The following is a 70,872-nucleotide window of genomic DNA, read 5'->3' as shown; positions in this document are numbered from 1 at the left end:
GTAATATATCATAGTCTTAAAGGCAAAATCATCACACATACAAAATTCTTATTCTTTGCTTCTCGCTAACTAAAATATAACAATGATTTACATAAACAAGTACAGATAAAAGACTACGCAAACAAAAAACTATAGGTACACACATGAATAACGAATATGAGCATATATACAAGGACCTTCAAACTAAAAAGAATCTTAGTTCTTCATCATTGATTAATCTACTAGGAAACATGGAAAGATAAGACTCATAATAAACCTGATAACTTGAGCTTGAGCTTTATTAATGAGAGTATCAGCATCAATAAACCCATTCAACACTTTAGATAGCTCCATAAACTTTTTCCAACCCCAATCATGCTCTTTCTTCCAGAATCAATGCAATGTATTTGCAGAATAAACTTATAATGCTTTATAACTGAACTAAATAGAACTAGAAACTCCACTACAACTGCATTCCCAACGTGAAGCCAACAAACCAGAATATTTGGATTTCTTTAGATCTTTATTCACCACTTCAATAGTGAACTGTGCAAAATGACTCCATCTTATTTGAACCCAAGAGAAAAGAAAAAGAGATTAGCTAGAAAGCAAGAAAATAGATTATCAATGACCATTGTAGTCCAATAATTACAATTTACAAGCATATAAGAAAGAAGTTTGTCGTGATTAACCACACAAAGAAACAGAGAGATGGTTGTGGACATCACATCCTTGAGGATAAATTAGAATATACTTGCCACAATAAGAATCTTACATTAGAACAGACAAGGTGCAGCAGTTCAAACACGATGACAATTTACTAACACCTCGCCGATGCCTAACCAAACTAGACCGAGCCTTAAATCCCAATCAAATTGGGGTCGGCTAACACCTCTCCTATGCCTCTCAAGAAAAACACTGTAAATTTTTCCAACCTCTAACTAGAAAGGTTTTTTGCTTTTTTGATAACCAATAAATTTATGGAAAAGGCATCAAGGGGATGCCCGCCATTCACAAAAGAAGGCTAAGGATAAAAAGGCCCACCACATCAATAGCCAAAAAACCAATCAAAGGAAAAAAACCTATGTACTCTATACTCCACTCAAAAAAAAAAAAAAACTAATCATACCAAGGAATAGGTCGAGGATCGAATTGCACACTGTTAACTCCCACCATGCAAACTAAGAAAAAGACTCTTAAGGCCACCCCATCAGAATATCTACTATTCCACTCTCTTTGAATTAGGGGGAATTTAGAGGTCAGCCCCAAAAAGTAGGTTCAGACGTAATTTAGTCTTGACAAAAATATTCCTTCTTTATTTCAGTCCTTTTTCTTGACTTTTCATACATTTTTACTATTTTGCCCATTCTTTTTAACTTTTTGTGTACATGTCCATTTTCAATAAAATTTATATTTTTAAAATCAACTGCTGACCCATATTATTTCGGACAAAAATACCCTTAACTATGTGAACTGGTTATGAGAACTGCCAATTCTCATAGCCAATTAACATAATATTTCGGACAAAAATATCCCCACCAGTTCACATAGCCCGAGTTAACATATTATTTTGGACAAAAATACCCCTGAACTATGGCTATGAGAACTGAGGTTATGAGAGTCATATTTTTAGAATCAATTCCTGAATCATATTATTTCGAACAAAAATACCCTTAGCTATATGAACTGGCTATGTGAACTGAACTATGAGAATTGGCAGTGAACTGCCAATTCTCATAGTTAGTTTTATGAGAACTATTAATTTTCATAATCAGTTTTATGAGAAGTGACTATTCTTATAGAAAACTAGCTTTGTGAACTGGTTATGAGTACTGAACTATGGGAACTGAAAAATACATAGTTCACATAGTTTTACCACACACTAAAACAAATAGTTCTCATAAAAATATATAATTCTCATAGAAAATACACGGTTCTAATAGATGGTTTTCATGGACAATACACAGTTCTCATAAAAAAATATATAGTTTTCATAGATTGTTCTCATGAACAATACACAGTTCTCATAGAAAAATGCATAGTTCCCATAGAAAATACACGGTTCTAATAGACAGTTCTCATGAATAATATACAATTCTCATAAAAAAATACGCAGTTCTCATAGAAAAATGCACAGCTCTCATAGATAGTTCTCATTAACAACACATAATTCTCATAGAAAAATACATAGTTCTCGTAAAAAATACACACACCAATGAAAATTAAACAAAAACAAAAAAAAAAAGCAATCAAAATCAAAATCCATCCATATCACAGCTTATTTTTTTCTCAAGCGCCCAATATTTGATCAAACAAGGGAGATCACACTCTCGCACACGGAATCAATCTCTACACATACAAACAAACAAAAATTTTAAACTGAATGTCGATTTTGAAGAAAGTCCGTGGGCCTCTGTCTCCTCGTGAATTCTATGCAAAATGGAGTATTCTGGGTTTTCTTCATGTACCTTTTACAGCAGATGGAGTTCACCTAATATTCTATGAAATCCCTAAGGGATTTGAACCTGTACGATCACAACATCTGGAGCTATGTGAAAACTTGGATCTCAATGGGAGACAGCTAGATTATAATGGGAGACGACCACAACGAGAGGAAGATCGTGGAGATACGGACGGCAGCAACAACACAACGGCGACGGCGGTAAGAACACGAATTCTAGTCGGAGACGGAGACGGCGACAGCGGCAGTGGTCGGCGCTGATCCATCGGTGGAGGGAGAGAGAGGTGTTTGGTGTGTCGAGATGTCGTGGTAGTAGTTTAGAGAGAGAGAGGGGAGAGGGTGTTCTCAGCTTTTACGTCTGTTCATGGAGTTGATCTTGGTGGGCAAAAAAGTCAATAAGTAACATAACCGAGCCATCCAGCTTTGGAAAAAAAAATCAGGGTTGGGATCAAACCAAACCTAAAAAACAGGGTTGGTCTCTAATTTTTTCTTGAATTAGCCACATCAAGCAAATAGGGACTGATGCAGTAAGATTTAGGGCCGTTTGTGTCTTTTTGCATCCTTAGTGTTGTTAGGGTATTGAGTCTATAAATAGGTGTCTTGTGCCCTCATTTTTTAGTTTTTTTTATGTATTAATAAAAGAATATAGAGAGCGCTTGCTCCTTGTATCCCATTTTGGGATTTATCTCTCGTATGAATCTATCCCTTGATTTGGTTTGCATTATTTGGTATCATAGCTTCTAGGCTCGATCCCACCGTTCATCTCGCTGGATAACCCGCCGGAACCCTAAAACGGAGCCGGAAAATCTCGTCAGAGACACCATTTCACTCCAAATCTCCAGATCTGCTAAACCCAAGCCTTTAAACCTTGATTTCGACACTTAAAACTCACTAATTGATGACTCTGATAAAGAAAAAAAAAGAGAGATTAATTGATGACTTAAAATTATCAGTCAAAATGGATTTTTCACTAAAGATTTTTACCAAACACATGTGATCAGTTACCAGTATCCAACTGGGTCGGTATATTGTAAGATGCACTACGAAAGACCACTTCAAAGTCAAAATGCATGAGAACATGAATGGAAAAAAAAACTTACACAAAATCCCCCCACTGATACTTCAAAGCTCCACTTGTGATTCAACCTTCAAAATCAAAACAAACAAACTGCGAAAATCCACCAACTCATAAAAGGAAAATAAAGCATTAAGAGCGGAACTCAATGAATGACAAATTAGAAACTTAAAAGCATTCTAAGATAGTCACAGAACCCAATGAACAAAAATCACCATAATTTAAAGTTCAAAAGTTGGCTTTGAAGTGGAATAGCATTGATGATAATGACTTCCAAAAGGTGGTAGATATTTGGCAACATGTTACAAACATCGGAAACCAAAAATAGAACCCAGAAAAATGCTAATAGAGCCATCAGAAAAGAAACAAATAAAATGTCATTGACAAAGTGTATGCAAAATTCATAATTGGGAAACTTATGTCCGACCAACCAAGTTGGTAAATTGAGTAATGAAGTCATATGAAATATATCTATTTTTCCTCCCTCCAATCAATTAAAAAACCATTTGAACAAAACCAAATAAGAAGACACAAATTTTGGAGCTGCAAGTGCCAACCATAGCACAACCATCAAAAAAACACAACACCTAACCAAGGATTCTGATGTTTAATCGTACATCATCACAAAAACATGTTCAAAGATTCAAGTGCAATACATTACCGGGGAAAGTTATCAGCACTTAATCACAAAAATATGTTCAAATGGTAAAAATGTCTAGAGTGTTTAAAACCATATTAAGCGGCATTAGTCAACGAAGAAAAAAAATCTAAGAAATGGAGTTCTACCCTTCCACATCAGCAAACATATAGTTTTCAAAAAATTGACTACCCATGGATGCCCTCGCAACCTCCTACCTCTTCATCCATTTTTGGGCATTTAGTTGAACACCTAGTAGTATACTATTTCTAATGGTTTTGCTTGTCTTCTTCCCTAACCATTGGGGTTCTAGGAGTTGAGATTGATGTCTGAAGTATTCAAATCAGATCTTTCTTTATAGCCTCAAGACTACATTGGAAATCATGAAATAACTAAGTTAAATAGAGTATAAAGAACAATTTAGTCCACACTATCTCAATCTCTTAAACATGCATTTTTACAAACATATTGAAGGCATCTTTCCGAAACACACTTGGCTTACCAACTCCAACAGAAACATTGATCTTTTTCTATCAAGGGATACGTACAGGAAGCACCAAATGAAATCATACCACCCAAGGGAACTTTGATGAGGACCCGTAGCCACCAAATCATATAGGAAGAGAAAAAAAATGTTAGAAATTAAACATTAGTTGAGACCAAAGGGAACTTTAGATAAAAAGAACCCCTAAAACAATACCTTTGTGATCTTGAAACACAGGGTTCCTGATAACCTTTGTGGTCATTTGTTGACCTAATACATAGTTCATAAGAAAAAGAAAATTAATCAGTTCTTGTCAAAAGAAAACTTAACCAGTCAAATATTGAAAGACAAAGGAAAAGAGAAGTAGAAAGGAACAAAAATATGTGCAAGTTGCTCTCTGTGCACAAAAAAAAAAAAAACCTTACTAACCATGACAACGGGTACCAGAACGTGACTATGGGAGGAGAGTTGGCATTGCAAGCGATGGTTGATTTGGGTGTTGGATGAGGGAGAAACGATGTTTTTTGTGTGTGTGTGTAAGGGAGAGAGAGAGAGAGAGAGAGCACTCTGTACTTGGTTTTGGAATAGAAAGGTTTGAATTTTGAATTTCTTGACAGCAATGGAGGTTTTGGGTTTGAGTGCTCGATAAAAAAACCCACGCGTCATCTCAATTCTCAACCATTAAAGCATTGGAGTACCTTTCTGAGAGCTAAAACAGACCGTTGGATTTGATGCAATGACTGAAAATAGAGATGACTGGCTTAAGGAGAAAAAGAAACGGGAATGAGGATTGTGTGAACGATCAGATGAGACAAAGGGCATTTCAATGGTTAGGATTTAAGGGAGGCATAGTTTTTCAAAAAAACTTGAGCTTCCTTATTAGAGAGATTTTTATTTCCCTTCACAAATCGAATTCGCAAACAGAGCGGGAAAAAGTTTTAAAAAAATTCAACTTTTTTTCCTAAAGTATATGCAAAGACAATGTGCCAGCATATCCAAGAGTACTTATACCTTAGTGATGAAAAGAGGAACAATCAAAGATAAAGCTCGAAAAATAGGCAAATACCTCCTGCGTTGGATTCTCTAATACTAGGGTGGTATTCTATCGAATTCTTTTATGCTATCACTCCCTCAATTTTCTCGTTCTACTATAGAAATATCAACCTAATGAATTAGCCATTTGTGATCTTTTCAACCAAGAGTGATGACGAAGGAGAAGTCATTAGTGGAAGTATACCTTCTTTGTTTAGTTGAATATTCCATTCATTGATTCCAATTGTTGCCAATGCACAATCAAAAAGAATTGTTGCAAATGTTGTTCTGATCTTCCAATCCTGTCTACGGGAAAAATTGTTAGAGAGGGTGAAGAAATAGAAGAACACTCTTGCTAGAGCAAATATCAGAGCAACATATAGGTTATTATTTTAAAAACTGTACAGATAGCCAATTTACTAAACAACTACTAATACTCAAGTTAAGCTTGAATATCACATTCTTCATCCAAAATCCATGTCTATCGCAAACAGAGCCTAATCGAATTAGATCCAATGAAATTCAACAACAAATTCACAAATCAATCAAAGTGTAAGAGACAGACCAACAACCAAATCTAGAGAAGCATCATCTAATCGACCACTACTAACCAGAGAACAATTCATGTAAGCAAGACACGCCATATTAAATGCACAGAGCAGTTGAATGTGAACAAGTATTTAGTGTTCAAAGTAAGAGAGAAGTACAAGCATATATGAACCAGTAAAAGTAGAAAACAAAATAATCATATATACATGGCGTTCTTCTTGGATTCAAGCTAACTTCCAGCGCACATGGATCAAATCGTTGATCAAAGTCGCATAAACCACAACTGTGTTTGACTCAATTTGAGAATACATAACCAATAAAAAGTTCGTAAAAGTACTATGTATATATATTCTGTCAGACCATAAGTCATCTAATCAGCGACAGAAACCAACCATCAAAACCCTAATTTCATCGACTGAATCGAAATACATAAAACCCTAATTTCACCCCCAAATTTCAATTCAAACAAAGACTCCACCAATCCTATCGATTCCGCAGAAATCTTTCCCAAATTTGAACCAAAAAGTATCTATCCTCTGTAAACAGAGAGAGAGAGAGAGAGAGAGAGAGAGAGAGAAAGAGCGAAGAGCCGAGTGCTCCTGCCCTTTCTTCGATGACATGCTACAATGCTACATTGATCCCACCCATAATTGAAGTTTACTGCTGCAAGGGAGGAGTAATTAGCGCGTGGGTGCAAGATCCTGAAAATTCGTTCCAGATTATCATGGGGTGGAAGGAACCACCGACACAACAGTCAAACTCCCCAAGAACTGTATGTTGCGAACGCCGGGGCCCGGTTACAATGCGGCACAGCAAGCATTGGGACACCCACGATCTTCAAAATTGTAAAGAGAACACTACACATAAAAAATAATGCATAAATCAAATCTAAAAAGTCCTAGAAATCAGATCCACTAACTCAACCAACATAGAGAGAGAGAGATACGGGTTTGTCAACAGGACTTTCTTGGGCTTTCCCCACCGTCGAAATACGAACTCTGTCGTGACAAGAACCCACGAGGCCGCAGTTGTCTGCGCCGCCGTGTATTTGATCGAAGCTCCTTATGGTTCGTTGTAATACCCATCATTCCTATTCCCTTCCTTCTGAATATCCTTCCCCACGGCCTTGTTGCGCCACTCAAGGTTCGGCATTTCGAATTTCATCCTGCAAGTATAAGTCATCTAATCAGTGACGGAAACCAACCATCAAAACCTAATTTCATCAACTGAACAGAAATACATAAAACCCTAATTTCACCCCCAAATTTCAATTCAAAAAAAGACTCCACCAAACCTATCGATCCCGCATAAAACTTTCCCGAATTTGAACATGAACCGAAAACTATCTATCCTCTTTAAATAGAGAGAGAGAGAGAGAGAGAGAAAGGGAGAGAGAAGAGCCGAGCACTGCTGTAAACATTAAAGCATCTCCAACAGCCTCAATCTCATCCTACGCAAATTGCCTACCCAAAACACCAAAATTCTACTTTAACTAATCACAAAATTCATCTCTCTTCCAACAACCTAAGCAAATGCCTATTCAAATCACAAAACCCCTTTTGAAAAAAAAAAAAAACTCTGATGCGGAACCAAGGATATTTCATCATAGCTTCGGATTCTACGACCAGCACAGAACTTACCGAAGATGTCGCAAAAACACAAGTGACGTCAGGTTTTTTTGGGGTTGAAAACAAACTATCCGAAACGGTCTAACAACTTCGTCTGATAAGGTGTGCCCAAATCTCACTTACAAGGCAGCAAAACTAATCAACATCTTTCAAAGAAAGGCTTACTAATAAACCCAAATACGAACCCAGAAATCATCACAAATTATCTTCGTCTAAACCCAGATACGAACCCAGAAATCGGCAAACCCAGATCTAGCACCAAATCGGCAAACCCAGAAACTGGCAAACTCAAATACTTCTCTGTCTCTCTCTCTTAAATAAAACCCAGAAATCACAAAACACTCGGAAATCGGCAAAACTCCAAAATTGAAGGCAAAAATTGAATGCACAAATTGATTTACCTCCGATGCAAGACCTGCTCCGTCGTCCTCAACGTCGTCGCCGTCGTCGACTTCTTCGCCCGTATCTGGATTTACCCTTCAAGAACACACACTACACACACACACACACACACACGCAGAGAGAGGAGGAGGAGGAGGAGGAGGGCTGGCGTGGTACTGTAGCGGAGGGGGAAGTCGCGAGATGGGAGACGAGGCTGTTGGGTGGCCGTTTCTGGGGTTTCGGTCGCCTAAAAGGAGGAACTGGGGAAGAACGCAGATGCTTAAGAGAGAGAGAGAGAGGAGAGCGGAGCGCTCCTGCCCTCTATTCTTCCGATCACAAGATATAATGCAACATTAATCCTGCCCATAATTTAAGTTTAGCTCCTTGACTCTCCGTTGATCCAACGGCTGATATTTAAGAGCCGTTTATTCCATTAAGGGCTAAGATATGGAGTATCTACACAACTGACAACTGCACGGCATAATTCAACTATATCTACACGACTACACCAGTACAAAAAGGGATTTCTTCCTAATTGTTTGCTCTTGGTTTTTTTTGGCATTCTTTCATTTTAGTAATAATTTTGTATTTAGTTTATTGTCAGAATTTTCGGAGTTAATCATTCTTCTGGATGAGAGAATCAAACAAGAATAAAAACATGGATCGAAGTGGAAAAATATATATTGATGACACTAAAAAAGACATTTGTGTTGGTATTTTTTTGTCTTTGGTGAAACCTTTTTTTCTTTATGTCATATATTTTTAATTTTAAATTCCCCTCCTTGAGACGAATGACCAATTATAAAAAGTTTACTGTGAAATCCAATAAAAAAAAACGAAATTAATACCCAAAAAAAAATTTAGTAAGAACTAGACCTTAGTATTAATCCTTATTGGATGATGACATTCAACAAACAGTCATTTTGTTTTCTTCTTCTTTATTTCTTTATCACTAACATTAATTTATTTTCTTCTAAAAATAAATAGATTGAGAGAGTAAAAGAAAAAAAACTCAGACCAAATGTATCAATAGAGAATAGTTTAGTTCTTGATAATAGAATAGAGATTATTTTAGTTCTCCCAAAAGGGAAAAAATACTCAAGTGAGGAACTCTCAGCATCTAACGAAAATGGCAACTTGATGTCAAGAATGCATTTTCTTACAGAGAAATTAATTAGGAGATTTATATGGACCAATCTTCTGGATTTCAATCATCCAAATTATGTTTAAATGTTGAAGAAAGCTCTTTACTAGCTTAAGCAGGCATGCGAGCTTGGTAGGCCAATTAAATATATACCGTTGGAAGCTAGGTTGTGCATATTTTTTTTTTATCAGCATTAGGCTATGTCCTTTCGATAGACTGATTGAATACCTAGAGATCATTTTCATAACTTAGATAAATTAAATTGTTATCAAGGATGATGTTATGGTGTCTCCCCTTTGTTGGTGGACACCGGTAATTTTAGTATAACAAAACCATTTAACATCACTACTTAAACCACGTATAACCAATGTATAAGAGAAAACCTGAGACCACTACAAAAAGGGATTTCTTCCTAATTGTTCACTCTACTATTTTTTTTGGTATTCTTTCATTTTAATAATTTTGTATTTAGTTTTTTGTCATAATTTTTGGAGTTAATCATTCTTCTTGACGAGAGGATCAGACAAGAATAAAAACGTAGACCGGAGTGGAAAAAAAATCATATCAGATGACAATAAAAGACATTTGCGTTGGTAATTTTTTGTCTTTAGTGAAACCTTTTTTTCTTTATGTCATATATTTTTTAGTTTTAAATATGTGTTTTAGAGCATGTATGGTTGCTCTAAAAAGTTTACCCTATAATCAGATCTTCTGAGATTTTCTCTGTTCGAAGATGTTTAGCAGTGTGTGTGTTTCATGGTTTGGTAGTGGCTGTGTGGAGTTTCTGGTTTGGGTGGGGGAGTGTGGGATGCTGAGTGATATTTTTAGTGTGTGTGTTTCGTTGGTTTGGGTGGGAACTGTGTGTGCTTGTTTTGTTAGGGAGTTCATGGTTTGCAAAAAAAAGTGTTTGGATGCTAATCGGGTAGAATCAGAACCAAACAAAAACCGGTCCAGTCTTGCAGTTTGAGTTTGGATCTGAACAAATTCTACACATACATTGATTAGGTTTTGGTTCTCAATTTTCTAGAACCGTTCAGAATGATTCGATTACTGGGTTTCTAGAGAACCGCACCAACCCGGACCGTGTGTACCCCTAAATGTTCAAAGCTACAAATATGATATAGACTATCTCCCGGAGATGCAGAAGATTTTCAGTGATGTAGGGGAGGTTGCTGCTGGTTTAAAATGCTGCATAAGAGTTTTGGAGCCCCTACTGTCTGGATTTTTCTTTGCAGTTTTTTGTGTCTGCTCAGTTCATGATGTCTTCTTCTGATGCTGCTGATGCTTACTGCATCTGATGTGATTTTGCTGCTTCAACTCCTATGGTATGATGGTCTTGGTGGCAATTTATGGTTCTCAGCTCTGACTGGTTTTACTGAATGTCAACGGCATGCTGGTTACATAGAGTGATGGCCTTTTGGTGTTTAAAAAGTTTAGAGTTAGTGTTATTGTATTGTATCTTTGTCTTTGGTATTCTTTGCTGTGACAAATAATTTTCCAAGCCCTTGGTGTCAACATAGTTCGAGATTTTGTTCTTCGGTTGTGATGCTGCTGTGTCCACTTCCTTTTTAACCTTTGTAATCGTTATTCAAAGATTAATAAAAATTCTTTCCTTTTACTCAGCAAAAAATAAACAGGACTCTCTCCCCTTACCATACTTAAGTGTAAACACGAAATCCTCTTCGAAAAACAATCAAATTCCAGCCCAAGAAATCAAAATAAGAAGCCAAATGCTTTTGCCTAGAATGCAATCCGTGTGAACAGACCCCTAAATTGCTCAAAACAAGCTCTGAAAAACACCTGAACCTCCTTTTCCCAAAGCCCTAATCTCTCTCTCTCTCTCTCTCTCTCTCTCTCTCTCTCTCTCTCTCTCTCTCTCTCTCTCTCTCTCTCTCTCTCTCGCAATATGCCGGCAATCAGCTATCAGCCAAAGCTTCCCACTCTCTGCATTTCGCTGTACATCACTACCAATAATCGAATATCCGCAAATTCAATTGACAAGTAGTAGTACAAAACAATGCTCTCAGCAAAAGCTACTTTCACGAGACAAAACCTTACGCTCAGAACTATCCAATGATTATGAATTTTACCGAAGAAACAAGCACATTGTACTTAATTTGTCACCTAATAAACTAAGGAACTTCAAACTAAACTAAACTCGGAACTTTTCTGGAAACCTGATGGCTGATGCTCAAGTCCACCTTTGACAAACATCATAAATTCAACTGAAGAATCTAAGACAGAAGGTCAGGAACACGCACACAACAAGAGTTGCTGCCAATATCCCCTTAATGTTGGCATACTATAGGTAACATTAAGGAAGCATTATGCAGAAAACAAAGGAGGCAACAGGAGTAATAGTACGAGAAAAAATAAGTGAAAGCACATATAGTCAATTGTGTATCCAAACGGATGCTACCACGTGACAAAGAAGTCTTAATCAGCTTGAGAATGTTGTTAGGGAAAAGACTCTCAGTACAAGTGAAGTCGTACGGCTCTGGTGACAAATGAGTGAACACTTCGTAACCATATACAGATCATGAGTAACATCTATGAAAGGTGAAAAAGAATTCAAAGGGGAGGTATCTAGCATAGTTCCCAACCATAAATTCCAAAAAACTGCCCATACTACATATCCAAGGAACCAAATTCTTCGAGAATAAAGTAACTTGACAATTTTCTAGAGGTTCAATATCCGACCAGTGGGCAGAATCCAAATCTTTACATCTGCAGGTAGCCAAACAAAATAAAACTCATCATTTCCTATCCCAAACAAAATCAAAAGAAAGATAGCATTCAAGTGTAATTTTCTTAACTTAACTAAAAATAACTAACTTGAGAACTTACCTCAAGTGAGATTTCAGAACCTGTGAAATGATATTTTCTTTTGGGCTATGATGGAAATTGCTTTTGTGACATAGTTTCACAAAGTTGTTCACACCAAGAGGTTCTCCCCTTCTATTTTGGAATAGATGTGCACCCAAAAAAAAAGTGTTTAACATTACAAAGATCAAATTTTCAAAAAAAAAACAAAAAACAAAAAGAAGCCTGTAAAAAATTCTATGATGCATGGATTTGTTGAAGAAGGCCTTCTGTTGCAGCAGATCCTGGTATGAAGAGAAGCAATGACTCTGATTATGACAAAAATCAGGATTGTCGCCAACCAAGAAATTAACCAGCAAATTAATTAGAGATGCACATTTAAAATCACCTGGATTGTATGGCCTTGAATATATGTATTACCGAGTTACCAACACAAGACCAGTGTAATTCAAGATATCGATAAGTTGAAAGTTGAAACTATGACAAGCTTTGAGTTTTCAAACGTCAGCTTCTAATTATATGAATTCCATAACAATACACAATTATGTTGCTTATACTGCTCAACAACCAAAAAGGAAAGATGAAAACATAAACAAATGGAGACAAGTTAAAGCAATTTGACCTTGAATGTGTTGCTCATTTATAACTTAGAGAGAAAACCAAAACTGCTACTCCACCAGCTATATTCACGAGAACAAGAAGAGAAGAGGAAAAGGTACTAAGGAAATAGGATAAATAATCTTAGAGTCACCTCTATTGATCTGTTCAAACCTTTTTCTGAACTAGTTGAATTGAATGAGAATCTCTAGAAAAAGGTACTAAGCAAATTGGATTTGCAAATATGAAACCAAAGGAAAAGGAAGAATTCATAAACAGTGAACATAGACATGGAATTTGAGAACATCGCACCTTATGCTTTAGTGTGCTTGGAATGTTATGTTCTCGAAGAATAGGAAAATGAAATTACTTCAGCCAAAACATTTTACAAATACGAAACATAGAATCTAATCATTTGTATAATGAAAAGGAAGACTAATTGTGGTCCATCGCATTCTAACGGTGGCTTTACTCATGATCAAGTGAAATAAGGAGTAGCAATCAAATGCAAGTTGCTTATTCTCCTAGCACTTGCTCCAAAGGTCTCTGTCATATCTAGATCTTCTGGCTTAGTCCCACTGGGTAGTTTCCAATTGAAGTGATACAACAATTGAGCTAGAGGAAGTTCGACATTTGCTAGACCAAAAGACATCCCTGGACATATCCTTCTCCCTGCCCCAAATGGAATATATTGGAAATCGTTTCCTATAAAATCAACGGGACTGTTATCGAATCTCTCTGGTGAAAACTTCTCAGCATCATCCCAATACTCAGGATCTCTTCCCATAGCCCAGGCATTCACAATAACTTTTGTTTTAATGGGTATAAGGTATCCATCAATCTCAGCTTGTTCCCTACATACTCTAGGCAATAACAAGGGAGCAGGAGGGTGTAACCTGAGGGTTTCTTTGATTACCAACTTCAAATATATCAACTCCTGAAGGTCAGTTTCGCAGATTCTTTTATTTCCCCTGAGGGCTTGTCTCAGTTCATCTTGTGTCTTTTCCATTACTCTTTGATTCCTCACCATTTCTGACATTGCCCATTCGACTGTACTTGAGGAAGTTTCAGTTCCAGCAGAAAAAATTTCCTGTAAGAATGTTGAAACTTATTTCAGTTTGTGGTGAAAGATGTGTATGGGAAATTAAGTAGAAAGGCTCACCTGAATGATAGCTTTAATATTGTTGTTTGTGATAGGAAATTGAAGCCCACCTCTTTGCTTAAGTCTAAGCAGCACGTCGACAAGATTTTCCTCCCCAACTTCACCATTTCTCTCTTTAGAGCTTCCGAGATTTTCTTCATGCTCGTTGATTATATTTTCGAGCATCTGATCCATCTTGCGATGAAGCCCTACTAATTTCGACCTCATCCCGCTGAGAAATTGAAGTACTTTGAGCGAGGGAAACAAATCGCACACATCAAAACCCCCTGACAGCTCTATCGACTCCTTAATCAAGGGTATAAGTGCATCTTCGTCTTCGTATCTCTTTCCAAATGCTGCTCTAAACGTTATGTCATTTGTCAAAGAAAATATCTTTTTGGTAAGATTGATTGGCAAACCGAAGGATGATTTGATGGACTTGATAAGATGGAAAACCTCATCCTCCCGAATAGAACGGAAGGAGCGGACATTTTTGGCACTCAGGAGTTCCAAGATGCAAATTTTGCGTATTTGTCTCCAGTAATCACCATAGGGACAAAATGCAATGTCTACAAAATTATAGGTCATAATCTTAGCTGCTAGAACTTCATGCCTATTTGCAAAGGCTAGATCATGCGTGTGCATTACCTCTTTGGCCAGTCGTGGCGCTGATATGACAATCGTTGAATTTTCTCCTAGTTGCAGATGCATGAGGGGTCCATATTTCCTTGCCAAATTTCTCAAAGAATGATGCGGTAGTGAGCCAGCTAGGTGATGGATGCTTCCAATGAGAGGTAGCTTCCATGGTCCTGGGGGAAGTTTTGGAGTTGGGTTTTTAGTTTTGGATCTTGTGAGTATCTTAAGCAAATCGAATAGGAAAAACAGGAGGAGGAGGAGGAATAAAGTGGTTATGGAGATGGGAAGCTCCATTTCAGACAAGTGAGAAGAAATTGATAGTTGTTTGGTACTGATCTCTCTTTGGAGGCCAAACTCATAGTAGTTATAAAGTAGGATGTCATACGTTAGTTTCTTGTTATGCAGTAACTAGATGCCTTTTAAACTGCTTCCTAAACAAATAGTAGTATTGCCACATTGGAGAGTTGACTTCATGAATTTAAAAGGAAAAAAGAACGATACATGTATACACATATCATTGGTACTGTTGTAATATTTCTTCCAAACATCACATGAGTCCAACAAATTATAGGGCGTGAATCTCAAGAACCATTCGAATTAGTCACCCTTGTATGTAGTTCATGTACCAAATGGATAGAAGTTAGAACAAACTACAAGGAATCAATCACACGTTCATATGGATACAAGTTAGAAGTTAGAACAAAGTACAATGAATCAATCTCATGTTCATACTTAAAAGTGAGAACGTGGAATTGGTCTGAAAAATTACAATACAACACAACAAAAAGAGGAGCGATTTTGCCACTCCCCTTTTTGTTAATGTCACTCCCATTTGTGTCTATATATAAGATGATTTGTTTTGTGAGAGAAGAGGAGTGACATTAACAAAAAAAGAAGTGACAAAATCAACTCCCAACAAAAATTCTTGCATCTACAAATAGCGAAAAGGAGGTGCTAATGTAGTTAAGACATCTTTGGTATATCCTTTCCTCCAACCAGTCTAGCAGGGTTGCCAACCGCGGTGGCTTCCGGGGGAACGTCCTTCAACACAACCGAACCAGCACCGATTTTAGCTCTGTCACCAATCTTAACGTTTCCCAAAATTTTAGCCCCTGCACCTATCATAACCCCATCACCTATCTTGGGATGCCTATCCCCTTTAGTCTTCCCTGTACCTCCTAACGTCACGCTATGCAAGATCGACACGTTGTTTCCGATCACAGCCGTTTCTCCGATCACAAGTCCGGTGGCGTGATCGAGTAGTATCCCATGTCCGATCTTCGCTCTCGGATGGATATCAACTGCAAAAACCTCTGAAACCCGACTTTGGATTAGATACGCTGCAACGGCCCGATCTTGTGACCATAGTTTATGTGCAACCCTATGAGCTTGGATGGCTAAGAAACCTTTGAAATTCAAGAAGCAATGAACATAACTAATGCAAGCGGGGTCACGTTCTTTCACAGCTTTTAAATCATCTCTTATAGCAGTTTTAATGCCACAATCTCTGTTCATTGCATCGAAGAAAACTTCGTACAGGGCGTCGGTTGACAGGTTTGAATTGCTCAATTTTTCCGCCAAATGATTCGCCAAGGCGCTTTCCAACGAAGTACGTGACAGTATCAAGAAATTGAAGTAATTTGACAGTATAGGCTCTTGTTCTACATCGGAATTGGTCTCCTCTCGTATTGTGAGCCAAATAGGATCATCCTCGTACCCGTCCTGTGGAACGACTTTTGCAGGATCACTGATTTTTGAGGAACAGGGTATCAAGATTTTTGGGATCCTGCATACAGAAGTGTAAAAAAAGTGATTGCTTGCCTTCTGGTTTCTTGAATCATCGATGCAACAAGCCATTGCTGAGAGAGAGAGAGAGAGAGGTTATGGAGACAATTGAAGTGAAGTGTGGTTATATAATTAGGCAGGAGAGGGATGAGCTATGGCCAGAAATTTCGGGGGAAGATAACCTGGAATATTCTTCTTGGAGAAATTGAGAAGCTTTGACAAAGATAAGATAATATATACAAATAAAAATAAATAAAAACCCAACCATTTACTGCAATAATACACCCTCCTGATGATGTGCGTTAAAATTAGTCGAGGTGTGTAGTCGAGGTGTGTCTCGGCTAACACAAAGACTCGATTATCTCAATAAAAAATATGCCGTCTCTGATTAAAATATGACCTGAAGCTGTCTCAAACCACAAACTGCTGATAATGATCAATCTTGTTGGTATTTAAAAATACAGCAAGTGGAAATTCCTAGTGACGTTTGCCATGACAATTTGCTGGGGCAGTTGTTTGCCATGACGATTTGCATTCTGAACTGACGAGCGGCATGACGTAAGGAAATCGAAAAATGAATCTTCTATGGAGATTCTTCCTAGATCCTCTGAAAGAAATTTTGGAATATGGATCTAGATTCTCCGGCGAGGATTTTTTAAAATAATGAATTACAGGCTTACAGTTTACCGAAATTCTTAACTTAAGGTCATAATTCTTTTGTTTTGGTAGTCCTTTTTCTCTTTTTAAATAAATCGAATATGGATTCTTCTGTGTATATGTTTCTCTAAATATAATGAATTACTCTTTTATCCCGATTTGTTTGTCCAATTTAAAGAATTCAACTTAATAAGGATATATAATTATTACAATTTGAAAACTAAATTTTTACAAATGCCTTGAATTTAAATTGTACTTGTCACGACAATTCAAGAAAGAAAAACGGTAGAACAGTACTTTCATAGGTTTTTTTTTTTAGGTCTCTCTAAACTGGACAAATAATTTGGAATAATGAGAAGAAAACAAGGGGACGAACAAAATGGTATAGAGAGAGTACTAACATGTATTTAAATAACACAAGGATTCCAAGTGTAATTTACTAGGAGTAACTAAGAAAAGGGACTAAACAATTATATAGCTTTTGGATTGGAATTTTGGTATAGTCTCATGCATTTTTTTTAACAGCAAAAAACAAAATTTTACTCCCTCCGTCCCATTATGTTTGTCCGGCCCACATAACGAGGACGTAAAATAATACAATTTTTGTAAAAAAAATTCAATTTTTTTCAACAATTCACTAGATATTGATGAGTTCTTTTAATTTATGAAAAAAATTTAAATTTTTTCTTGAAAGAAGTGCAATATTTTTGAGTCCTCGTATTGTGGACCAGACAAATATTTTAGAACGGAGGTAGTATTAATTTTTGAAATTGTTACAAAAACTAAAGGGAACAAAGATTTGATGGCATCATATCCCCAAACAAAGTTAAGAACAACCATGAGCCAATTCGAGATTGGCAAGATGCCAACCAAGGAAACACCCATTAGGACAAGTCCATACACCTAATGGGCCAAGCCCAAAACACCAAATGGGACAAAACCCAAACACGCAGTGGGCCAAGCCCGAAACACCTGAGCGGGCAAAGCCCAAACAGCCCATGGGCCAAGCCCAAAACACCTGAGCGGGCAAAGCCCAAACAACCCATGGGCCAAGCCCAAACCACATAACAAAAGGACAAGGCCCAAATCAAAGTAAACCTAAAAAGAAAAAACCCTAAGGAGCCACCCACCACAGTCCTGTTCCAAACCGCCAGCCACCATCGCCCGTCCTGTAACCTGTTCCAAGGCGCAAGGAAATCGAAATGAATCCTCTACGAAGATTCTCCCCAGATCCTCTGTGAGAATTTTAGAATATGGATCTTTTACTAGATTCTTCCAGTAGCGACGATGCGAGAATTTTATTTTAAAATAATAATTGACTGACTTACAGCTTACCAAAATTCAAAACTTAAGCTCAAAATTGTTTTGGTTGTCCTTTCAAGTAAATCGAATATGGATCCTTATATGTACGTTTCTCTAAAGATAATCAATTACTAACATGTGTTCAAATACCATGAGGATTCCATGTGTAATTTACTATACCAAAGAAAGACTAAATAATTATATAGAACAATCACACGATCACCACACCAAAAATCCCCAGAGGATCTGGATAGAAAATTGGACTTTGACCAAGTGCAAAGGTATTCTTTGCCAACACTCTTCTTTTTAACTTATGTCGACACTCAAAGGAACAACGAGAGAGAGATTGCAACCCCACAATTATATGAAAACAAGATTTCGTGGAACATTTAACAACCAAAAGTACTACGAACACAGACGGAGGAACGCGCAAACCTGGAACCATTCGATGAGTGGATTCTACGTGCATCGAACCATTCGGGAACCATTCGATAGTATTAGAACCATTTCTGAGTAGGTGATATAGCTCCATTTTTTTTAAGAGTTCAACGGTCAAGGATGTCCGAACCAGCTTATAGGTATCTCAACTATTCTCCTCTCCGGTTTGGTCAAAGTTGCCACTTAAGCTAGCCATATATATATCATTTCGTGAAATACAGAATGAATAATTTCTCTCCCAGAGAGAGAGAGAGAGAGAGAGAGAGAGAGATGACAACCTCGTAAAAGGACACTTTGGAGGTTCTCAACTGGCCCGTAGAATTTAAACCAGAATCTGAAATCCAACCGGCCACTATGAGACTAACATATTTGACAAGTGAATCAGTACCTGAGTTTTAGAGATGATGACAGAGACACTTTACCAACTTGTTAGCTAGGTATCAAATATATTTGGGCTGATGGGATCTTGACCCCAATGTTTACCTCTTTGCGGTAAAACAAAATTTCCGCTATAGAACTCAAAAACCCACAACAGGTATCCCTAATATACCCTCAAAAAGCGAAAAAAAATTAAAGAAATCCCTGGACTTTAGTGAACTAGAACATCTTCTGGATATACATATATCATGACCTCTATACTATATACGAGAACCAATGGAAGCTCCTCGAGGATTCTCCAGTAAGCACGCAAAAAGTTTCTCCGCCATGCCAAACTGTTGACTCACACGAGTTAAGGGCCTTAAGGCACCAATCCCATCCCTTCTACTGCTTCGAATTTCTGGTTAGCAGGTCCAAGATCTAAAACTGACTTGGCCTCGTTACCAGCACCATCGCCGGTGTCACCACCTTTTACCACTTTATCTTCACTGCTGATACAAAGTTGCTTCATCAAGTCAACTTCCTCAGTATCATGGGCGGTAGATGGCGCTGAATTAGATAATTCTCCTTTAACGTCTTCAGCCGCTTTATGTTTGGTGGTCAGAATGTCGCAATCCACTGCAGAGGGACCACAATCAGATGCCTCAGCCAGCACTGCGCATTTTGGGAACTTCACGCTGGGGCTAACGGTGGAAGAAAAATAAGACAATATATCAGGCTTTGCTTTTATATCTACCCATCTGTTACCAACCCAATCTCTTGAAGTCCTTATATTTTTTCTTTTGACGGTCAAGAACCGATCGTCACCTAAAATCACCAAAAAAAAAAAATAATAATAAAATAATGAATTCACCATGTCCATGTCATCCTATCAACGTCTGACCAAAAAATGGTTTACTATGTTACATACACACTTTTAAATGTATTGGATACTCTAATGTAGGACGGCTTTAGAACACTTGAGGTATTGCCGCTTATATATGGAAATCATGGTGGTTTTGGGTAGGAAACAAGAACAGAACTTGGAGTATGTAAACAAAGAAGAAGAAAACAAAGAATGATAAAGAGAACAGAAAAAAAAAATTTCCTTCACCCTCGCATGGGTTACGCAATTTCTACAAGGACCACAATCCCAGTCACAATGATCGCAGCCTCATTAGTTGAATTCATTAATCAAATCTATCTGCTTAAAATAAGAGACTACATCCAAATTTATAAGCTATGTAAAAGACTATTCTAATTCCTAGATGTCTAAAACAACCTAATTTGTTTAATGGATCTGATATCAGATGCATACATTGAACCTAGACATTTGAATGAACTTAAATATTCTAAATGTCATCCTATCAACAACATCTGACCAAAAAATGGTTTACTATGTTACATAGACACTTTTGAATGTATTGGACACTCTGATGTAGGAGTGCTTTAGAACACTTGAAGTATCGCTGCCTATAGATAGAATCATGGTGGTTTTGGGGGAAACAAGAATAGAACTTGGATTATCTAAAAAAGAAGAAAACAAAGAATGATAAAGAGATGCTTCACTCTCGCAAGAGTTACACGATTTCTACAAGGACCCAATCCCAGTCACAATGATGGCAGCCTCGTTAGTCAATTCATTAATCAAATCTATTTGCTTAAAATAAAAAGATTCCATCCATATTTTCAAGCCAGGTAAAAGACTATTAATTCCTTGATGTCTAAATCAACCAAAATTTGTTTAATGGGTCTGATAACAGATGCAGACATTGAACCTAGCCATTTGAATGAACTTAAATGGGCTAAATGTATCTGAATCACAATTCACGTAACTAATTATATCCATGGGATGACCCTTGAACAACTGACACTGCCCCTGACTAGAATCTTCACAATTACCAAAATATTCTCATCCACTTCATGTTGATTTCATCCCACTCACACTTAGATAAGGGTTTTGGACCTGAGCCCGACATATTCAGTTGGACATTCCCCAGGAAAATAATACCAAATCGAACATGAACTATGCAGAGAACGCATATCCTACATGAAATGCTCCATGCACCTTGTACACACTATAGACAATGGACATTGCAGAAATATACACACGAGTATATTTTGGCAGGTCCTTGGATGGAAATTAGATGAATTCCAACGGTTAGATATGTACCCGCAGCATACTGAGCCCACATGACAGTTGGTTCACAAAACTCAGACAGTGGATAGCCAATGAACAAGGTTTCCCTAAATCATAGTATTTGACAAAACTTAAGTCTTATGGATAGAGAGAGAGTACTGAATCATAGCATACCAGGGAAATAAACATGGAGGTTATCATCTCCAGGTTTGTCAATTCCAGTTACAACACCTTCCCACCAGCCATCACTCCACCATGCATCAACTGGTGCTCCAACCTCAAACGAACAGTCCGAAAAATCCTCAGAAGGCCATGGCCGGATGATATAACGCCCTGAGCATCTCATGCCAAGTTTATCAGAAGTTGCCATTTTGGAAGCAGGAACCCACTCCTGTGCATCAAAATAAGTTGTTTTTCATATCCAAAGACCATTCCAAAATAGTAAAGAATCTGCAAACATGCGTGTCTAGACGGATAACCGGAAAAAATACATTGTTGTCGTGATTATAACACTTGGCATACCACCAACTATTATCAAACTGAACATTGAGAAAAGAAAAAAGAATGATATATTCATGTTACTGCTGAGGAAGCCGAATTCTACGGACATAACCTGTGAAGCCTATTTTAGGTAGGGGGAAAATGAAAAGAAAAGAAAAAAAAATGATCACGCTGAATGTTCCTTTGGCAACCATATGTGTTTTAATTTCCATTTGTCTGGTCCTATTCCCCACTTAAGCCTATAGTAAGTTTACAATTACAAAGGATCTTCTCAAGCATCTACATACCTCAAGATTGGCAGACTCATCAGCATCCGGCACATCAACATATTGAACTTTCAAACGCTTTTCTGATGCTTGCAAGATCTCACACCTGAACCAGCAGCCTCTGATGCCACTATCTTGACAAAGTAGCTCGATCTTTTCACCCACCTCGAAAGATGAATGACTTGAGCCCTGAGGTCTAACAAACTTAACTTCCCTACTTGATAGCTTGATCCTCAACTTCTTATAGGTTGGTTCACATTTTGTTATCTGGTTCCCGGGGATTGAATTTGCCGGTCCACAACTTTGATTTCTCTTGCCACCTCGTCTTCCATGGTCGTCATGGGTAACATCATAATCTTCTTCCCCGTTTGCTTTAAGGCCCTTGGTTCCATGCTTCAAGACAAGAGGGCGATTTAAAGAAGAGAGGACCCTTTGATTCAAATAACCTCGTAACTTACTTAGGGAGAAGGGCTTGACCTTATTGCTTTTAAATTGCCTAAAGCAAACATGAATTCCTGATCTTTGAGAGTGGGAAAAAGCAGCCAACCATTTCTCATAATGCTTAGGAGTCAAAACTGTCGCACGACCATCAATACACTCTGCACTGATTGCCTGAACATGAGGTGTAATGAAAATTTCTCTTGGGTGTGGCTTCAGCTCAGGTAATACACGTTTAATTTCCCGATTGTGGTGAAACCAACGTACTTTAACCTTCTTCTGGCCTTTTTTGTCTTCATACAAATCTTCCAAGTAACCAATATAGTGACTTTCTTCTTCAGCCCTAACGAATACAAAGGAATGAACCTGACATCAGGAGGAAATGAAGAAAGAAAAAGAGTTAGTGTTGAGTGTTGCTGATAGAGAAACTTTATGCAATGGATTTATGCTTACAGCTAAGGTGAGTTCATTCCTACGAAAAGCTGGATAGTGCCTGAGTTGTTTATTACAAATCCAATAAACACCTGACCATTCGATTTCTGCATCGTGAACTTTCAATCTCCTTGGAACCTGGATTTGAAATGAAAACTCAGTGCTGTCCAATTGGAATCATGAAGCATAACCAGGCGTAATAGTTTGATTGGAAGTGAATACCATATGAATATGAACTGGTAGACACGTATGCAGAGCACTGATACTAGCCGTTGAGTGTTCCCGAGACCCTAGAGCTGGTATTGAGTTGCTTGTCTGTGCATCTGCCACATCACACTTAAGCTTGTTGAGATTCCGAAGCAAGACAAAGGAACAGTTGCACAAAATACAGTACGTATATTTTGTGGACTTATCCATTCTTGAGTATGCACATATAGACCAAATATTTGTCATCAATGCATATCCAAATCCATTTAATGGGAAGTTAAAATAGTCCGGGAATCACTTTTTTAATGGGATAGACAGGGAAGTGCTTTGTGCAATCAATGTTTATAGTGCTGTTGGGTATCGCTAATTGATGATATTGGCAAGATCTTAGAAGATAAGGGGAAAAATACCATACAAAGACTACATTGGTTTCAAATCCTACAGATAAACATAAAGGGGGAGAATAGGGGTTAATTGCAAAGATTAAGCAAACAATAATTATTTCTTTAATTATTTTGATCATGGAAAAACAAAGTACAGATAATACTATCCAAAATTACAGAAGAATAGTGAAATGCAGCAACTACTAAACAAGCACAAGCATGCATGAATAACTAAACAAACAAAACTGAGGAGGTATGGGATTGTAAAAGATAATGCCTGTGAGCAATACACACAAAAATGCCTAATGTGGATTCCCTAAGTATGGCCGTGAGAAAGGATGATGGGAGTGTTGGTAATGGTGCTTTTTAAACGTTTCTGGCTCAACTCCATCACGAATTAAGAGGCATGTGGCTAGTCCATCGTATTGCAGGATGGAAAGCGGAGTAAGCTTGAAAGACAAGATACACAATCTCAAGCTTAGTACGTGAAACAAGCTTTCTAATTTGTTGTACTTAGCCTACTGGTTGTCATTGGTGTTGTCATTGGTTTTCCCTTTTGGCTAGGGTTTAGTTTTTGTTTCCTCATAAGAAGAGATTTTGGTCAATGGCCATGTTTTTGTTTCCCCTATGAGGGTGTGTTTTAAGATTCATCGCATATCTCTTCCTTATGGTAATAAAATCGTTTATTACCCAAATAAAGTGGGATAATTACACTTCACCATAGGGTGGTTATGCCCGAAAACACAGAATACCCTTATGGTCCAAAACCCAGCCAAAAAAAACCCTGTCCTTTGCACTGAAGTGTAAAACCTAATTCTGTTAACAAAACCTAACTCTATATTTGCTTGCTCCTATTTTCTTATACATATGTACCAAACTACAATCACCTTTCTCTCTCCTCTTTCGTCCACCATGCAACACTCAATGCATCATCACCGCCAAAACCATTGTTAAGTCTTAAACGACGTACATAAATGATCGCACGTGTCCAACTGAACGAGCAGAAAGAAATTTCCGTCCATAATAACCATTACCCTTCTATATCAGGAATAAAAAAGTAATTCATCAATGTCCATGCAATTCTTACTCTTAATCTGGTGGTTCAGGAACGACTCTTTCCCCAGGGAGAAACTTTTATGTGCAACGGGGATAGGAGGGGTGGTGGTGTTTTCTCCGGTCCGTTTTCAATTTTTCGGTCATTTTCCGAGCACATTTTGATGATCGGCTCCGTTCATTTTGTAGATCTCAACGTGAACAATAAATTTACCAAAAAATTGCGTTCATCGAATTTCAATAAATTCATGATCGTCACATGTAAATATTAAAGAAAATAAAAACTAGATCCAAAAACACACTGAATCGCAGTCCAATTTTAATTTTTCTGCAATTTTCATGTGTGCTGATCATGTCTTTACTGAAATATGATGAACAAGAATTTTGGTATAATTAGTGTTTTCGCCGATATCTACAAAATAAACGAATCCGATCATCAAATATGCTTGAAAAATAGCCAAAAAATAAAAAACAGACAGGAGGGGACACAATCACCCCTCCTATCCCCAGTATACATAAAAGTTTGTCTTCCCCAAGTTAAGGATTCAGTCCTAACAACACAAATTTTAATTTGGTACAGCAGCAGAACTAGAAAATTGTTGCCATGTAAGGAAGAGGCAATGAAAATTGAAGCAATGGTATCTGCAGAATTTCAGCATAGGAAGTACGTACTTGATATTCGTAATGATGGTCGATGCTTTGAAACCATTGCTGTGAGCCAATCCACCACTTCTCGTCTCGCTCGCCACTTCATGCTGGCGTTGATTAATCCCTCAGATCCATATGCCTGTAGGTACTCCTCTGCAACAACATACATCATGTGCCTTATACTCCTCTCAGTACCCACTACGGCGAGGACTGCATTGCCAGATTCATTCTTCAAGAAATAGTGAACTATGCGGTTTCCTTTCTCGTTGGAAATGATGTGCTCCTCCCACTCCACAAAGACATTGTTATCTGAAGACATCCTGATTAAAAGAAGAGCCGTAAAAGATTGAGTTCTAATAAACCATGCAATGCGACCCCGTTCGTTTAAGGGTTTTGGATTTTGAATTCTAATCATTATCATATTTCTCTCCAATTATTACTCTCATTTTTCTCTCTATCTCTCTCCAATCATTACCCCTATTTTCAATCATTACTCTATTTCTTTCTACACTCATTACCTATAAATTCAAATCCAAAATCCCAAAACGAACGGGCTCGCAAATTTCTTGAAAGCTGCTTACTTGTTAAGCGTCCAAATTCAAGTGGTTATCATATATGTTCAACTCACCTAGCTAGATAGACAGCAACACCAAAGACCATAGCAGGATTCTAGGTCCCCATTACGTTCTCTATTTGCTATAGTAACAGACGGAGCCCTAATTTCGGTTAAACAGTTATTGCTGAGATTAACCAATCTGCCCTGAACTACAGAGAAGGGTTTTTCTCTTTATTATTTGGAGTCGTAACCTCTGGCTATATGATTGAACTTGAGTCACATAATGCATGTGCATTAATGAGTCTCTCGAAAACATCTCAAACTATAAAATGTGTGCAACTAAGGATTTGAGAGCGGTCCCACTGGAGGATTATGTGACCTAGGATTGAACCCACTGACAACATTAAACCGCCGGGCTAACCTCATGGTTTACAAAGGAGGGTTTTGAAACCACATTCCACAGGATGCAAAGAACAGCTGCCGATTACAGAAAACAAAACTAGGGTTCTTAAACCCAAAACCCAGGTCAAAAACGAAATGGGTTTGAACTTGGCTTTCAAAGTCTCACTTAATCCATAGGCACATTCAGAAGGACTCATAAAGCATTCACTAACCATTATTACTGATCACAAGATAGCATAGGAACTTATAAGGCTGTAACTTGGAAGTGATATGTATAACCCTAAAAGCAAAACAAAACAAAGAAGAAATTCTAATGGTTTAGGACTGACCTGAGAAGACCCAAAAATGGTTAAAAAGAGAGAGAGCTTCAGGAGAAAGAGGGTGGGTTTTGTGTTACGTGTGGTGATGGTTTGGGGAGGTGAATGAGGGACAGAAGAAGATTGTTGGAAGAGGAGAGAGAAACGGGGGAGACAGACTCCATGAAACTAGTCAGGGTTGCAGAGCTTGTAGACTTGGGTGCCCCATTGATGACATCTGGAGGAGAACAACATTGGGTTGAACCCTTGAAAATAGGGAGCAGCTTTACTCCGGTAAGAAGGTGGGCTGGACACTGCTTCTGGGCTCGCCTATTTGATTTGTTTGGTTATTTTGTGAGTATTACCGTGCAAATAGTGGAGTATTATTTTTGGGAAAAATGACCGCCATCAACGTATTTTGATAATTAATATCTGTCAATAACATCATTTTCAGCATTAATAAATGTTCTCAGTATGTCATTGACGGGTATCAATTATCAAAACACGTCCTTAACCGTCATTTTTCCTTATTTTTGTTTCGTTTTCTTGTATGAATTACTACGTCAAACAGGTTCTAGAGTCCAGTCATTTTTTCTTATTTTTGTTTCGTTTTCTTGTATGAATTACTACGTCAAACAAGTTCTAGAGCCGTAAACGAAACAATCTTCTTGCAGTGGGCTCAACTCAATTAGTAGTCGAGCCGACCTTGAGTTCGAGTTTTAAGCTTGTTAGTCTATTGAGCTTAACTCAACACTCAAAAGCTCGATTCACTCATTTAAGCTCAAACACTCCAAACCTCGACCTGCTCGTTTCACCGTTGGCAAAATAAATCGTATGGCCCATTCAGCACGAAGATAAGGCTATGAACCAAAAGAGAGCCCAACAGCCACCCACTCCAGAATTCCCACCATAGATCAGCAAAATCAACCCCATCATAACTCATACGCTCTGAGCTTTAGAAAAGAATCAGAAAGATGAACTCTTTTGCACTTAGATCCCAACTCTTCTACCCAAAGCACAATCACCTCACCACCCCGTCTGCTAAGCCGAATCCTCCTTTTCTCATCCCCGTCAGAACCACATCACGTCTAAAACACCATAAAAATCCATCCCCAGTTTCTCTTCCTCCCATACAAATTAACCGCGCAAAACTAAGTCTCATACACAAGCCCCAAATCCCAGGGCTCCTACCCAAATCCCCAGAGATTTGTGGAGAAGAATTTTCACATGTTTCCTCAAATGGGTATTCAAGATTTGTGATAGTGGGAACAGTAGCCATTGGATTAGTATTGCTTCTGATTGGAGTGGATGAACAGAAGGCACTGGCTTTTGGGCCTGAAGGGCCACTAATGGAAGACTTTTGGGATAACATGAGAAGATATGGGCTTTATGCTCTGACAGTGAGTACTGGGGTGATTTACACCCTCTTTCAGCCCATATGGGAGTTGTTGAAAAACCCCATCTCTGCTATTCTTGTTCTCACAATCTTTGGGGGCAGCATCTTCATTGTTTCTCAAGTGCTTAACGCTATGGTTGGTGTCTCTGATTTTAGCTATGAATATGCCAACTAGATTGAGAGTTTTGTTGTAATTTGTTTTCCCGGTCTTGATATTTGTATTTGTTTGTCGTTCAATAGAAAATTAAAAACATGGAAACAATCTCTCCACGTGTGATGGTGAGGCTGCATAGATCTTAGCTATTCCAAAAATAATTTTAAGAGTTTCATGCACTCGACTGTCTTTTTGTTTTTACTTTACTATAAAGTGCATCTAGGACTTATCTTTTCAAGTATAGAACGAGATTGCATGACTACATATATTGTTTATATCATCTCGTTGGTAGATGATAGATCCCATTATGGCAAAATGAAGCGCTAGACAGTTGAAAGGGGCCGTTTGTTATGCTCTCGGTCTGGGCAAGTAACCAAGCTCCAAAGTTGGCTGAAATCACAAACTGGAAAGAGCACATTTGGAGGAATAATTTCTGAAAACTGGTTTTTTATGGGGAAAATCCTATCTTTTAAACTATTTCATAATAACAGATCAAAAGTTGTAGGAGTAGTTACTTACCCCGAGGTACCGTGTATGATTTTCATCACATGGAACCATGTAACAAATCATGTAGCGACAAAGAATGAGATGCTCTCCGGTTACTGACAACTTTGTAAATTTGGGACTGACCAACCAATTATTTGCTGATGCAGTTCATAAAACCAATTATGTGCTGATTATTAATCTTTGAGCAGTTTGGTTTGGGGTCTATTGCTGGACCGCTGGTATTAACTTTGCCTTTAACAAGTTCACACTAGAACAGTACCCATCAAAAAGCAATCCAAGGTATAGGGAAATTATAAGTATATATGGTCCATAATCCTTCACAAAAGCTACATTTTCAGCAGGAAAAGCAATGGCCATCATAAAAGAGCCTAACTTTATGTACTACAGAGTGTTGTCCTCATTATTTATACAGCTCATACTAGCAAGCAACAGAGGAAACTGAAAGAGGGTAGCTAAAGCTGTTGGCGTACTGGAAAGAAAGGCTTTCTCCGGGACCCAGAGCCTCACCATTGTTGACAAGGCAATCGTTGTAGCAAATTCGCCTGAATAGTCGAGGGTTGATTAACCGAGCAGAGCTGAACCAGCCGCAGCTGAGGTGGATGTTAGACACGCTACAACCCGAGACGCAGACATTGAGGACTTGGACCGTGTAGGTTGGGATGCCGTTTGGGAGTGGGGAAGTTGGTCCTTGGAAGACTGCGATGTTGTCCTTTGAGCATGTTCCCCCTATCCGATTCACGGTTGTACCACTACCACCTCCACCTCCGCCTCCGCCCACGTCGTCAACTAAACTCAGGTAAAGAGTTATAAACAATAAATGAGAAATGACAAAAATGGTATAAAGGCCAAATTAATGTTTTATTAGTGATTATTGGGTTCATACGAGAAACACAAGGGAAAACCTGCTGCACACTACTATGGCCTATGGATCCGCCACATAATAGGTCCTGATGGTTCTAAATTTTGGAGAAGCATGTGGTACACCACAAAAAAAAAAAATTGCATACCCAAAAAAATACATATCCACCACACAAAAAAATAAAGCATAACTAAAAAAAAAAAAGCATAACTAATATTACCAAAAAAATCAGAAACTAACCAAAAAAGGCATAACTATATTGGGATTATTTTCTTTCGATTCTCTTGATAGTATTGTTTAACTGCAATCGATACCGTTATGTGTCTCAATACTTTTATCTAAAACATTGGGCTTAATACAAGAAATGACGCTCTTTCTCCAACAAAAAGAAAAGGATAAATTGGGCTTAGCCTATCCTAAAAGTTTTGTCCAAATTTTCATGGCTCTAAGCCCTCAGTCATTTTCCCCCCAGTATTATGGCTTTGTTTTTAGTACTTGAGCGAGCTTTTTAACATAGAATAAATGGAATCTTTTACACATAAAAAAACCCCAAACTTATGAAAAAATTAAAACAGCGAAAGACTATGGAGTATGGAATTGCTTCATTACCCATGCCAAGTAGCTTCCGAGCAAAGCCAGTGTCATTGTCCTTCGAAATGAACAGTACTTCATGAAAGCCAACTGCATCACCCGTAGGATCGGACGACAGGGGGTTCCCCACGACAGCATCACCCGTAGGATCGGATGACAGGGAGTTCCCCACGACTGCATATAAATCTTACAGTATGTTACAAAAGTTGGCATAGAAAATTTCATTGTGTCATAAAAACTTCATTCATCAATCATCAGAGTGGTGACTAAATAAAATCCAAATCAAAATCAATGAAAAGAAACAAGTAAATTGCGATACATGCAAAAGGATTAAACAGGACTTGTCAAGGCCGCATAATTTGTACTACATGAGCGATGAAGAATCTTCCCTCTTTTTTTGTTATTATTATTATTATATTTGAACATCGAGAAATGAAGATGGTTCTTCTCTCTATAACACAAACACAGAGAGAGAGAGAGAGAGAGAGAGAGAGAGAGAGATCAGGTACCAAAGAGAAAAGCACTAGTAAAGCCCAGTCCCAAAACGATGGAGACAACGCGAAGTCTTAGAGAAGCACTAGTACTTGTCATTGCACCTCCTAGGCTCCTATATTTCTTGATTCCTTTTCTCTATATGTTCTGTGCTTCACACTATATCCTGTAAATTCATGACAAAACCCATTCAAAATCAACCATGAACACAAACGATACAAAAAAATACAGAACAGTAGTAGTATGCATCATGTATAGATAGATTCTTAAGAGCGTAAAGAGGGAATGATATTTCCATTTTAAAGGTGCCGATGCGAACTTTTTTTTTTTTTGGAACAAATTAACTTTTGGTTACAATAGAACATGAAAGGAAAATGTTTTTGGGGTGGAAAGTGAGGAAGGAGAAATTTTTGGGTACCCAGTGGGTATCAGGGCCGTCCAACACACTTTTGAACGGTCCGAATGGACTATTCGGACATCACGTGGGCACAGTCACGTGGTACTCACCCGGTTCCAAAAATTTCTCGAAAGTGAGAGAATGAATGTTTGGTACTTACTAAGAGAGGATAAAAATGTTGCCAAATCTGAGAAAGCAAATCTAGGATGGACATATGTCCGAGGAAATTTATAGCACCAACAACAGGTTCCGGAGTTGGCCAGCGATTGTCGATGTATTACAGAACCACCATTGACTTTGGGGCTTTGGAACACTTAAATGCAAAGGTCTACCACTCCATATAGTAGCTAGCTTGGCTATGGTTATAATTGTCTGGCAAAGTTTGGGGAAGGATGTGTTATTAATAGCTGAATTGCCGCTTGGGAGTGTCTGTCTATTCAACTGTCAATGTCCTGTTTAATTAAGATTTTGCAGTACTCATTTATGGTTAATTAATAAGAGTACTTAGGCCCGTTCGGACAAATAAGCCACAGTGGCTTATTTTTTGTTCTTATTCAATTTTTTTTGTATCACTTGGCTTATTGTCATTTTTTGGGGATTATTGCATCCTCACGACAAGAGGAATCTAAAAAGTAAAAAATTTTGACCGAAATCCAATTTTTTTTGAATAAAGACGAAAGTAAATCAATAAGCCAATTTTTTTCGTCTTTATTCAAAAAAAATTGAATTTTGGTCAAAATTTTTTACTTTTTAGATTCCTCTTGTCGTGAGGATGCAATAATCCCCAAAAAATGACAATAAGCCAAGTGATACGAAAAAAATTTGAATAAAGACAAAAAATAAGCCATTTTGGCTTATTTGTCCGAACACCCAGTATGGCTTCATTCCAGATTTTTTAAAAAATACTTATTTTTTAATGACTTATTTTCAAATTTAAAAATAATAGGTTTACGAAAATAATTTTCAATTTCTCTTTTGCAGAAAAACTAGATCCATACTACATATTTTTTTATTTTAGTAAGCCTATTATTTTTAAGCTTGAAAATTACAAATAAATACTTATTTTTTAAGGGGGTGATCCGGAACGAGCCCATGCCCCATTACATAAACCTTCTTAAAAACAGTAATGATATAAGTACAAAAAAAACTATACAAACAGCCTAAATTTTGAAGCAAAGTTGGATGATTCGTAAACGCCCTTACCGATATCGGATTAAGATGATTTTTTACAAGGACCCTTAAAAACAAATTTTGAACAAAATGAGCGGCTCCGATCATCTTTACGGGATCCGAATCGGGCCCAAAATGAATCTGTGCAAGCTGTTTGTACAGCTTCTGCTGTACGTCTAGCACCACTGCTTAAAAAATAAGTAGCTTATTTCACATTTTAAAACTTAAAAATAATGTAAATAAAAAATAAATTTTAAAATTTTATTTTGCACCATTTAAATGATCTCAATGAGATATATCAAACAATATACATATTGTTAGGAAAATTATTTACTTAAATACATGATTTTTGATCTTGAAATTGTCTTCTTAAAGAATAAGCAGCTTATTGGAGTTCTAGAACGGTGCCGCATATAACCGTTTGATTAGGTAAAATCACAATAGGGAGTGATTTTGGCACTCTTCTCTGTGTCTATATATATGTAGATTGGGGGTTTCACGGAGAGTCGCTTACGTATAGATCTCGCATGAGTTGGAGATCGAGGTGCGATTGGTCGATGGTTAGTAAGAGGAAAGGAGGAGTAATCTTGTGGGGTGAGGGAAGGAGCAAGAGGTACAGAAGAGACAAAGGCAGCGTGTCCCTTGTTTCTTTCCGTGGGGCTGACGTATGGCTTTTTCCGGACTAAATGAGTGAGGTCACCTTTTCTCTAGGGAAAAATGTTCTCTTTCCTCAAATTTAATGCTCACACACGCACACTCTCTCTGGAAAAAATCAGCTCTGTCAAATTAGGGGGAATGTTAGGGGTATTTATAGGACACCTGGGCCTAGGGCAGGCCCAAGACGGTCCTATAAGACCCCAACATGTGTCCCTGCTGTACCTCCAGGCCTTGGAAAAAACTCGTCCTCTCGCGTAAATTTTTCCGCGAGAGAGCTCGATTCTCCGCGTGCGACCTTCATCCCAAGCCACAAGAAACTTCTCTTTTTTCTGCTGGAGCAAGGTTACGACCCGTGGTGATCGTGTTCCCATCGCGGAGCTCCTTCTGGACCCTACCTTGTGGCCCGGATGAAACTCTAGGAATTCTTTAATTAGATCTTTCTTCGTAATTGGTAAACTTCATTGACCCGCAGGACTTCACCCGTGGTCATCTACTGTTGACGTCATCTCGGGTTCACTTTTCCCTTTCCACAGAGAAGGTTGACTTCTGCGGGTCTTTCCTTCCTTTTTTTAGACACGTCCTCTTTTCAAATTGGATGGTCAAACCTTCTTCTTCAGGTCAAGGTTTGACCGAAGTCTCTTTTCCGCGTAGACTATACTGCCATGTGTTCGCTGCTAATTGGAGGGTCAAATAGTCTCCTCTGGGGAATGGTTAATAATTTTGACCGCACCTATAATATACATATTAGTGATGGAGATGGAGAGAAAAGTTGAAAAAGAAAGTGTGGAAATCACTTCCCAAATCAGAACATATGACATATTTAACAGGAATTGGTCATTTTATGGACAAAGTGTTTGATAATATCATAAGCTAAGATGACACAAATAAAATGCGTTGAAAACTATCATCATAGAAGTAATTAAGGGACGGAATATGTGCTTGTAATTGTATCATCCATAATTGCTCCATTCTAATGCTGTATGAAATATGAATATGATCTTTCACAGACGTTTATAAACACCGAACTTTTGTATCACGACCTTTACATTTCACTTTCTTATATATACACTCTTATATTTTGTAGATTTCATGTCTCTTGTATTGTCTATATAAATTATGAATGATTTCGATCATGTTGTTGGTTCGGGGTCAATCCACATTAATAACCCATAGCCCAACAAACTTAGGTGATAAGAAACTCAAATGGACTTTGGTCCATGTAACAACCATAATTTTTTTTTTATCAATAAAATTATAAGTTTAATAAAATTTCCGTTACTCGATTGTCTTTTACTTATTTATTTGAGTGTTGATTTTATTTAACAAATCTTAATTTATTAAATTTAGATTTTTGAGGCCTTAATAAATATGCGTACTCATATATGGAGAGAGAGGGAGCCGAATGAAATTTCTATCCCAAAGAACTTATCATCTAGTCATCCTATACACTGCCATTAGATTTCTTTCTTTCCACTTGCACCATCTTGTCCACCAATAAAATCCATCAAGAATAGCCTTGTAGACTAGCAATTTAATATATAGGGAGTAAGGGTGTGTGTGCCGAGAGAGAGAGAGAGAGAGAGAGAGAGAGAGAGAGAGAGAGAGAGAGAGAGAGAGAGAGAGAGAGAAATTGCCGAAGATGGAGTAAGGGAGAAGTTGGGATTCTTATCTATATAGCTATTAAGAAGAGATAGTAGAGGGAGAGATATTGGCCAACAGGGGGAAAGAGTAAATGTGTGAGATTTTCCTTACACAACAATCAAGTGCTTTATCCTCTTGAGTTGGCAAGAGATGAGAAAGAGAGAGAGAGAGAGAGAGAGAGAGTAATTACCGAGAAGGGGAAGAGAAGGAGAGGCTGGAGATTCTATCCAAAACACCCATCATACATGACTAGCCTATCTACCTATGACACCCCATAATATATATATATATATATATATATATATATATATATATATATACACACACACACACACACAGCTTATAAGAGGGAGAGAGGTAATGGCCGAGAGAAAGAAAGGGAGAGGGAGATGACATCTCACCAGATTTTCCTCCACATGCACATCATATCACCTATTTTTAAATATTAAGAATAGCTATGTCAACTCATACACTATTACCTCACCCTATTATGCTAGGCTCATACACCATCATGTCACCCTACCTTCAACTTTGCCCAGGGTAGAAATTTAAGGCTGATGAAGAGGGTGTGTGCCGTGGAGAGGGATGAGAGAGAGAAAGTCTCTGCCTATATATACTTCCAATTCAAACCCACCAACTCCACGAACTTCCTTTCCTCTTTCGGAAAATCTGAGAAGAATAGTGATAGGGAGAGAGAGACCGATCGAGATAGTAGAGGAGAAAGAGGGAGAAAAGCTGGTCACATATTCAAACCACTTTCCAGTTTAGTCAACTCCATTCTTTTCTTTTTACTTTTCATTTTCCTAAGACTAAAGAGCTAGGTGTTGGGTCAAACCAGGGCCTAAAGAAGATGTACCGTTTGCGATCCGATCCAACGCTTTCGTAGTCAACCCTCTACCACTAAGAAGTAAGGTAGAAACCTCCTACCTACTTACCTAAGTATATCACCGTTATAATTTTTCGCTATAGTAATAAGAATAAGCTTGTACAATTTTTGCATGTAAAAGAAAATAGTTTAACGGCAACCACGTGGAGAAAATATGTATGCATGCCACATAGGTGTACTCCCTGGAAGGGTTTGGTGAGATTCACATTAAATAATATAATTAAATTAAATAATGGTAATTGTAGTGGCCCACCTAGAAATTAGAAACCGAAACATATGTTGAAATGAATGAGAAATTCTCGAAATTTGTTCATGCACTGTTATAAGTAGAAAAGTATAATTTTAGATGTTTATTTTAATGCATGATTTTAGGAAGCTTTAAAAGAATAATGTGATCGCGAGAAATAATGCATGTATATAAGACACGAGAAACGAGAAAACGATATTCAAAAACGAAAAGAGAAAATGAGAAATTTTGACATGTGTAAACCTGGGAGACTGGAACGGCGGAACCAGAGTTTGGGTATGTGTGAGTAAACCTGGGAGATCGGAACGGCGGAACCAGAGTTTGTAAATGCATGGTCGACCGTCATTCTGAAAGAGGGAGTAAACGGAACCAGTGCCAAAGGAAAAGATTTAATAATAAGTAAAATTGACGTTTTGACACGGAGTATGATACACTATTCTGAAACCTACACTTAACACTTTTATTTGTATGACATTTATAATGTTTGATTGTTAAAATTTTGTTTGAGGCTTTGTAAAGTAGATGTTATTTTTGCTAAAGTATGGGACATAGGAGTTAGCTACTGAGCTTAAAAGCTCACGGTGTTACTTTTGTGGCCCTGGCATCTTATGCCAGACTTAGAAGGCGAACATGAGGCGTACTATTATTTGGAGCAATATGGAGAAGCAGAATACCGCTGAAGAAGACAATCACCATGAGGAGTAGAAATTTCCTGTAGCACCTCTTCCTATCCTTAAATAAATGAAATCTTTGTTTGAGAATAATTTGGGATGTAATGACTTATTATTCTACTTTTATTTTTATTTTTTTTAAATGTTAAAGTTTGAATAAAATAGTTATAAATAATGTTCCCAAAAATTGGGGCGTTACAACTTGATATCAAAGCCTTAGGTTCAAAACCTCGGCCTTAAATAGAAAGGGTAGACTTCCAATAGGGTTAAGAGTTAGAATTTAGAAATCCTAAAATATTTAGTTATGCAATACTAAACCTTTAGTATAATTAAATATTTTGTTTTGTAGATGGACCCAGTATTGAGAGCCGAGATTCAGAACTTTAAGGACATCCACCATACCGTACTCGACCATTTGATAAACGACCCCTACTTTGCCCATCAATTTCCCCTGCTGGACGAATACTATCGAAACTTTGGAGTTTGGCCACCAATGGACGCATTGATACCGGAAGAGGAGGAGCATGCAGAAGAAGAACCTGAGGAAGAAGATCCCGAGGAAGAAGACCCGGAAGAGAATGAGGAGGAGCCTTAAGTACAGGTGAACGCCTGGCTGAACGACCATGGGATGGCCGAACAAGTGCAAGTCGAAATTGAAGCAATACCGGAAGAAGAGCCGGAACCCGAGAGTGATGTGGAGGAATTATGGGATCACCTACGTGACCATAGAGGAATTTAGCACTGTGAAAAGTTGCTACTCGGAACTTTTTTCACTGTGAGAAGAAGAGAAAATGAAGACCTAACAATAGTTAGGCATATTTAAATAAAACTTGTGCTAAGAAGAATTTGTAGGACCTAGGAACCTGTGTGGTAGTATTGCGACTAGTGTTATGTTGTTGTCTCATGTGAAAGTTTATTAATAAAAAAAAAAATATTGTTTTCTATGATACTGGTGTTTTCACCTTATTGTTTACTTTTTCAGCAGTTTCTCTACATTCTTAAGTCTAATATATAATTTTTACTGGTAGATATGGCTACACCTAGCTCCGCCGCTGCCTAGAGTTTCTACCGGACTATACCAGTCCCAGCCAACTCTCTGCCTCCACCACCACCAATGTACAACCGAGACACTGAGTCTTACCTCTACGAGCACATAGACGTGGGGTACCTGTTTGACATGCCACTAGCTAATCTTTCCTACTTTCCGATCGAGACCCTGGAGGAACTCCCCCCTTCAGACCGAAGCAGAAATACAAGAACAACTTCGTCGTCAAGAAGAATACGAACTGAAGCAAGCTGAAAAAGCTCACATGAAGGCACTTAGGATCTACTTTGCACTCCGTAGGAATTAGGTAGAAGTGAAATGTTAGAATAAGGAACGAAATTATCCTCTGTTAACTCTTTGTAGTGAATCGAGGGCAATAGGTCCATGCAATAAGAAGTAGTTGTGTTATTTTCCTTAATCAACATTATGTACTAAGCTTTTATCAATAAAAAGTTTTCAATTCAATTTACATACCTGTCTCAATTATTGAATGGGTATAAAGGTTAATATGTATGTGTGTATATGTGTGTGTGTGTATAAGACACCATACTGAATCCCCCAAAAATTTGTAAAATTGTAGATGGTGCTCACGCGCACTGGATTAGGTAACGAAAACAATGACCGCAATGGAGAGTCATCCAATGGCCATCCTAACCGAGCCAACGGAAATATGGATTTCGCCCAACTCTTACAAGTTTTCACAACGGCTATCAACAACGCCAACCATCCACCGCCCCACGCTCACATACCTAGACCAATGACTCAGGCTCAAGCTCTTAACAAGTTTTGTAAACGACGACCGCCGGCTTTCCACGGAGAACCTGAGCCAACCTTGGCCGAAGCCTAGCTTAAGGAAGATAAAGGGATATTCAGCACCTTGGATATCGCTCGTGATGGGGACCGAGTAGCTCTAGCCACTTATCAGCTGAAGGGCGAAGCCCATTATTGGTTGGAACTGATGGAGACAACTCACGATGTCGCAACAATGACATTTGCTGAGTTTGAATGCATCTTCCTAGATAAGTACTTCCCTACACCAATCAAGCAGGCAAAGGCGCAGGAATTTCATAGTTTGCAGCAAGGTTCAATGACAGTGACACAGTATGCCGCCAAGTTCGAGGAACTGTCACGATATGCTCTAACTACTATCCCGACTGAGGATGACAAGGCAAGGAAGTTTGAATGGGGACTGAGTTCCTCTCGCAAGGCAGTATTCGGCCATGAGTTCCCACTTACTCACAAGTGGTGAAATGTGCCTTGAGGCTTGAAAGAGAAGACATGGATTTCAAAGCCAAGTGGAAAAAGACAGGAGCAAGTGCTGGAGGACCAATTCGAAGCAACCAAACCTACAACACTAACAACAATCAGGGACCTTATCCAAAAAAATCATTCAACTTACAGCAAGGGGGCCAATCATGGAACAACACAAGGGCAGTGCAAAACCAACCACCAAGGCCATCGCATGGATTTATCCGCGATATTTCTACAGTTCAATGCTACAATTGCCAAGCAACGGGGCATTATAGCTGTGACAACCCAAAACCACAGCGAGAGAGGCCTCGAGTGAATGGAAGTCAACCACCTCAAAAATTCCGACCGACTGGTTTTGCTAATCAGAATCAAGGTGGACCTCAACAACAGAACAACAAACAGTTCCAACCTCAGCAACACAATTGGAAAGGGAAGCAGCCGATGGAAACTCAACAGAATGCTGAAGGGTGTGTCTTTGCCCTACAGGCTGAACAGGAAGAGCAGGATCCCACTGTGATCCAAGGTACGCTACTATTATTCAGTACCTGCGTACAAGCTTTATTTGATTTTGGAGCATTGCACTCGTTCATATCTACTGCCTGTGTATCTGCACTAGGATTAGAAACAAAACCCTTACAATCAAATTTGATGGTAACATCACCTTTGGGTGGGAAGTTAGCTGTTAATCTAATTTGTAAAGGCTGTAAGATAGAAGTAGCTGATCTACATCTGACCTGTTACTTACGAGTGATTGATATGGCTAACTTCGATATAATTTTGGGAATGGATTAGTTGTCATCCCACTGAGCTGTCATAGACTGCCATCAGAAAATAGTGACAGCTTTCGCTCCTGACGGAACCTGCTTCAAATTTAAGGGGAATAGACAAACTCCGACTTCAACGACAAGACAAACAAAGTGGCAATACCAAATTTTTGGATGGCTAGCTAGCCTCAAGTTAGAAGAAACTGATCGGATGGAGCTGTGACTACCTCATATTGTCTGCCAGTATGTAAACGTATTTCTTGACGAACTACTCAGGTTACCACCACAGCGGGAGATAGACTTCACCATTGAACTCCAACCTGGAACTGCACCAATCCCCATAGCCCCATACAGAATGGCACCGGCCGAACTAAAGGAACTCAAGATTCAACTGCAGGACCTGCAAGAGAAGGGTTATATTTGGCCAAGCACATCACCATGGGGAGCACTAGCCTTATTTGTGAAGAAAAAGGAAGGAACACTACGTCTTTGTATCGACTATAGACTCACCAATGCACTAGCAGTATTCATGTGTCTCATGAACAAAATTTTTCAACCCTGCCTGGATAGATTTGTGGTAGTGTTCATTGATGACATACTGATATACTCAACCACGAAGGAGGAGCACGAAGAACATCTCAGAATCATGCTACAAGTGCTTAGAGACAACCAACTCTATGCAAAGGCTAGTAAGTGCAAGTTCTGGCTGAAAGTGGTTAAATTCCTAGGACACATAATGTCTAAAGACGGAATTGAGGTGGATGATAGCAAGGTGGAAGTCGTGCTGGATTGGAAGCGGCCTACGACAGTGTTTGAAATCAAAAGCTTTCTAGGATTGGCTAGCTATTCACGACGATTTATTCAAGACTTCTCTATTCTTGCCAAACCAATGACAAGATTGACCCAAAAGGGAGTCAAGTTTGAATGGAATGAAAACTGTGAGGAGACATTTCAAGAGTTGAAGAAAAGACTAACCAACGCACCCATACTCATCATTCCAGAGCGGGATGTAGGCTACACAGTTTACTGTGACGTCTCTAAAGATAATTTGGTTTGCGTCCTGATGCAAAATGGGAAGGTTGTTGCCTATGGATCATGTCAATTGAGACCGCATGAAAAGAATTACCCTACGCACGACCTAGAATTGGCGGCGGTAGTCTTCGCTCTCAAGTCGTGGCGTTATTATCTGTACGGCGAGCAATTTGAAGTTTTCACAGATCTCAAGAGTCTCAAGTATCTGTTCACACAGAAGGAGCTGAATATGAGACAGATGAGGTGGATGGAGTATCTGGAGGATTACAAATTTACTATGTCATACCACCCAGGCAAAGCTAACGTTGTAGCCGATACTTTGAGTCGAAAGAGTTGAGAGCAAAAAGCTAAAGTGGCCATGAAAGAATGGGAAATGGTAGAGACACTCAACGAGTTCAACCTGCAAGCGTCATCAGCCAACGGACAAGCACGCTTGTGTGCTCTTATTGCTGTACCTACACTTCATCGAGAAATTTTACTTACTCAAGGATTCGAATAGGACTGTGAGTTTATACAGTCTCAGATTATTGTCGGAAAAGCCCTTACTGGATGGATGATTCACATCGATAACATCCTCAAATTCAAAGGTTTGATCTTCATACCAAACATCGGCACCCTTCGAGAAGCCGTACTACGAGAATTTCATCACTCAAACTTTGCTATTCATCCTGGGGGTACTAAGATGTACCATGATCTACGAAGGACGTACTGGTGGGAGGGAATAAAGAAAGATGTAGCTAGCTTTGTGTCAACCTATTTGGTCTGTCAACAAGTCAAAGCTGAACACCGGAAGCTTGGAGGGGATCTTTAACCTTTACCGATACCAACGTGGAAGTGGGAGCATATTTCCATGGATTTTGTGACTAGCTTACCCAAGACACCTAAGTCTAGCACTTCTATTTGGGTAATAGTCGACCGTCTCACTAAATCTGCACACTTCTTACCAGTAAAGATGATAGAAAACATGGAGGCTTTAAGTTTGCTCTACATTCAAGGAATTGTACGCTTACATGGAGTACCTGTATCTATCGTATCTGACCGTGATCCAAGATTCATATCCAAATTCTGGAAGGGATTGCAAAAAGCTTGGGGAACGGACATTCGGCTCAGTACTGCTTTTCACCCACGGACGGATGGACAGACGGAAATGATGATTCAGATTCCGGAGGACATGCTGAGGGCTTGTGCACTTGATTTCTCCGAAAATTGGGAACAACAGTTGTCTCTGGTTGAATTTGCTTACAACAACAGCTATCAGTCAAGCATCGAGATGGCACCCTTTGAAGCTTTGTACGAAAGACCCTGTCGCTCACCGGTTTGTTGGACTGATGCTGGAGAAGCCGGATTTATTGGACCAGATCTTGTCAGAAATACTACTGAAAAGATTAAGGTGATTCGACAGAAACTACTTACCGCCCAGAGTCATCAAAAAAGTTACTCGGACAAAAGGAGCAGACTCTTATCTTTCAAGGTTGGCGATCATGTGTTCCTAAAAATCAGACCGCGTCGAGGAGTTATTCAGTTTGGGAAAAATGGGAAATTGTCTCCACGATATATTGGACCATTCGATATTTTGGCAAAGATTGGGAATGTGGCTTATCGTTTAGCACTGCCACCACAGTTGGATCGAGTTCGCAATGTAATTCACGTGTCGATACTTCGCAAATACAATGCCCTTCCCACTCATGTCATCAACTGGGAGGATATCACCCTAAACGAGGATACTACTTTCGAGGAGCAAGCAGTAGAGATTCAAGATCATAGCGAAAAGAATATTCGAGTCAAAACGATCAAGTCGGTGCGAGTTTTATGGAGACATCAAAGAATTGAGGAATCTACTTGGGAACGAGAAGACGCTATCTGAGAAGATTACCCGCATCTTTTTCCATTGTAGTATGTACTTAATTTCGAGGACGAAATTTGTTACGGAGGGTAGGTTGTAACGACCCTAATTTTTTTTATCAATAAAATTATAAGTTTAATAAAATTTCCATTACTCGATTGTCTTTTACTTATTTATTTGAGTGTTGATTTTATTTAACAAATCTTAATTTATTAAATTTAGATTTTTGAGGCCTTAATAAATATGCATACTCATATATGGAGAGAGAGGGAGCCAAATGGGATTTCTATCCCAAAGAACTTATCATCTAGTCATCATGTACACTGCCATCAGATTTCTTTCTTTCCACTTGCACCATCTTGTCCACCAATAAAATCCATCAAGAATAGCCTTGTAGACTAGCAATTTAATAGATAGGGAGTAAGGGTGTGTGTGCTGAGAGAGAGAGAGAGAGAGAGAGAGAGAGAGAGAAAGAGAAAGAGAGAGAGACTGCCGAAGATGGAGTAAGGGGAGAGAGTAAATGTGTGAGATTTTCCTTACACAACAATCAAATGCTTTATCCTCTTAAGTTGGCAAGAGATGAGAGAGAGAGTAATTGCCGAGAAGGGGGAGAGAGGGAGAGGCTGGGGATTCTATCCAAAACACCCATCATACATGACTAGCCTATCTACCTATGACACCCTATAATATATATATATATATATATATAGTCCACTTCTTATAAGGGCGCCCTTACCGTATTACGGTAAGAGGTAAGGGATTCCCATTTTCTCCTCTTTTCCGACCAAATTTTGATGATCCGAGCCGCTCAATGTGTTCAGAACGTGATTTTAAGGGTATCCGTGAGAAATCAGCAAAAAAAGAGACCGGGAAAGGCTTGATTTGGGCAGTTTTTATTTGAACCGTTTGATTTGAGCAGTTTTTATTTGAGCAGTGGGGCATGGATATCGTTGGCAAGCTCCCCGTTGCCCCTGGCGGGTTCAAGTTCCTCCTGACTGCAACCGACTATTTCTCCAAATGGGTCGAAGCCGAGCCCATGGTCACTATTGAAGAAACAGACGTCTTCCGTTTCATTTGGCGAAATATTATCTCGCGCTTCGGCGTTCCATTTGAAATCATCACCGACAACGGAAGGCAGTTTACAGGGCAGAAATACCGGGTCCTGTTGGACGAATATGGCATCAAATGGGACACATCCACTCCGGCTTACCCCCAGGGCAACGGGCAAGCCGAAACTGCAAACAAGGCAATCTCATTCGGACTCAAGCGCAGACTCGAATCTCGTCTGGGCAGATGGGCCGAGGAGTTACCCAGGGTGCTCTGGGGCTACCGTACCACGCCCCGACGATCCACCGGTCGTACTCCCTTCTCCTTGGCATTTGGAATGGAGGCTGTCATCCCCATTCAGGTCAGGCTTCCTACCATCCGTACTGAAAACTTCGATGAGTCGGTCAACAGCGATAATATTGCTTCAGACCTCGACTTGGCTGAAGAGGAACGTGAAAATGCAAGGATAAAGCTCGCGTCATACCAACAGAAGGTTGCAAAGGGCTACAACCGAAGCATCCGCCTTCAGTCATTCAAACCCGACGATCTTGTCTGGAAGAAGGTCGTGGAGAAATCAAAGAAGAAGAAGGTAATGCCCAACTGGAAGGGCCCCTACCGAGTCCTCAAGCACCTCAGCTCAGGAAACTACAAATTGGAGAAGTTGGACGGTTCTCCCATTGTTAAAACATGGAACGCAAACAACCTGAAGAAGTTCTATGGATAGTTCTCGATTACCGAAGCCCAATTCACTTCTTTAAATATGTTGCATATCCTTTAAGTTTCAAAGGCAACTTGCTTATGTAATGACAGCACCCCAACAAGTATGAATGGGAATTTTCTTTTCCTAGCACTACTTGTATTTTTGTTTATGCCGTTTAATTACTCACGCTCGGTTTGCTCTCGCCCAAACCATTTTACACCGACTTCATGAATATTGTTCTCTCATATGTGATACCCTTGGAACAAAATTCCCACTAAGTTGCCCCGGCCTCTTCGGTCGTTTGAACTTCTGGTCACTCGCTTTAAGGATACTCGGCTTCCTCCCGAGCCCCTTATACCGACCCACCAAAGTCTCTCACTGCTCGGACTCGTTGCGTCCTGAACTTGTGGCCAAAGCCATATCCCTTCGCGACTCTAGCCTACGTCCCCTAGCAGTACCACTGTCTCACGCGTCTACCCCTTGCTAGGCCTATTTTCGTTAGCAAGTTGCCAAGGCGCCCTAAGTCCGACGCAGGGGCATGGACTGTTCAAAATGGTTCCTCACTTGCTTCAGACTACATCACCCGACCCTCCCGGGTCTTGCTAACTGACCGGGGCTTCGATTTTTGCCCCCCTTTTCTGGATTCAAATTTGCTTCGGATCATGCTTCGGATAATTCTTCGGTAAAAATTGCTCCAGAAGCATAACCGAAGCAGGGGGATCATCACCCATGCAACAAACATAAATTCATACAAGCATTCCAAAGATAGCATTCAGGAAAAGAAAGCATTCATTTACAAGTGACAAATAAATTGCAGCGCCAAACCATAAAGAAAGCAATAAAGCTTCAGCCAACTGTTTAGCTCCTATCACAATATCAAATATTTACAAACTCTGGAATGATAAACTCCAAATGTCAGGAGCCGTCCAGCCAAATGACAAACGAAAAAAGCTCAAAGAAAGGAGAGGTATGGAGCCTTCCTATGAGTCAGCAAGAGCAGGGGCGTTGGGATTGGTTCGTTCGTCGGGCACTTGCAGCTCTTCCGGGTTCGGCACCAGCTCATCCTTTTCCTCAGGTAGCACGAACTCTTCGGGAGGTGGCTGAGGCACGGCTCGGAGTACGGAGTCTTCCAGTAAATTAAGCTTACTCACCAAGGTTTCATGACCATACCGACGTCCGTCCAAGAATTGATCCCTGTGGAGCTCGGCTTCAATCTCCCGGACCTGCTTCTTGTACTCCACCCCGGCCACGTTCCAGCCATCATCATAGCCCTTATCCCTCGCAGCTTCAACCTCACGAGCTCGTGTCGCCCTCAGAGTAGTCGCATCCTCTTCGGCCTTCATAGCTCGGCCCTCGGCAAGCACCCTATCTCTGTCACATCTCTGGAAATCTACCAGATAGAGGTCGCACGACACCCGAGCTATCCTTAGATCATCCTCTTTCATCAATAGAGCCTGCTTCAGCTCTTCAATCTCCTGCTCTTGCCCCTTGTACCTGTCATTGATGGCTAGAGCTTGGGCACCGGCCTGTCAACAGAAGGCAAAAGAAAATGTCAACCAAAATAAACGCTCAATCAAAAGAAAGGGTTTGAGAAATAGTTACTCACACTCAAAAGCGCCTGTGCTATCTCCCTTGTTAGATCTTCGGTGCGGCCCTTCACGGCTCTGGCATCCTTGGGGAGAATAGAAGACTGGAGCAGCCCGTACACCGTCCCAATGTTGGAAGAAGCACTGTCGCCATGATGACTCAGCCGACCTGCATAATGCCGAACCTCAGGGGCCCATGGGACCTCCCTCGCCGGAACTCGGGTACCAGCTTTGGTCTCCTCTCCGTCGGTCTTGCCTCCTCGTTCCTCTCTCTCCTCGATCACGATTGTCTCTCTTCTTCCTCCTCGGCCACCACCCTCTTCCTCGTGCTGAGCCCTCTTCTCTAGAGGCTCTTCCGGAGAAGCGGGGACTGCCTTCGAACTTCCGGCGCCGGTCGTACCGAGGACAGACCCTCGGCCTCGACCCATCGGCCTCTGACGCCTAAGGTTCAGCACCTCCCGAGTTCCCAGACCAGCCATTTCCCCACTAAGTCCTGTTCTTTCTGGGGTCTCCCGGCTGATCTCTTCTCGAATCGTGCCCAAAGGTCCAAAATCACTCCCTTCGGTCTCTGGGGTCCCAACTCCCCTTTCTTCTTGCCTTCTTTTGCCTCTCCCTCTTCCTCGTCCTCGGCTTGCCCGTGGAACACCCTGCTACCTCGGCCTCTTCTTCAGGTAATTGGTATAAGAAGGGGTATACCCGAGCAATTCAGGGGCATACCGGCTCGTGACAGGAATAGCGTAGGCGGCTGTTATCCGCGCCCGGATAGCTCTCTCCCGAAGCCCCGCGACAACACCCTCGGCTGCAAGAAAGCATCAAGAGAAATCATTACATGCAAGTCAGGAAATATATACAATATGCATACCGAGAAAGAAATTCTACCGACCAGGAGCTCCGACCTCAAACTGAACCGTGGTAGTGGTATCCACGCTCTCCCTGGGCCCAAACATAAAGTTCCCGATAACCGAGACATAGATATTTGCCCATTCTTCGAAATCGGGGAGGTGATCGATTAGGAGCGTATCATAACCAGTCCTACAGGAGAGGTAGTGACGGTCGCTCTCTCGGTTGACCCCTAGCAAATATACACCGAAGAGCTCTTCTAGCCCGAAGGTAAGGTTATATTGCCTCCTCAGCTCTATAATGCTAGTAATAATCTGATAAGAGTTCACCGTGAGCTGAGAGAAGGTAAGGGAGAGGGTTCGGAGCACCTATCGGATAAACAAGTGAAGGGGGAATCTGATGCCCCCCTTAGTAATTGCCATTAAAGGGAAAATTAATCTCCCATGTTGATAAGGGAGATCTTTGGGATCATTGTTAGGTAGAAGCCGGACCTCGACGTCCTGGGGAATGCTGTAGACCCTCTTGAACTCAGCATAGGCGGCAGAGGTACCTTCAAAGTATTGGTTCCTATAAGGGCATGGTCTCATCGGCCTTCTCTGACCACGGAACTCCTCGGGAGCCCCTGTATATGGTCCCGGCCCTTGGTCCGAAGTACTAGGAGCTTCCATCTCACGAGGGTCGAACGATGTTACCTCCCGAGGAGCTGCAGAAGGGTTAAGAGGTTCAATACGATTAACCGGGGTTCGGAAAAACACTCAGATTCAGAGTACTTGACGGATATCTTCGGGAATCTCGACAGGAGAATCTGAACTACTGGAACTGTCCGAAGAAAGCTCAATGACCATTCGCCCCTTCCTAACCAAAGAAAAGAATTCAAAAACCCGTTAGCTATGTGCTTGGGGGAAACAAGAAAATCTAATGCTCGGGATAGAATGGTCATTGCTCTGCGGAGTTTCTAGACTTTGGTTTTTGACAAAGGCACTCCTCCTCGGTAATAGTCCCCGTGATCTATAACAATCTTTATGGCCTCAAGATGAAGATAGACCTCGGGAAGAATATAGGCCTCGGGAAGAACATGAACAGCGCCGGAAAGGTCCAGCGTCGCCTTGAACCAGACGACGGCGAATGGTGGTTCAGCCATAATGCATGCGAAAAGCAACGAAAAACTTAACGAAAACGATCAAAAATTGAAGACTAACGCAAGGAAACCATCATACCTGAGATTCGTGAGAAGATCCCCAACCAAAATGCTCAAAATCTTGATAAAAAAGAAGAGGGCGACGGCGGCTCGACTTCGAAACAGAGAGAAGCTTCCTGTCCCCTCTCTCTCTCCCTCTTTTATACTCGAGTGGTTTAATAGGGCGCGAGGGAAACGAAGCGTTGTGCACCGAGCCGTTGGATTGCCGACACGTGGCACCATTTGACGGACAGGAGCGAAAGTTCTGCGCTAATGTCAGAACGCCGAATCAGCGAGCCACTAAGTCCTTGACGCGTGTCCCCGAAGGGACGGCCCGTACCAATCAACTGATGTAGCACATGCCAAGACAGCTCGTGGTATTAGTGTCCTCGACGGTGCTCAGCACGTGGCTCCTAGTGCTGGGGCTAGCGTTCTGATAATCACCGATGTCGCTATTCTCTTCGGTGAATTATGTGTTGAAAGTCAAAGCTTGACGGTTCACGGAAGAGATTAACTCCCTAAAGCAGAGAGCCGATGCTCCAGTGAGTTAAGGGGCTATTGTGGTGGCTTCGGTTTCAAGCCCGATAACCGTACCAGATACTGTAAACTGAGGTCTTGAGAGGGATTCGATCCCGAGTCAACATAAATGGATTACGGCGTATTGTTCGGGTAACCGTTCAGCAGAGGATCCCTCTGTGCCTGCCTCAATAAGCTGCCAGCAACATGCAATATATTTGTATGGACGTTCGCGCAGAGCTCGTGTAGGGAAAGTTTGTTATACCAAAGAGGATCAAAGGGGTTATGTGGCAAACGTAATCATTGTGGTCAGATCTGGTCTTGTGCTCCGTAACCGTTTTCGCTCCTGTCGTCATATATGACGTCATCCGAGACGGTTACCCGAGCGTACTCTTCACGCGCTAGCTTGGAGGGCAAGCAAACCTAGGTCTATAAATACAAAGGGACACTCATCTTTGGAGGTAAGCCGTTCTTCCCTATCCCTAGACCTAAACTTCACCCCTGAGATCTAACTTGATCATCGGAGGGTCACTGGGCTGTAAAAGCCCTAGTGACCTGTTGCAGGTCCGGCGGCAGGAGCGGTGAAGGAAGGAACCAAGCCACAAACATGATCTAGGTCCTGACAAATCGAACCCCGACAATTTGCATAGTTATTAGTTTTGTATCAAGTTTTTATGTAATATTGATTCGTTCTGATGAGAGGAATCAAAAAAATAAAAAAATTATGACTTTTACACATGTATTTTGAACAAAAGAAATCAAAAAATTATAAAAATGTGGACCAAATTGTAGAAAGTTTTGATAAAACGACAGTAAAAATAATAAAGACAATTGTTTCAAATTTTTTGGGTGTGTTATGATTATTCCTTTTGTTTGTGGTCATAAATTATTATTTTTTTTTCTGCTTAGGATCCTTACACTGAGAGGAATGATAATCAAAAAAAATTTAACATGGATCTTACTATAAAAATGCAAAAAGGACAACCTAAAATGACAAAATATTAATTTAGCCCCGCTTAATATTCATCAGTTGTACTGATTTTTGGATCGTTTTTTCAGGGGGAAAAAAAAATATGGGTACACCACATAGTCAACACCAAATGTACAATGGATAGTGTGGGAAAATAATTTGAGACGTTGAATTTGTTTAAAATATTTTTTTTAAGGGTGCTCTTACAAAACCAGCTCTGGGGAATATCGGTAAGAGCTTGATCAGTTCGTTCAATTTTCGGTCCTTGAATTTGCAGGGACCAAAAATTGAATGAATTGAGCAAATCCTTTACCGATAACTGATTGAGCTGAATTTTTTATAAAAATCCTTTAGAAAATATTTTAAACAATTTGAATAGCTTCAATTATTTTTTGTAGGATCAATGTTGTATAGTTGGTGTACACCAAATGCCCTAAAAAAGACCTGATTTCGGCAGTGAAAAAGAAAGGGAGGGATCAACAGCCCACCGGAAGGTGAAACTAAGGATTCCATCCGCAAAGAATGGCCGTATAAAAGAAAGGAAGGAGTTTACTCATAGTCGTTTCAGGCCGGTCTAGGCGGCACTGCTGCCTGTAAGTCTATGTCAACATTGTCAAGGGTTAGGCCTAGGATAGCTTCTTTACCGATAAATTTGTCCACATAGATAATTTGTGCATAGATTTTGTTGTGGGGCCTATCACGGATCTTACACAAATTATTCGATTTGTTCATTAAATATAAAATATTTTTTCAAGGGTTCTCATAAAAAATCAACTCAATCCAATACCTATAGGTGCTTGATCACATCATCTAACTTTTCATCACCTAAAAATCTAAATGAAAATTTAGATGATTGGATTGAACATTTATAAGTATTAGATTGAGCTGATTTTTTTCAAAGACTCTTAAAAAATATTTTATATTTAATGAACGACTCAGATCATTTGTGCAGAACCCGTGATAGACCTCACAATAAAATCTGTGCACAATCTGTACACAAATGCATGTGTGATTAGCAGGGTTCTTTTTTGACCTTTCCGAATCGCTTCCTCCACAGGCTAGTTAGCTTAGCTGTGCAAGTAGCTTCCCCCAAGATACCCCAAAACGTAGATAGGCAAAGGGTTTTAAACCCTTAATCAGACCTAGATTCACGGTTTTAAAAACCTTAATTTGCTTTTTAAAAAAAATACTTGTAATAATTGATGAGCATCACGCCAAGTAACTGGATGATGATTTCGTAAGAAAGCTACAGATTACATTTCTCACTACGTTAATTATGACTGATGAGTTGGCCTATTTAAACGCCGAAAAATCTATGAGTACCGACCATTGGGGGAGAGAAAACGTACCGACGGCCGCCGGCGGGCCGTCTCCGGCCACCGGACGGCCGATCCGAGCCGTTCAAAAATTCTAAAAAATAAAACCGAGGGGGTCAACGCGGGAATCAAGGGCATCCGAGGTGTTTAGGGTGCTTGATCAAAGCACCCTTTTTTCGTGTATATATGTGCACGCACATATATACACGAAAAAAGGGTGCTTTGATCAAGCACCCTAAACACCTCGGATGCCCTTGATTCCCGCGTTGACCCCCTCGGTTTTATTTTTTAGAATTTTTGAACGGCTCGGATCGGCCGTCCGGTGGCCGGAGACGGCCCGCCGGCGGCCGTCGGTACGTTTTCCCTCCCCGTGGTCGGTACATATAGCAACACTCATTTAAACGCATTGTAAATACCCATCTAAGCTAACCCTTCAAAGAAACAACCCACAACATAACTCCGTATGGGTTTCTAAATGACTCATTGTTTAATACGTTGTCTCTCTCCATATATATATATATATATATATATATATATATGAGCAGTTTCTTGAACTTGGCTGAAGAAAATTTCAACTTCTTTGTCACATGTTTCTCTCCCATATGGTGGAGACTGGAGAGAGGCATGGGCTTGAAATGGCTGCTTCGCTCAACATATATGGCCATCGTTTTCGGGCACCCAAATGATGAAGAAATAGCCCAAAAAGGAGGCAAGGGTAAGAAGCTTTCGAACGAAAATCAGGTTGATGGGGTGGGGATTCCTAGTGTGGAGATGTATCCTTCAGGGTTCCAAATGCCTCTGCATTACCCTCGCTACAAAAAGGCAGATTACGAGAAGATGGAAGCGTCGAAGGTGGACGTGCTACTGAAAGAGTACGGTTTATGCTTTAAGGGTACCCTTGATGAGAAAAGGGCTTATGCTATGGGTGCATTCTTATGGCCTGATCACTTTGATCGGCTATAATTGATCGGACGGTATCAAAACGTGATCTTCTACCCAACACACGTATGTGCTGATTTACAGCTGTCTCTGTAGATCTTCTAAGAGGAGCAGCCAACCGTGAATCTTCTACGCTGTCACACTATATTTTGAATAACATGTTTTGAATTCAGAAAGTAGTATTTATGTTCGATTGATTTCTACTTACAGTATTGTAAGAGTCATTCGAAGGAGCATTTCCATATAACATTGTAGGTGTAAATGTTGGGACAGTCTTGGATATGCAAAGTTATATACGAACTCACGTCGTTCCTATCGTTTGCCTGTTTGAGTTGTTTGATGTGTTTGTTTCCCGGATTTACTTTCTGATCTCCGAATATGTCTCTACTTTGAGAAAATGAATGTGATTGTGCATCTGTTAACTGATGAATGAATGTGATCGTGCATCTGTTAATTGATGAACTGTCTTTCTGTTCAACAGTAATTTGACAACGAACATGCAATTAAGGCTGTAAAAAAATCGAGCTGCTCGCGAGTAGCTTGTGTCTTGTCTCGGCTCAACTCGTTTTTTAATCGAGCCAAGCTCGAGCTCCACTCGTGGCTTCCTCATATAACTTTGCATATAACTAGTAACAGAATATGAAACTCTAGTATCTGTTCATCGCACTGACGGTAGGTGTAAATGTTGGGACAGTCTTGGATATTTATTAGGATGACTGATTTTTCGTTGTCATTGACTAAAGGGTTATCTAGTGCACTAGACTCTCGTTATTGCACGGTTTGGGGAAGGATTGGATGTACGCAACCTTAACCCTTCTAAAGGAGAGAATGGCAACACAATTCTTGAGTTTTCACTTCCGACGGCTTTTATCTCTCAACACTCTCGTGTATTGCTGACACAGTCTTCCTGCGCAAAAATTATTAAGAACGTATAATATGACAGGGCAATCTCACTGGACTAATAGTGATGAATGGAGCACCAATATCACTTATCTTTAACTGTTGTATATTCCATATGTTTATGGGGTTGATTGTTAGATAAAATTGCTAGCCAGAATTTAGCAATTGTTGCAAGGGGAGTAGGTAAACAGGGCCTCAAGGAACTGTATCACACCTGAACTTCCAAGGCCATATGTGGATAAGTATTTAGGCGATCCACACAGATCTCGGACCCTCTGACGGTGGCCAAACATCTTGAGTCCGACAATCTTGCCCTTCTATGGACGTAAAATGCAGCTAGAAACTTCAAAGATGCTCCAATAAAGATATTCTGATTTACAAGAATTTCTTTCCAAAAGGTTCTCTATAAAGGAATTGACCGACTTTGGCCTCCTGTCCAAACAGAGTAATTATGGACGCAGTCGGAGTACCTTGTGGCATTTTCACACGGTACTCCTAATAAAGCGGGTAGCGATAAATTTTACAAAAGGTAGACATCAATACACGCTTTCGTTGGTTTGTTAAGAAACAAGGATGATTCACATAGCGTGTGCTGCGATAACTCATTGGTTGGAGTTCCACGCAATCGATGCCACGTAATATTCCGGGATCCCAATAATTAGTTGTCCAAACATAATATAATAGCACAACCCATCTAACTATAGCAGTTCAGAAACCTCTATATAAAAGGCACCACATTCATTCACTCTACAAGTCTCCAAAAAAACCTCCTCAAGTACCCAACACGTTATACATACAACTCTTCAAAACTCATCTCCCCACAAAACACATATTCCTCTACCATATCAACTTACCTTCTGATTTTTTCACAGATGGATGAAAATCAGATACAAGAGCTTCAATCTACTAGCTGGTTCAACAACTACAATCAGCTCCTTAAGAAGGCTTTGCAGTTTCTCGTTTCGCTCTCCTTTCTTTCATTCCTTTTTCTCTCTTGCTCCTCCTCACCCAGCTCACATTTTTCCCACTACTTGAAATTTCACTCCTCCACGTTGCTTTTCCCGATTTTAAGCCAGGCCCTTGACAGAAAGTACATATTCCTTATTTGCAATGGTATAGTGGCCATTCTCGTGAAAAGCCTGAGCTTTACGACCAACTCTATGCCTAGTCCTGATTTTACAGAAGATGTGGTGAAGGCAGTGGCCGAAACGGAAGCATCGGTTGATGATAAGGAATCCATCATTGGATGTGCTATGGAACCTCTGGAGAATGTCTCCAACACAGAAGTAGAAGAAGAAGAGGAGAATGGATCTTTGAGCATTCGAGGAGGAGAGAGTCCACCTCTGATAACAGGAACAGAAGAAGAAGGAGGAGGAGGAGGAGGTGAGCCTTCGATTCCACCATCATCAGCAGAGGATGAAGGGAATGAAGTGAACGTGAGTACTGAAGAATTAAACAGGAAAATCGATGAGTTCATAAGGAAGATAAAGGAAGAAATCAGGATTGGAGCTCAAAAACAACAACTCGTTGCTGTGTAATGCACATCGATGCAATCACTATATGTGTATCAACAAAACAGCTTTCATAGGATCCAGGGCCTCAAATGCTACGGTACACCCCCCATTCCATATACACCCGTATAACCAAATCATTGAGAGGTGTAACCAAACACTTCCGTTTGGTTACGCCTCTCAATGGTTTGATTATGCCACTCAATGGTTTGGTTATATGGATACATATGGTATGGGGGTGTGTACCGAGTATGACCCACAGTTTAAACAACTAAAACTATACTATTACAGTTTATTCAACCTTTTTAGTCCTTTCTCCTTGTGAATGGGATTTTGTTCTCTCCATTCCCTTTCAAAGTTCATCAACTTTTGGTTAATCTCAATCAAATAGGCAACAGTGCAACTCAACACTCAAGACTTCAGTTTTTAGAAATACTATTTGAAAAGATTGTATTAGGTGGCTTGATGATTCATGGGCCAAGGGTCGTATAAATTACCAGAGATTAGTACTTGTAGATTACGGGATTAGATCATTTGTGTTGGGCCGGAGTGCCCCCATAGATTTGGTTACACAATATTACTTTCTGTGACCACTCTAAAAATAGACGTGTGGGTGTGATGTTGAATGCCATAAAAGACTTAATTGAAACATTTCCCAACACCAATTGATTTTAGGTCCGACAATTTGGTTGCCCCCTGGCTAGATGATTAGTATGTATTTGGTCTCCGATCCGAATGAATAATGTTGACAATCTTAACAATGGGTCCATATAATTGGATTGTATAATAGTGTCCTAACATGGAAGCTCTGTAGTGCCAGGTTTCCCACAGGTCTTGGAAGCAAAATTCTCAAAGCTTTCTAATTCTTTGAAGAAACATCGTTTCAAACTCATAATTAGAAGCCTTTCAAAAACAAAAAACTCATAATTAGAAATAAAATAAAATTTGCCGTTCAAAAAAAAAAAAAGAAGAAAAAAACTCATAATTAGCCTTCACAAATTTTGGATCAAACCACCATTAATTGGATCACGACTATGACAAAGAACAACCAGACCTCCCTCCCTAGCTGCGCCATTTGCAAGCTTCCGCTTGAGTAATTCCAAAAACTATAATGTTTCAGTACCCGTATTTCCACAGTTTTAGCATATGTATTCTCATTTGTCATTGATTGTGAGTGCAGCTATTTTCATCAGGCTCAATGTCTGGGTTGGGATAAAAGACATCGACTGTCTTGCATGTTCTCGTTTTACATTTAGATGATTAGTTTGGTGGTTTTGTCCAAAATATTTGTAATGAACTCCGTTATATAAGTGCCGTTAGGCTGTTATTAATATAATTTTCTTCATTTTGTCCAAAAAAGAAAAAAAAACACTCCACCTTGGTGGCATCTTCCTCTCTAAGGGGCATTCTTGTCTTTTACTCCCTACACGGCGATTTGAAACGGGACATTATAGTCCCTTCCATGGCAATCAAATTCATATTAAAGGATATAAAACTGCTACAATAAAATTATCTAGACTTTTCCTTAGGTTCTCAGCTCATTGTTGTCAAATTAAGACGTTCAAGCTCAAGCAGATCAAAAAAATAAAAAAATGCTCAAGCTTAAGTGCGAATGTTAGAATTGTGGCTCTATGTTAAGTATGAAGAGATACTAAGGAGTTCTAGAAAGAAGGCTAATTATATAACGGTATCGTACAAGGGTATTTTTGGGATACAGGCCAAATCCGGTAAGAGTTAGAATAGAGTAGTTATAAATACTCTATGTTGTAAACCCTATTTCATACTATGATAATAAAGAACAGCAGCTGCTCTCGCTCCCGTGGACGTACCCGGTTTTGGGAAACCACGTATATCTTTGTGTTGTTTTCTTTATTGTTTATACTCGTAAATCGTGCGTGTGTGTGTTTGACAATCCTAACAGCGAATATTCGTCAAACTGAAGGGGCAAGTAAAGTTGATATCTTCCACAACATTCTACAAGTGTAATGAACATTCGGGTGCACATTACCCATATAAAAAGAGAAATGGGATAAGCAACAGAGTTTTACCTTCGCAATGATGGGACTTTGAGAAATCGAAATAATTATGCAGACAAACAGATGCGAATCCATTGAAATTGCATGAAAAAAGGGAAACAAGGATTCTGATTCCCATTCAAAAATCCCTTTTGTGGGAAAAATCGTTCAATCATGCTAGTATTATTTTCATCAAGCTACTGACTCTCATTTACTGTATCTCACAGGTGTGAGGTAGGTGAAAGGAACCAAATGACTGGCAACACAAGTTTCCACGTGCTTCCATCTAGTTGCACCGTGACCACACCACCGTCCAACACGCGGGGAAATCATTGGCTACTCTTAGTTGTGGATCCCACAAAAAATAGGTGGTGCTGGAGGGAGCCGTGCCCAAGACGACTGAAAACTTACTCAATGCGACCCCCCCTTCTTAGGCCAACGGTCCATCGCATGATTCTGTTTAAGATTCTAACCATCCTACCGCATGATTATGCTTTTGAGATTCCATTCATCGTACCATGTCCATGAGTGTGTGCATTGGGGCAGAGGGACATAGAGGATTTCTGCCAGGTAGGAGAAAACCAGATCATGAATCTAGCCAGGTTAAAGTGATTGAGCTAATAATATTAAGTCATGTCATAGTTGTGATGCACAGGGTCCAACATCTCCAATCTCCAAACTACTATTTTCAAGAATTAAGTAGAAGATTTGAAGGCTGATATTTATTTCTGTGACAGTAATATTGTGACAAGGGGTTTCCCCTTTTGTCATCTTTAACATTGCACTATAGCGTAGGGAACCACCATATAGTGCAAAGGCACCCCACCATCAAATTATGTGGTTAGAAATGTGAGGCTTCCCGGCCTTTTCACTAATCATGAGAGGGTCCCTCTGCTGAATTCAATTTATTCAAAATAAACAGTAGACTACCCTGTCTTGTTAATTACCTGATATGGAGAGGAGAGAGATCTAGAGGGGGCTCAGATTGGGAGGATTTTAAGATAAGCTTTGCAGCATGAAAAAGTCGGCTTTCTATCTGCAAGTGGAGACAAGCTAGTTTGGGTCCAAACATTCCATAGTATTGGGATGGAGTCGTGACAAGTAGTGGTGGTTGCCATCCCAAATATTTCAGAAAAACTATCACACCGTACTAGTACTTTTTGATTTGCTACGAAAGTATATAGGACCGTCACCTCTAAGTTTCTCAATACAAGAAATTAATACGTACAAACTCTTCATGATTATTGATGAAGCATGAGTAATCTAACATGGTTTCCATGCTGGATTCAGTTTATTACAATCTTTTGGTATAGAAAACTTAACAGACTTACTAAGTTAAGGCTTGTTTTACAAAACGAATTGAAGGTTAAAAGATCATGGTCATGGAGTATGATATTTTTGCCTAATATATAGTATAAACTTCTGAAATCGTATCCTGTTAAGAGGTCGAACTTGGACGATGTGCACTAGCTCCCATTGCCCACTAACTATATAGCTTAGCCATTTCTAAGTTAAAATATTTGCCTCGATCGTCCTTGATTGCACATATGACATAACAATCCAAACACGTTTTCTCTCTATTTTTTTAGACTGTACAAAACAGTTTATTCAAGTTGAATTGAGAAAATTTCTTGGTATACAGTATACCCCTCTAGGCGGCTTCAGAATTTCAATTTGGCGGTGATATGTAAACGTATTAAAAAATTTGTATACAAAATATTGTCTAAATAAAGATATTCCCTCTGTCCCAAAATATTTGTCTGGTCTACAAAACGAGGTCTTGAAAATAATACATTTTTTGTTAGAAAAATTCAACAAATTACTACTACTAGATATCAATGAGTTCTTTTAATTTGTAAAAAAAGTTTGATTTTTTTAAAAAAAAATTATATTATTTTTAAGTTATCGTTTTGTGGACCGGGCAAACAATTTGGGACAGAGGGAGTATTTACTTGCTTGCAAATTGGTTTATTTTATTTACTCCTTTGTTCAGCTATATTATTAACTTACTCACAAACCTAAGTAAATTTCCGTTTACTTTGGCATCATAGGATAGATCTAGTGAATACAATATTATAAATAAATAAAAATCAAAATAATGGGAAAATATGAAAAAACATGAAAGTTTAGGGTGTTTTTTGGACCGAAGGGTTGCTTGAACTCCTAAAATATAGGACTCTTGCATCTCACTAGGAGATCAGGAGTTCGAATCTCCCACCTACGTATAGATGTTCTTCCCTTAAAAGGGTTTTCCTTTCTTTCTTTGTTCCCCCACCCCCCTATAATAGGCTTATTTCTTGTATTGGTTGAGTTTTTGCGTTTGGTGGACTCTCTCACAATTGATGTAGTGTCCCGAGTTCGTACTTTTTAATGATCTCTTTTTAATTTTTTTGATTCGACAATTAGGGTGTGTTCGGCCTAGCTTGTGCGCACCTCAACTAATCCGCCCCCTGGTCCGGTCAAACGCAGGCCATCCACACCAGGGCCAGGGGATTCATAAGAAATTACTCTGTAAGTCATACATGATGTCAAATGTAAATGATCTCTTCTATCGATTCAAAAAAATGTCAATTCTCTTCCATGGATCCCCACATAAAATCACAGCAAAATAATACTAGGAAATAGTATCAGAAACCCACCTTTGGAAAGCAAAAGGATTCTTGATACGCCTCGTGAGGCTTCAACACACTTCACCAGCTCCACCAATTCTGCTTGTGCACATTACTAATATCGTGAGAGACTTCATGGACGACCCTAGCTAGCCTCTTTGGACAACCTCATATTTGCATCACATTAATATTCGATAGATTCGAATCCCAAATGTTTGATCCTTAGTAGGCTATTTTCCTTGCTAGAGAAAAACCAGAATTAATATAGATAGACCCGTTTTTCATCACTTGTAAATTTGTAATTTAGATTATTTGATTATAGAATTTTTGATTTTTTTGGTTAAAAAACTTAAACTGTAAACATATTTGGTGTATATTTTATAGGTTTAAAAAGAATTCATAACAGTTTGGTTAAATAGGCTGTAGAGAATAACTTTTTATCTACAAGCCAATGATAATGCCACTCTCTTTTTTACCAATGCCAATCCTCTTTTGTATTTTAGTTAGGTAAATTTACTAATTTACCCCTCAAAAATTTCATAAAATGCATGGACTATTGTGTAAATTCATACACTACAAGACAAAAATGAGAGTGGCATTGGTAAAAAAAGGAGTGACATTATCATTCCCCCTATAGGCCAATATCCTTAATAATTCTATATAGGTACTTTAAAATCAAGTAATTTTTTCCCCTTCCGTAACCTTGTCAACTTAAAATAAATAAAAAAAATTACGAATTGAAGCTTAAAATAGTTTCATTTTTTCGTCGAATAACTAGAAAAAAAAGAAGTAATTATCAATTGCTCGCAAAACTCTTCACTAGAATTTTGTTAAACAAAAAAATAAGTTGAATAAGTTCACTTATAAGTGCTAACAAAGTATGTTGAGACTTAACGTTCACACATGTTCTAACGAAGTCCATTCAATACATGTTGCCCTTCCCTATTCAAATGAATCCTCTTGGTATTAGAATACCAATTAATATTCCCAAGTAAGTTGTACCTGCTATTAGCTTTAACAGTTGCACGTAAAAGCCCCAATGCAGGAAGGCACAAAGCCTTCCAAATTTGAGCTTTTAATCGGGCTAGCCGTGTTGGGCCCAAGATTTCGACGATCATAACTTAGGGGTCCCATTTGCTCGTTTGCTTATTCAACTATTTTATTAGAGGTCGGTTTCGCGAACAATCAATTAAACACCTAATTAACAAAAAATATGACCGAAAAATGCTTATTTTGAGTAGTTTTTAATTGAACCGTTCATCAAATCTAAGCTAAAAACTGCCCAGATCAAGCCCTTCTCGGTCTTTTTTTTTTGCTAATTTCTTACTAGGTACCCTTAAAATCATGTTCTGATCACATTGAGCTGCTTGGATTATTAAAATTTGATCGAAAACTATGAGGTGTTTTTTTAGGTGTTTAATTAGTTATCTCCTAAACCGCCCCGATTTTATTATTATAGCTTAAAAGTAAGTAAGTAAGCTTGTTTTGTAGATGCTCGGCTAATTAATTTCTTATCAAATAAACATAAATGGATTGCGGTTATTCTTGACTTTTCTTATTGTGATAAATAATGTGAGCCAGGCAGGCCACGAAACGGCAACGGATAAAAAGACAAGGTAAAAGTTGAAAATGAGAACGGAAAATAGTGTATATTTTATACTCTTGGGAGCATTTCTTCCATTTACTTTCTTCCTTTACGGCCCGTTTGGATGGAGGATTTATTTTGGGTGGATATAAAACGAAAAATCTATGAGTACCGACCATTGGGGGAGAGAAAACGTACCGACGGCCGCCGGCGGGCCGTCTCCGGCCACCGGACGGCCGATCCGAGCCGTGCAAAAATTCTAAAAAATAAAACCGAGGGGGTCAACGCGGGAATCAAGGGCATCCGAGGTGCTTAGGGTACTTGATCAAAGCACCATTTTTTCGTGTATATATGTACACACACATATATACACGAAAAAAGGGTGCTTTGATCAAGCACCATAAACACCTCGGATGCCCTTGATTCCCGCGTTGACCCCCTCGGTTTTATTTTTTAGAATTTTTGAACGGCTCGGATCGGCCGTCCGGTGGCCGGAGACGGCCCGCCGGCGGCCGTCGGTACGTTTTCCCTCCCCGTGGTCGGTACATATAGCAACACTCGATATAAAATGAGGGAGGATTTGAAGGTAGATATGTAATGAGGGGTGATATGTTAAGAAGAGTGACCCCACCTCTTAAGAATGATGGATTTGTAATGAGGTGTTTGGAATATTTTTTGAAAAGAAGGATATGAAAGGTATATATGATGAGAGCCGGGCCCATTCCGGCCACCGGATGGCTGAATGGAGTGTTTGGATCGGCCACCTACACACATCGGATACCGTTGATTCCCGTGTAGATCCACTCGGTTTTTTTTTATAGAATTTTTGGTTGGCTTCGATCAGCTGTCCGGTGGCCGGAATGGACCCGGCGCGGCGTCGGGAATTCGGTCGGGAATCCCCGGTTGGGATTCTCAGACTTTCTAATATATGATGGGATTAGATGTCGAATGACTGAATTGCCCCCCCTTAATTTTTGATGCTCAAAATTGATTTTATTTCAAATTAATTATAATTACTTGATATTTTTCCTTTATTTTGAAATAAATTACAATAACTCGATATTTTCCACCAACTCCCCACCACTGCCACTACCTATTCCCTGTCCCCTTTCCAATTTCCATAAACCCCATTTCAGGAAAACCCCACCCACGGGTTTGCAGAAACCATTTTTTCCATTTTTCAGAAACCATTTCCTCTTCTTTTTCCACTTCACTCCCCACCACCGCCACAACCTCTTCCCCTTCAAATTTGCAGAAACCCCACCCACGGTCCCCAAATCCGACCTCCCCCAAAGCTTCTCCCATCCGCCAGTGGTCATCCCTCAGCAGAGTTTTTTAGCTGGAAGATCTTCTCTCTCTCTCTCTGTGGTCTGGTTTTCAAAAAACGAAAACAAGTTTGAGAAAAGACAATGGGGGATTTGGAGTGGTAAAATCGTATGAAAACACCCCAGATTTGCCAACGACGGGGTCTGACCTGCCCTTCACAAATTCACCTTCAGCCAGACATGGATCATCTACAGTGTTTATCTCCCTCTTCCAAAAAACTGAACCAAACATCGAATTTGAGGGAGAGCCGGAGTACAAATCGGGGGCTCACATATCCCCCTTCATCTCCTCCATCCAAACAGCCCGTTAAGTGATTATGTTAATTTGTAGCAAAAAAAATGTGTCAAGGGCAATATTTAGTATCATCAGGGACGGAATTAGGAATAGAATTTCACCACGCAGGGGCGATCGTGCATGCGAGTAAAAAATATAAATACACATGCATAATCACATAAATACATTAAAACTCAAAATAACATAAATACATAAATCGGTCTAACTAATGGGATCGATTTTGATGTATGTATTTTTTTTTAATTGTTCATCTTCTTCTTTTTTTTTCATTCATCACAACTGGACGAATTCAGTACATGGGTTGCTTTCATGTTACTTGATTTTACCAGTCAAAAAACAAAGATTAGAAGAAGTCTAGAACAACAATTGGGGAATTGGGAAAAGACATACCTACAACTTAAATTTCACCAAAATTACTTAATGTTTTCAAATATCTATTCTCTGTCTCTATTTTCTCAAAATTGTCTTTGAAGTTTTAACAATTGGGGATGTTTGTGCACTGAGAGAGAGGGGGAGGGGGGTGTGGTGGATTGGGGGGGGGGGGGGGGGGGGGGATTGAGATTTTAGGGCAAAAAGAAGTAAAATTGTAAAACACTAAACCTATTTAACGAAATGTGGAAGTTTATTACTTGAATATTTATAATATTAACCATATAGTTTTATTTTTTGTTGTATTTTAGCCTTTAACCTTTAATAATTAATGTTGGTATTTTCGTAATTCAAAGGTTACAATTACATTTTTTTTTTAAAAAATTCTACACAGGGACGAGCTTATATATTTTCATAGGATTTTTTTTTGTTTTTTTACATATAATAGTAGTATTTCTTTTTCTTCTTGCAGGGGCAACTGTGTCTATTGGCCCCTCCCTGGCTCCATCTCTGATGTATCATATGATCTGTTATCTTACATGACAATAACCACATCATCTGATCAGATGATCCCAATTAAATAATACTCCTACATGTTATTGATTATTAATTCACAACCAAATCCCAATAACCACATCCTAAGTTGTATCCATTTGTGGTTGCCAATCCTTAAATCAATTATATAGATACTACTTCCTCCGTCCCTTTTTTTGTGTCCAGTATTTCATTTTGGGTTGTCCCTTAATAAGTGTCCATTTGTAAAGTTAGGGGGGTAAAACTTGGTGTATTGTCTATTTTATCCCTAAAAATATATTTTATTTTGAAAAGTTAGTGAGTAAAAGTGTAATGATGATGGGTAAGTAGGGAAAGTGGAGGAAAAAGTTGATGTGAAAGGTGTAATGATGATGTCTTTTTAATAAGTTGAAGTTACGAAGCAGGACACTTAAAAAGGGACGGAGGGAGTAGTATTTGATAGGCATGTTAAAGTAAGTGTGTGTGTGTGTGTGTGTATATATATATATATATATATATATATATATATATATATATATATATATATATATATATATATGGACGGTTCAAAGGACACCCAAAAAAATACCTAAAAAAATATCCAAAATCTCAATCTCATAGTTTCCGATTAAATTTTTATGATCCGAACCGTTCAATGTGTGCATAATATGATTTTAAGAGTGCCCGGGAGAAATTAGCAAAAAAAAATGACCGAAAAATGCTTGATTTGAGCAGTTTTTATTTGAACCGTTCAATAAAAAACTGTTCGAAACTATTCGGATCAAGCCTTTTCTGGTCATTTTTTTTGTTGATTTCTTGCGGGTACCCTTAAAATCACGTTCTGATCACATTGAGCGGCTCGGATCATTAAAATTTGATCAGGAATTATGATGTATTTTTTCAGGTGTTTTTTTGGGTGTCACTGGAACAGCCCCATATATATATATATATATATATATATATATATATAGAGTCCCCTTCTTATAAGCACTACCTTATTTTAATAAAATGCGGACCTCCCTTTTCCGATCGAATTTCGATGATCCGAGCCGCTCCATGCGTTCAGAACGTGATTTTAAGGGTACCCGAGATAAATCAACGAAAAACAAAATCGGGAAGGGCTTCATCCGAGCAGTTTTTGTTTGTTTTTTATCTAACGGTTCAAATAACAACTGCTCAAATTAAGCCATTCCCAGTCATTTTTTTTGCCGATTTCTTACAGATACCCTTAAAATCACATTCTGAACACATTGAGCGGCTCCGATCATCGAATTCTGATCGGGAATGGCGAGAAATTGAAAGTCCGCATACAAGGTCCTCATTTTATGGTCCTTACACGAAGATTTTTGTATATATACGTCCACTCCTCCAGCCTGCAGGGGGACTTCACTCAAGTTCAATTTTCTTTGCATTTTTCAGTGCGGAAGAAGTGTTATGAATGGAAATGGTTTAAACAACCTGGCTTTGCCTTGCCTATGAATATGAAGTCGGCACAGCCAACCATGGACTGCGGTTTGGAATCCAACATAGGTTGCCATGGGGGTTAATTTGATAAAAAGCTTCAACTTAATTTCAACTTTTCATGCTTATTTGTCCATTAATCGCCACCGGTGATTGCCTTCCATATCATATTATACTACAAGGAATTGCAAGAGAACTGAACCTATTTGGGTTTTTCTCTGTTTCTGATACAAATCATAAAGAAGTAGCGGAATAGATAGTTGTTGACTTACAAGCACTGTAAAATAAGGACAAATATGTACATTGTTTTGTACCGGGGTGATTGATTGGTCACTCTCTGACATGGGTTTGAGTTTTAACAGATATTTTCATACATGGATTGAGTGAGATCCAAAGAACTCGAAACCCCGGTTTGTGACTTTGGGATTTCAATAACCATTCAGCTGTTCAGGGTGCCCTGTAATGTAATCCAGAAGCCCCTCACCTTCTTTATCGCCATACGATTCAGCTGACCACAACGATGTCTGGCCGAACACCGTTACTGCCGCCAAGAACACAGCTGTAGAAAGGAAGAGAGGCCAAAAGTAGGAGAGAACAATGAAAAACCGAGGGGCTATGAAAACGAAGCCCCCAGCGATTAAAAGGGAGACCAATGTTATTGCAATATGGTACTTGTACTGCAGAAGCTTTTCTGGGATATCCATTGGGTCTTCCTGATTCAGAATTAGAAACTCTTGTGATGATTTGTTATCCAACTGGCTTTCCACCAGGAGAAGAAGGTAAGGAGGGGTTATAACTTGTAACTAATAGCATTTTGTCTTTGCAGAGATTCCTTGTTTAAATTGTTCACCTTAAATGTCCTTGTTTCTCAAACATGCCTTTTCCCATGGTTGATTCATATCTTCTTTGACTAGTTAATTTGATGCTTTAGATACCTTAGTGTATAATCTAAAAAGGTACTATATTTTAGCAAAAAAGGGTAGAAAAAGAGTGGATTTGTGTGCACGTAGCAGTGCTGCTTGGCATATGTGCTTTGTCCCTGTTTTTGGTTGCCAGTTGCTTTATGGTTCTCATTTTATCATGAGAAAAACTTCTTTACGGAGCAATCCGTAAATAAAGTTTACGGTGCTCAATTGCGCACGACCAAAAGTATTTTGGACTGTTCGGATTTTAAAAAAACTATTCGCTTGAATAGTTTAACTATTCTAGGGAATTTTTTTTTTTTTAAATTCGGACCGTTGATTGCCGAAACGAACGGCCAAGATTACCCTGAGCCATGCCGTGAATAAGTTTCTCTCTTTTATCATTGCCATGAATTTTGTAAGTTAAAATAAGACTTGGGAAGAGCATAACTTTCTTGTTCTCCTTTCTGGTTGTAGGTCATTGGAAACACTTGCGAAATCAGATTAAGATGGAATCATAGCCATCTTGGCCCAATTATATTCTTTTCTTGAGCTTTCAGTTTACAGAAAATTACCGCCAGTTCAGAAAAGTGCACCTTAATTCTGTACTATTGCCACCTTAATTCTCCTAAAGATATTTGATTGATCAAATAGCAGTTGATCAAGGGAATCGATTCAGCTGCAACATCATATGTGTGTATGATTAATTTGGAGGGATTCAATTTTTGGATAAACTGACGACAAGTGACGAAAATGTAACCCATGTCATATAATGATTTTGTTTTTCCTATTACACTATGATTCATAGGCACATTGAATTCATAGGATAATGGATGAACTTGAATTCCGTTTGAACCATTTGATCACAAAGAGATATTGTATATCACATTCATACCGATTCCAGAGTGTCATTATTTAAGTATGTTGGTACAAGCTAGTCAATTAGGGTTTTTATGTATCCATAAGAAATAAAAGTTTATCACAATGATCAAAAACAAGAAAGAATTTTCAGCAGCTTATTGAGTTTAGATGATAGTTGAAGGAGGCCACTAGTTGCTTCTGGCGAAGCTACAAGTCCATGAGAAAGTGAATGAATGAATGAGCCATGCTCTTAAAGGTCTCTTTGATTAGAAAGAAATTTGGGCTGAAAAGTGAAAATGAGAAAAAGTAAAGTAAAAGAAAAATTATTTTCTTACATGCGTTTGGTTAAAATGAAAAGTTTTGTAAGAGAATCTTGCAAGGAAAAAATATATTACTAGCTTATCCTTTTACATATATTATGGATTATGATAGAAAAGGAAAATTAGTTATGGACATAATGAGAAGTGTCATAAAGGGCGGCAATTTTCCCAAGAAAATAAAATTTCCTTGTGTAGAAAGTGGAAGCTATGTACTCATACTTTAATGAGTTGTAAAAAAAAAAATTCACTTTCTTACCCTTTCTTGTATTTTCATGCTAATCAAACATCAAAAAAGTATCATTATTTTCTCTTTCTTGCATTTTCTCTCACTTTCACACTGTCCCACCGGACCCTAAAAGGAGTGACCATCTATGTTTTCTTCCCTTCCCCCTATCCGAACAAGGGCGTATGAAATTTTACCGAAAAAGAAATATGTAACACAGGTGAATGTCTTGGAAGGATCTAAACAAATTAAGATGTTCAAAAGCTTTAATATATATTTGTGTACTCCATTTGCTAGTATTAGTACATGCCAGGTGTAAATTTGTTTATAAGCTTCACCATATATATATATATATATATATATATATATATATATATATATATATATCATAATATCCTTTTCATTGTTAGGTGGGCAGGAGGGTATTCCTGATCAATAACACAATAATTAGTGCTCGAACATTTTAAGTGCCCACTAATCCGAATAAGTCCAAGATTAAAGACCTTTCATGCTTATAAATTATACCCAGGTGGATTATTTTTCCCCTCTTTCTTTCTTTCATTAATCACATCATATTCATCTGAGATTATTCGATTCGAAAATGGACTTCAACCTGAGGCCCCACGCCTGCCCAATGTTTATTCGGTTGAGATAATAACCACTTCTTGATAGCAATTCACCTACTCAAACCAATGAGCTAGAGACACACTTTGAGCATAACCCATCTCATAGCTTATCTCTTTTTTGGGAAATGTTACGGTGTCCACCCGCCATTTGGGGACACCGTAACTTTTGGCATAACCGACCATTAAAAACATAACAAAAATCAGTGATGTGCATAACCAAAACCTTACAGAGGCATAACCCGGGATTTTGAGGGTTATCCCTCTGTAAGGTTTTGGTTATGCACATCACTGGTTTTTGTTATGCTTTTAATGGTCGGTTATGTCAAAAGTTACGGTGTCCCCAAAATGACCGGGGACACCATAGCATCATCCCTCTTTTTTTTTTTTCTTTTTTACGAACAAGATCAACCCAGTTATATTAATACAAAAATAAAGTATAACGAAAACAACTAAACAAAATTCTACAACAACAACAAAACAAAAATAAAGAAATGCCGTGTGAAACCAGACGCCAGAGCCGGATCCATCATCTCATAGCTTTTTCTTGAGCCCATTAACCTAGCAAGTAAGGGATCGGCTTTATCATTCCGATAAATAAAAAAAAAAGGGGTGTTTATCACCCAGTTAGATACCACCACCAGCAAAAAGTTCTTTAGAATTCCGGGATTAAACAAAATCCGCTATAATCGGCCCAGACACCCGATTATTTTAAAATATATATATCTTGAACCCTTTTTTCCCGAAATCAATCTTGTAGCCATTTTCAAACGTCAGTTTCTGGAAATAGTCGGTGGGCATTCCATTAAGGAATAACTCAAATCAAGAACCCCACAACTTAATCGATATCCACTTTGATTGTTTGGGGTTTTGTCTTCTTCTTTCTCTAATTTAAGGGGGGGTTTGGGCGTTGGTGAAGGATGGTGAATTCTTCCCTTGGTCGACTAACCAAAACCACCAGTGCAAAATGCTTGAAAAATGCCTTAACGGCAAGTGTCATCAACATAATACCCCTGTAGTACTCTTGTTTTTTTGTCTATTCAGATTCCTGTATTAGGAATCATACTTACAAGCAAAGATGAGATCTTTCTCCTCTTTTTAATCTGAATTTGCTTAAGCTTTTAAGCCACTTCAGTTAGGCCCTTTCAGCTCTTAGTCATCAATACCTCATTTTCTTAGTTTCAATCCAAACTCTGTTTGAATGGCTTCAAACTTATTAGTCACTAAGCATTGCTTTCAGGAGAATTTAGCGCTTAAGCAATTCCTAAACTAGATCTTTCCAACTTTACTTGGTTTTCTTGTCTTCAATTGCTTATGACAAGATCTTCTATTAGTCTTATTATTGAATTACGCAAAAAAACTCGTTACATGTCTTTACAAAAATCTGATGAAACCGCAACCTAGTCAAAGAATATCAATTTGATCAAATGGGTAGAACACAGACTATTTTCTTTTCATTTTTTTCCCCTAGGCCATCTTAAATTTTCCAATTTTATTATTTTTACACCATATTTGAACTTTTATCGGTCCAAAAGCAACTTACAACAAGCAGAACCCTGCAATCAATTTCTTTCACAATCTTCCTCAACATTTAATCTTAACCCGATAAATAAATAAAAAACTAGATTAACGAAATTAATGGACCGTTCACAAAGTTGTATCACTAAAAACCTCGGAGAAGTAAAACATTTAGGTGAAAACGGGTCTATCAAAATCTTTGGAAGGATGGGTGATTGAAAATTTTGTGAGATAATGTATGATTTCCCATAGAGTTGGATAAAGAAACAGATAATTACATAAATTTATAACAAAGAAAATGCAACAGCTACTATCAAAAGGATGGAAGGAGGAACGGAAGCCGGTCCAGCCGACCTCTTGTGATTTGTTACTTTCAATTTGCTTCATAGCAAGAGAAGCCCATCCCTCTCTTTGCGGTCAATTCCTTAATGAAATGGTCTCTCTCTCTCTCTCTCTCTCTCTCTCTCTCTCTCTCTCTCTCTCTCACACACACACACACACACACACACACACACACTCACACACTCAAAACCCACACCTACCCCCGTGCTATATATCCCCTTAAACCCTGTTTTGGTTGTCAATATTGGGCTTGTGTTGTTTTTGCATTTTAGAGCGCCAAAAGAGAGAGAGGGAAAAATGATGGGTATGGAGGAACTTGTTGGAGAAGAGTATCATCCTCTTGCACACTCAGACCCTGTGGTCTTTGAGCTCAATAGATTGCAGAACCAACTCAAAGGTCTCTCTCTCTCTCTCTCTCTCTCTCTCTCTCTCTCTCTCCGTTTTAGTCATTGCACTAACTTGCAGTGGAATGTCTCTGAACATCACTGGGACCGCTTTACGGTTTGTTTTTAGTTTATAGTTTGTGTCGAATTGCTGTTTCAACTGCTACGTTCACTTTGATCATTGGGTGGCATTTACATTGAAGTTCGTTTTCCTCTCGTTCCTTGTTCTTCTCTGTTTTATTTTTCGTCAAAATTCTGAGAATCAATTATTCTTCTCGACAAAAGGTTAAAATAAAATTATTTGGGAATTGATATTCGCGCTCCAAGATTTACCGCAGGCGCTCCACCTTTTTGTTTTTACACTGTGATGTTGCTGGCAACATCACAGTGTAAAAACAAAATATACACTGATGTTGCCAGCAACATCACAGTATAAAAACAAAAATGTGGAGCGCCTGCAGTAAATCTTGGAGCGCGAAAATCAGTTCCCAATTATTTTTCAATAAAATTATTCTGGGGGAAAATGTCACATAAGATGACACTAAAGATCAAAAAAAAAAACAGTTGTCTCAAACTTTCTTGTCTTTAATAAACTTTTTTTCCTGCTTTTGGTCGTAATATACATTTTCGAAATCTCTCGTAGAGATAAATAATTAATCAAAAAAATTTGAAGTAAATATAACATAAATTTAAAAAAGACGAACAAAAATACCAAACCAATAATATAGCAAGAACATGGCTTAAGTTCGGTATCATTTTTGTCATTTTGACTCTTTGAGATGTTGAAGATGGATGCACTTGCATTTTCTTAATGGTTCATCACATGGACATGAATTCGCAAACACCCAAACCTAATAGAAATCAACACTAACCTAGCTCAAAAAAAAAACTAATACAGCTTTTACATAATTAAAAGATTATCCATCCAAAAAGGGCACAAATGACAAGTTTGTTAAAATGTTTTAAGATTGTGTTCTGCATCACAACTCAAGTATGAGAAATATTCTTAGACTAGTTCAACATCTAACAAGATCGATTTTAACCCATATTCCAGAGAAGGACAAAGAGTTGGGAATTGCTCAAAAAAATATCAAAGCACTAAGAGCAACTGAAGTCCTGAAGGATAAAGCTATAGAACAGGTAAGAACCAATTTTTTTTTTTTTGGTTTTTGATGCATATACAAATGAATTCAAGCATGCAATAGAAGTAGCATGATACATATCAGTGCATGTTTTTACCATAACTTAGATTCCTAAGCGTATTATCACCTTTTATATGCCTCCATAGTATTCTCTTAATTAAGCTAAAATATGTTTTCCCAGCTTACAAATGAATTCCACAACTTGGATAAGAAGCTGATGTTCGCTGAAAAACTTCTTGATCAGAAGGTATGTAATAATCTTCGTCATTTACTTCAAGTATCATAAAGTGGTAGCTTTAGAGCATCCGCAATGGTAATAATCAAAACCAATAACCAAAATGTGCCACCTCAGCATTTGATTATTCATTTAATCCATAATTAAACTTAACAACCTCTACCTCCACATTGATAATTTTTGCATTCCTAACCAAAAAACCCCTCACAATACACAATGCATATTTGTCCAATCGCAAATAAGTTTCAATCACGCACCCAACCACACCAAATTATTCGTCTCGATGAGACGATTTCAATGTGGAGTATTTTTGAGTAATTGAGTTTTGAGTTTGGTTATTGAGTTTTAGTTATTGATAAAAGTTGTTAAGTTTGGTTATGAAATGATTAGAATTTGATTATTTGCTAAAAGACTTGTAACTTTGCTTATTACAATATGAGGTATTTTTTGAGCATTGTTGTTAAGTTTGCTTATTCACACTCATTTGCTTATTACAATGAGGATGCTCGCCGGCAGGTTTTAGATACTTTGACAAAATCTAATAAATGCAGAACCTTGAAATCAAGAAACTAACAAGTGATAAAAAAGAAGCATTGGCTGCACAGTTTGCTGCAGAAG

At 39.0% G+C, this 70,872-nt stretch overlaps 8 protein-coding genes and 1 pseudogene across 12 annotated transcripts in view; 4 read left to right on the top strand and 5 right to left on the bottom strand.

The window, feature by feature from the left end:
* LOC131312863 (E3 ubiquitin-protein ligase COP1-like) overlaps window positions 1-8,573 on the bottom strand; it is a 47,141-nt pseudogene extending 38,568 nt beyond the window's left edge.
* Window positions 8,574-11,802: 3,229 nt separating this feature from the next.
* LOC131312852 (uncharacterized) lies at window positions 11,803-26,780 on the bottom strand. Of its 5 annotated transcripts, none has more exons than XM_058340852.1 (7): window positions 25,803-26,430; window positions 25,199-25,494; window positions 23,106-23,206; window positions 22,905-23,021; window positions 22,035-22,817; window positions 21,421-21,637; window positions 11,803-12,477 (listed from the first exon to the last, which is right to left on the bottom strand). In XM_058340852.1, the coding sequence occupies exons 1-7, from the start codon at window positions 25,832-25,834 to the stop codon at window positions 12,431-12,433; spliced, it is 1,593 nt and encodes a 530-aa protein (XP_058196835.1). In that variant the 5' UTR covers window positions 25,835-26,430; the 3' UTR covers window positions 11,803-12,430. The 5 variants fall into 5 exon arrangements, with proteins under 5 accessions (XP_058196835.1, XP_058196833.1, XP_058196834.1 ...); XM_058340850.1 differs by lacking the exons at window positions 11,803-12,477; window positions 25,803-26,430 and adding exons at window positions 19,176-19,934; window positions 26,462-26,780; XM_058340851.1 differs by lacking the exons at window positions 11,803-12,477; window positions 25,803-26,430 and adding exons at window positions 19,176-19,934; window positions 26,462-26,780 and having other exon boundaries at window positions 25,199-25,483.
* Window positions 12,475-14,821, bottom strand: LOC131312856 (premnaspirodiene oxygenase-like). Its single transcript, XM_058340856.1, has 2 exons — window positions 13,953-14,821; window positions 12,475-13,880 (listed from the first exon to the last, which is right to left on the bottom strand). The coding sequence occupies exons 1-2, from the start codon at window positions 14,640-14,642 to the stop codon at window positions 13,269-13,271; spliced, it is 1,302 nt and encodes a 433-aa protein (XP_058196839.1). The 5' UTR covers window positions 14,643-14,821; the 3' UTR covers window positions 12,475-13,268.
* On the bottom strand, window positions 15,278-16,588 carry LOC131312857 (serine acetyltransferase 1, chloroplastic-like). Its single transcript, XM_058340857.1, has one exon. The coding sequence runs from the start codon at window positions 16,422-16,424 to the stop codon at window positions 15,531-15,533; it is 894 nt and encodes a 297-aa protein (XP_058196840.1). The 5' UTR covers window positions 16,425-16,588; the 3' UTR covers window positions 15,278-15,530.
* Window positions 26,781-27,258: 478 nt separating the features above from the next.
* LOC131312860 (uncharacterized) lies at window positions 27,259-28,157 on the top strand. Its single transcript, XM_058340860.1, has one exon. It carries the CDS (start codon window positions 27,403-27,405, stop codon window positions 27,997-27,999), a length of 597 nt encoding a protein of 198 aa, XP_058196843.1. The 5' UTR covers window positions 27,259-27,402; the 3' UTR covers window positions 28,000-28,157.
* Window positions 28,158-28,771: 614 nt separating this feature from the next.
* Window positions 28,772-30,725, bottom strand: LOC131313971 (TPD1 protein homolog 1-like). Its single transcript, XM_058342467.1, has 3 exons — window positions 30,629-30,725; window positions 29,954-30,121; window positions 28,772-29,271 (listed from the first exon to the last, which is right to left on the bottom strand). Exons 1-3 carry the CDS (start codon window positions 30,723-30,725, stop codon window positions 28,904-28,906), a joined length of 633 nt encoding a protein of 210 aa, XP_058198450.1. The 3' UTR covers window positions 28,772-28,903.
* A 20,015-nt stretch (window positions 30,726-50,740) lies between these two features.
* LOC131312861 (uncharacterized) lies at window positions 50,741-51,770 on the top strand. Its single transcript, XM_058340861.1, has one exon. The coding sequence runs from the start codon at window positions 50,808-50,810 to the stop codon at window positions 51,144-51,146; it is 339 nt and encodes a 112-aa protein (XP_058196844.1). The 5' UTR covers window positions 50,741-50,807; the 3' UTR covers window positions 51,147-51,770.
* A 792-nt stretch (window positions 51,771-52,562) lies between these two features.
* Window positions 52,563-54,039, top strand: LOC131312858 (uncharacterized). Its single transcript, XM_058340858.1, has one exon. The coding sequence runs from the start codon at window positions 52,895-52,897 to the stop codon at window positions 53,558-53,560; it is 666 nt and encodes a 221-aa protein (XP_058196841.1). The 5' UTR covers window positions 52,563-52,894; the 3' UTR covers window positions 53,561-54,039.
* A 13,522-nt stretch (window positions 54,040-67,561) lies between these two features.
* Window positions 67,562-70,872, top strand: part of LOC131312853 (microtubule-associated protein 70-5) — a 6,171-nt gene continuing 2,860 nt past the window's right edge. The window contains exons 1-5 of the mRNA XM_058340854.1: window positions 67,562-68,588; window positions 68,769-68,891; window positions 69,932-70,017; window positions 70,201-70,266; window positions 70,806-70,872. The exon at window positions 70,806-70,872 is cut by the window's right edge and continues 104 nt beyond it. Coding sequence (XP_058196837.1) covers window positions 68,792-68,891; window positions 69,932-70,017; window positions 70,201-70,266; window positions 70,806-70,872 — 319 coding nt within the window. The 5' untranslated portion in view covers window positions 67,562-68,588; window positions 68,769-68,791. The remainder of the gene's footprint in view (window positions 68,589-68,768; window positions 68,892-69,931; window positions 70,018-70,200; window positions 70,267-70,805) is intronic.

This window comes from Rhododendron vialii, chromosome 13a (assembly GCF_030253575.1).
Source record: "Rhododendron vialii isolate Sample 1 chromosome 13a, ASM3025357v1".
Lineage (NCBI taxonomy): Eukaryota > Viridiplantae > Streptophyta > Magnoliopsida > Ericales > Ericaceae > Rhododendron > Rhododendron vialii.
This window is presented reverse-complemented; position numbering and strand designations above follow the sequence as displayed.

What these genes read in the sequence shown, in the direction of transcription:
- LOC131312858 (XM_058340858.1), top strand. Translation starts at nt 52,895, where the DNA reads ATGGATGAAAATCAGATACAAGAGCTTCAATCTACTAGCTGGTTCAAC.
- LOC131312861 (XM_058340861.1), top strand. Translation starts at nt 50,808, where the DNA reads ATGGGCTTGAAATGGCTGCTTCGCTCAACATATATGGCCATCGTTTTC.
- LOC131312857 (XM_058340857.1), bottom strand. Translation starts at nt 16,424, where the DNA reads ATGGCTTGTTGCATCGATGATTCAAGAAACCAGAAGGCAAGCAATCAC.
- LOC131312860 (XM_058340860.1), top strand. Translation starts at nt 27,403, where the DNA reads ATGAACTCTTTTGCACTTAGATCCCAACTCTTCTACCCAAAGCACAAT.
- LOC131312852 (XM_058340849.1), bottom strand. Translation starts at nt 25,834, where the DNA reads ATGGTCTTTGGTGTTGCTGTCTATCTAGCTAG. An exon ending in TACCAGTTCATATTCATATG is followed by an intron (nt 23,022 to 23,105) that starts GTATTCACTTCC and finishes TTTCAAATCCAG; the next exon opens with GTTCCAAGGAGATTGAAAGT. An exon ending in GGAATGAACTCACCTTAGCT is followed by an intron (nt 22,818 to 22,904) that starts GTAAGCATAAAT and finishes TCCTGATGTCAG; the next exon opens with GTTCATTCCTTTGTATTCGT.
- LOC131313971 (XM_058342467.1), bottom strand. Translation starts at nt 30,725, where the DNA reads ATGGAAATATCATTCCCTCTTTACGCTCTTAAGAATCTATCTATACAT. An exon ending in TTGTATCGTTTGTGTTCATG is followed by an intron (nt 30,122 to 30,628) that starts GTTGATTTTGAA and finishes ACATACTGTAAG; the next exon opens with ATTTATATGCAGTCGTGGGG. An exon ending in TCGGAAGCTACTTGGCATGG is followed by an intron (nt 29,272 to 29,953) that starts GTAATGAAGCAA and finishes ACCTGAGTTTAG; the next exon opens with TTGACGACGTGGGCGGAGGC.
- LOC131312856 (XM_058340856.1), bottom strand. Translation starts at nt 14,642, where the DNA reads ATGCATCTGCAACTAGGAGAAAATTCAACGATTGTCATATCAGCGCCA. An exon ending in ATATTAAAGCTATCATTCAG is followed by an intron (nt 13,881 to 13,952) that starts GTGAGCCTTTCT and finishes ACATTCTTACAG; the next exon opens with GAAATTTTTTCTGCTGGAAC.